The 61,478-nt window shown below is 38.5% G+C and overlaps 3 protein-coding genes and 1 long non-coding RNA gene across 6 annotated transcripts in view; 3 read left to right on the top strand and 1 right to left on the bottom strand.

The window, feature by feature from the left end:
- The first annotated feature begins 26,607 nt into the window (after positions 1-26,607).
- LOC102230099 (prostaglandin E2 receptor EP1 subtype-like) lies at positions 26,608-31,206 on the top strand. Its single transcript, XM_014476059.2, has 3 exons — positions 26,608-26,871; positions 27,770-28,662; positions 30,269-31,206. The coding sequence occupies exons 2-3, from the start codon at positions 27,811-27,813 to the stop codon at positions 30,536-30,538; spliced, it is 1,122 nt and encodes a 373-aa protein (XP_014331545.1). The 5' UTR covers positions 26,608-26,871; positions 27,770-27,810; the 3' UTR covers positions 30,539-31,206.
- Positions 31,207-32,290: 1,084 nt separating this feature from the next.
- On the top strand, positions 32,291-45,444 carry LOC102236732 (interleukin enhancer-binding factor 3-like). Of its 3 annotated transcripts, none has more exons than XM_023333141.1 (20): positions 32,291-32,444; positions 32,769-32,919; positions 33,114-33,225; positions 33,917-34,080; positions 34,298-34,460; positions 34,537-34,696; positions 38,504-38,595; positions 39,027-39,122; positions 39,470-39,581; positions 39,655-39,752; positions 40,840-40,948; positions 41,032-41,163; positions 41,261-41,445; positions 41,770-41,883; positions 41,981-42,112; positions 42,893-43,054; positions 43,138-43,273; positions 43,365-43,403; positions 44,653-44,982; positions 45,083-45,444. In XM_023333141.1, exons 2-20 carry the CDS (start codon positions 32,819-32,821, stop codon positions 45,184-45,186), a joined length of 2,541 nt encoding a protein of 846 aa, XP_023188909.1. In that variant the 5' UTR covers positions 32,291-32,444; positions 32,769-32,818; the 3' UTR covers positions 45,187-45,444. The 3 variants fall into 3 exon arrangements, with proteins under 3 accessions (XP_023188909.1, XP_005797292.1, XP_005797293.1); XM_005797235.3 differs by having other exon boundaries at positions 32,805-32,919; XM_005797236.3 differs by having other exon boundaries at positions 32,809-32,919.
- Positions 45,445-46,142: 698 nt separating this feature from the next.
- acp5 (acid phosphatase 5, tartrate resistant) lies at positions 46,143-49,940 on the top strand. The gene is made up of 6 exons (XM_005797233.2): positions 46,143-46,277; positions 47,529-47,619; positions 47,713-47,912; positions 48,014-48,138; positions 48,745-49,090; positions 49,177-49,940. Exons 2-6 carry the CDS (start codon positions 47,529-47,531, stop codon positions 49,414-49,416), a joined length of 1,002 nt encoding a protein of 333 aa, XP_005797290.1. The 5' UTR covers positions 46,143-46,277; the 3' UTR covers positions 49,417-49,940.
- Positions 49,941-59,939: 9,999 nt separating this feature from the next.
- Positions 59,940-61,478, bottom strand: part of LOC111608631 — a 4,086-nt gene continuing 2,547 nt past the window's right edge. Inside the window, exon 3 of the long non-coding RNA XR_002752781.1 lies at positions 59,940-60,209. This is a non-coding gene — a long non-coding RNA (uncharacterized LOC111608631). The remainder of the gene's footprint in view (positions 60,210-61,478) is intronic.

Consider the following 61,478-nt stretch of genomic DNA (forward strand, 5'->3'; position numbering starts at 1 on the left):
TGTTCATAGTTTCTACAATACTTTTCAAAATTTCAATTTGAAATGTTTAACCCTAGGTACCTCATGTTAGCTCATTGCTAACATGAGGACATCTATTTTTTACTCAATTTGTCCCGATTGTGTTTGGTGGAAGCAAAATCTAACCCAACCTTGTTTTTCCCTTTTCCATTGATTTAAAACTTTTTAATTACAGGTAAACTTTAATGGGCAAGTTTAGAAAAGCAGCAATTTTCTTGAAGAACAGCACAGACCTGATTGACTTAAGATGTTTTCTTGTCTTATCTATTGTCACGAGGGACCAACAGAAATAGGAGTTGTGTTATATTTAACTGTAGGAAAACTGGAACTCATGGTTTATGAAAATTTCTCCACTAAATTTGCACAAGTCACTTGTGCAAATTTAAGGTTGCACAAGTAACTTATTCTTTTTCAGATACTTGCTGTTACATTTCTTTTAAAACATTAAGCAAAAATCATCATTAATAACTTTTTGAAGAAACTTCTGCATTATCTAATTTTTTCATCATTAATAATGTACTTTGGAATGAAATTGTACTTAATTGAGCTGGGATCTTTTGGATTTTTTTAAGGTTTTGTTTCAGTGTCTGATTCACTTTTCTTTTTTTTTTTTTTGCAGCAGGCCAAACTTTTATTGGCATGAAAATCTCCAAAAATCAAGAGTTAAAGTGTATTGAAAATAGGATAAATTTCTATAGGATTGGTGACTGTATTGGGCAGGTCAGAGTGAAATCGAAAACACAATTTAAACTCTTGTTTAAAAATGGAGAAGTATATTCATAAAGATGGGATGTTTCTGATGTATTTGAGCAAAGTAGCAGCAGAAGGTGCATTTGACGATTCCAGTAACTTCTGCTTCATGCGTCCTTCCTCTGCCTCTGGTCAGGGTTCTTTCTGTTTCTTCTTCACAGTGAAAGTCTCTCAGGCCTCATGCTCTGTGATTTACTGCCAGAAGCAGTCCGCCTCCAGCTACTGATGGATTATTCTGATGGGTGCTGCTCTAATGGGGTGCCAACCTAGAGGCGTTTATGGTGTTCTGCAAACTTTCCAGCCTGACAGAACCAAACTGAGTAACTGCACACAGCCGTCAATGTCTAATCATTCAACGACAGGCACAGGGGACTAAAAGCAGCAATTTCAAAACACTTATTGAACCGAGATCCCAAATTAGAAGGTCATCTGTCTTTCAGGGCCACTGGGTTTGAAGCACTTGGCAAATAGCTTGAGGCTTTATAGCTCAGGTTTAGGATGGATTTATTTTCCCCAAGAGAGCTGGAGAGTCTGGCACAATCTGGTCGTTAGACCTGCTATAATGCTTCGGTTGAATGGAAATTAATATGAACTAATAATAATAATGAGATTTTAAAGACTCAACAAAAGAGCCATTATGCAAATTACTTCATTTTTAGAGCTAGATGTGTATTAATTTGTATCCATAGATAATTTAAAATTATAAGAGCATGTTTAACTACACATGGCAATAGTTTGATTTACAGTTTTTAAACATCCCTTTTTGTCTGCTTTTCTACATTTTAACTTTTTTTTTTAGTTTTTCAAATTGGCAAACCAGCTTTATTAACTCTGCATAAGAATTGTTTAAATTTATTTCGAAGAAGACCATTTATTGTTGGCAAAAATGTGAAATGACTTTCTTGAATCATAAAAGGAACTGCTTTTCACAGTTAAATGATGATCCATTTAATAATTCAGTTCAGATTGAGGTTGATTTCAATTGCTGGAAATTTCTGCTTTACGTCACACCATCAAGATCCAAGATGTGTGCTTAATACAACAGCATGTAACAGTCTGCTTTGATCTGAATTCGCCCACTTGGAGCAACAGAGACGGTCTGAGTGTTTGGACATCTCCCAGATGGTTTCTGGTCCTCACACTCTGAAAATCTGCCAATACAACTATCAAGTGATAAGAGGTGACTAATGATATGTCCCCCTGCCCGTCCAATGCACAGAAAGTTTTGCTTTATAGTTCTGAATCTTTTTGAAAGAAATCATCTACCTATCAGGCAACAAGACTTTCTCTCCGTCTTCTTCTTTGTCTATGACTCATGACTCTGGAAGGGAATCGGTCCAGGATTTTCAGGATGATTTATGGCTTGTTTTGGTCCTTGGCCGAAAATAGGGTTTCATCACACAATTTGTGGCATTACAATTATTCTTAGAGAGAAGGGATTCCTCAAGACAAGCCTGACACTGAATCTGAAAATTACTTTATGTTTTTTTTTGTTGTTGTTGTTTACATTTTTGCTGTGTGATATTTCAGCTTTAAAATAGCCAGTCTTGAACTGGGACACGTTAGTATGCTAAAGCTAAAGAACAGTTTGCTGCAAATTTATGTTGTGTTCTCACTGTTTGTATTTTTGCACATAACTGAAACGTACTGTATTATTGTTTTTTTCATTTGCAAGTCTCTCCTTAAGATTTTCTCTTGTTTGCCTTCTGTGAGGTTATTACTCGCTCAGCAGTGTGAGAGTAATAAGACGTGGCAGCACAGAGTTCCAGATTCACAGTGTTCAGCTCAGCTGCATTGACACTAGACAGGGAGAACGAGCACAGGGAGCTCACCTGTTGCTGGTGTCATCATCACCTGGCTACATGACCCCAGAGAACTAATGCATCAAAGTCACAAGTCGTGAATCAGCAAAGAGAATCTGAGGCATCGCTGCAGTGAGAGGAAATGCATGATTAGCTGCCAAGACACTCTCTGACAAAACTACTGCAATGTGTTATCATGGATCAATTTTATGAGGACAAAAAATGCAAACAATGTGAAAACAAGTCACAAACTGATTCAGGACAGAAGGCAATATAGAAAGAAAAAATTAGCCTTCATTATATGGAAGACGGTCAATCCTTTTGATACAAGAGAAAACTCTGGTTTTGTTTTTTCTTTAGATGGCAGCTTATCAATTAATCATTAGTCGATAGGTAAGATCAATCACTCATTAATCGCTAACTTGCATCCCTAGCTTTGCTGTACAAGTGAAACAAGCAATTCCTTAAATTCGCTGCAAGAAGCGGACATTAACCCTTTTACCACACCACAGATTTCTACAGAGAAAACATGTTTGTTTTTCATGGATTGTACTGGCTTATGGGAAAGGTCAATACTGTGCTAACATTTTAATTTCATGAAGTTTATGAAGAATAAAATGTTTGATTTATGAGTTGATACAACATGGAGGGAAGGAGGAAGAGGTTTTCTTCTGTATGCTCCAGGTATTTACAGTTGTAATTCAGTTTCTTTGATTATATTATAACTTTTATTACAAAACAAACTGTTCCATTGCTTAGATGGAGAGGTTTTAGTCTGAACTGCCTGGTCTTTACTCTCTTGGGTCTCATTCATGTTGCACAGAGATCAGGTGAAACATGATGTCTCTGATCAGGATACACAGTTATCCCATGTCTTCACTCAAACAAGATGGGTAAATAAAAATACAGGAGAAAAAAAATGCCTTCAAGGTTTTTAAAGTGAGATGGGAAAAATAAGACGAATCAATGCAACTGAGTAGAACTTTGAAATGGAGTGTTGTGCACATCCTCTTGCTTGGTCTGTAGCATTTGATCTGTTATCAATATTAAACTCTCACCTGCACACATTGCTACTTCCTTTGTGTCCTCTGGGGGACTTGGAGACCACTACGATACAGCTGTAAGTTACACGGCACTCAGTGGGTTTTTGGTCACATAAAAAGACTAAGGATGTCATTCAGAGGGGATCCATCCAGATTTTCACCCTGCAGAGAAAATCTTGTCTTTTCATGGCACTGGTGGCCTTTATTTCAGAGTAACCCCAAAAAAAAGAGGCTGAGAGAAGGGGGGAAAGACATGCAACAAAGGAACCAAGGGTGGGAGTTGACCTTGGGACAGTTGCATCAAGGTCTATAGCCTTTGTGTACGTGGTGCCCGCGCTAACCACTGCGTCATGAGACGCTCCGCACTGATTTATTTTGAAGTAGTGACTCAACTCTGAGCTAATTCTGTGCAGCTGAGCACCTCACCCTAACACTAAGGATGAGTCCAGCCACCCTGCAGAGAAAATCTTGTCTTTCAAACACTCCAATGCCTACTCGCAGCTCCAATTTGATGAGCTAATGCCTCAACATCTGAGAGAAGCACCGGTGGAATCTGAGGGCCTCTAATTGGAGACAGAAAAAAGCAACAAAGGATCTTTGACAAAGAACAACCCAAGGACCACACTCATAGGTGATGCATTTGTTTTATCAGAAATGCAAAGAACCACCTCAGTTTGTTCATTTTAAAGACAAAATCTCTGACATCTGCATTGTTACACACCCATGTTAACCAAGGTAATCCAGCATTATTGAAAGCCTAAAGGTGGTGGCCCTCAGGAACCACTGCTCTGCATGTTTTACATCTTTTCCTTCCAATCAAAGACCTGACTTCAATAAGTGAGTGATTAACAGGCTTCTGTAGCACTTGGTTGCATGCAGGAAGTCATTTGAATCAGGTGCTTTGGAACAGAGACACAAATAAAGCAGGGCAGTGGTCACTGAGGACCAGAGTTGAGACACTGAAAGGAGTTTGTGTGACTCTTCTGGCCCCTCACCCTCAGAACATTTCTGATTCTGAATTGCTGAAGTCCTTCAGGGGCCAAACAGCAGTGATAAGGGAGTTTCACATGACTCTCCCACACATACGTAAGCAGAGGAGCTTTTGAGGAGACTCCATTTTCTTATGTGTCATGTTTTCTTCTCCTGCTTAACAATATCTCCCTTTGAGGTGGACACCACCTCATGCCTCCTGGCGACAGTGTTGGTCAAAACATTATGTCCCCACCCAGTGGCACTTGATAGTTTCCTCAAACCATTTTGAAGCCATCCAAATGTGCTACTCCTAAACTTCAGTAGATTCTTCCCACACCTGAGTTTTTGCCTCTACAGCTATCAGACCACCTGCAACTATTTGGTTTACCAGATCATAGTTGAGACTCAGAGGTTAAGGCTTAGAGGTCAATCATGGGCGAGATAAAGCGGGGATAATCCTGGAACATAAAGAAGGTCAGAAACAGAAAGATATGGACACCAGAATACTACTGACATGAAGCTTTAAATGATCTGTCAGGGAGGCAGAGATGGAGGGGAGCAGACAGCAGGTGAAGCTGGTAGGCAATCAGCGTAGGAACAGGTGGATGAAGTAGATGAGCAGAAGGAGAGCCTGGCAGAGAGCAGATGAGGTGGAAACATGAGCACAGCATGAAATAAGTGAATCATCACATGGATTGACAAGTAAAAGGGGCAGTACTACATAAAATTGACTTCTTTGAGCTTTAAATCCTGTCATAATGTTATTCCTTCATCAAAAATATACCTGGAGTGTTGAGTTAATTATTTCGTGCATGTTTGAGAAATCCTTTAATCTCCATGGCAACCATTCAGCCATGCAAAACACCTGGGTGGACTTTGCCTTGCCTTTGAGGATGAAGCTCCTTCTCGGAGCATCTGAGCGTCCGCCTCACAGAGCTCCTCTCCCCGACGCCTTCCCCACTCAATAAAGGAAACATACAGGACCCTTTGTCAGTCAATATTTGTTGAATTCGTAGCTTGAAGGCTCTCTGCTGCTTTTTCATCCATCCATCCATTTTCTGTACACCCTTGTCCCGAATGGGGTCGGGAGGGGTGCTGGTGTCTATCTCCAGCTAACATTTCGGGAGAGAGGCGGGGTTCACCCTGGACAGGTTGCCAGTCTGTTGCAGGGCAACACAGAAACAGACAGGACAAACAACCATGCACACACACACACACACTCACACCTAGGGAGAATTTAGAGAGACCTATTTACCTACTGTGGGAGGAAGCCAGAGTACCCGGAGAGAACCCACGCATGCGCAGGGAGAACATGCAAACTGGACGGGAATCGAACCCAGGACCTTCTTGGTGCAAGGCAACGGTGCTACCAACTGTGTCACTGTGCAGCCTGCTGCTTTTCAAACAACTCCAAACCTCTACAGCTAGATTTGGTTCCTTGGTCACTTAGACAGATGGTATTGATTGTTCTATTTTTCTCAAAAAGAAAATAATGCTTTTGGCTTCAACAGAGCTGAAAGAGTTCAGATATGTGGCAGTGGTGAGTCAGTGGTTAAGGCTTTGTGTTACTGATCAGAGGGGTGAGGGTTCAAGACTACCATGGAGGAAACAACCTTAAGCCATATTCTGAGACTCATCCTGACTGTATTTTATATAATGAGCAACAAACATCCCAAAATGGTGTGGCTGGGGAAAAACAGTTTTGTATGTGTTACTGGAATATTTCAGGAATTTACTAAGGATGTAGCAGGAGTTTATTGTACTGAGAAATAGGATTATATTTTAATAATTCAGAATACTCCAGTACACATGTTTTTAGTTGTTCACAATGCTGGATCAGTTATATCTGCTAAAATGTTGATATAACTGCGTTATAGAAATCCTTCCATTTTTGTTTTCACTGTTGTCCAAAAACAACAGACTGGGCTGCAAATTTTAAGAATTTTCATCATAAGAATCCAAAAAGAAGAGGGTGTTAATGCCAATTCTTTTTTATCTGTGCTGGTTAGAGCTCAGAAACATGTGTGCACAGTTACATTTTTGGTTGCATTATTATAATATAAAATCACCATAATAGCAGCTACTTGACACCTTTGATCGGCTGCCGTTACCCAGTGTAGCCTTGGGCTGCGTATCTGCTCTGAGTTTAACGCATAAACTTTTTACCAACATGTTAGATGCCAGCGAAATTATTTGGCCCTGCAGAATATCTCTTCTCTGTCAAGGTCTGGCCAGGGTTTCTGTTGACAATTTTATGTGGAGAAGCAATAAAATACTTTGTGGCGTTATATTGGCTGTCTGGTGGAGACGCAGAGCAGCTTGCCAGTCTTTCACATCATTCCCAGATATTGAAAAATAATGCCTTACATGCAGTTATATCTGAAGTAAATTAAAGTATGTTCCAGTTGTGTTTAGATGGCTTCTTTCTAAAAAAAAAAAATAAAAAAAAATTATAAAGAGTCACATTTGTAATCCTTTAAATTCAACAATTAGGCATTATTATTATTTTGTTATGATTCTCTTACATTTTTATGAGGCATTTGATTTATTTTTTCTCCAGGATGGAAGGATTAAAAAAAGACAAAACTTTGAATATTTCAAAACAAGAATTTAGTGCATCGGTCTGAAATTAATACAACTTTTCATTATCCACATATTGAGGTGGCGGAGTTAATTTAAACTGCTTTTATTTTCTGCCACAGCCCCAGTTTTTTTAAGCATAGTCCATATATTTTTTTATAGATTTGAGATTGGGGCTAGCCCAAAACCCACTGTATCAAAACTCATTTAAAATGTGGGGAGGCAGCATTTAGTTTTAGTTTTAGTGCTGCTCAGCTCTGCAACAAAAACTCCCTGACAACTTTAGATGAGCAGAAACTGCTTTGTATTTTGTACCAAAACTACAAACATGTTTGCTAAAGATAATTTCTATCATGTCTTAGATACTTATTTGTTTTATCATTTCTTTCTTTTTATGTGACACTTAAATTTTTGTGTATCTCATCTTATTATTGTTCTATTTATGTATTTTCATTTATTTTCAGCATGTTGCGCTGCCTGCATAAATTGTATTTATTCTTTAAAAATAGTTTGGATGTATGTTTGGAATCATAGTCAAGTTGAAGCAGCCCACTCTATCCAGGTTTTACTCATTGGACCTAAACTGGAAATTTCCAATGAAAGGAAATTAGTTTAAATTGTCCAGAAAGATCCAGACCCAAACTGGAAGACGCTGGCAATGTTTTAACACTGACCTCATTCAGGCTGGTTTTACAATTGAACGGTCTGAGAGCCCTCTAAAGTCCAAACCGTGAAGCTCGACTGAAATTCGCCTCTGCCCACATAAACAAGCCGCAGTGCCTTCTTTAAAAATGGTTTTATGTCTATAAGGAACAAAGATTCAGTAGTTTAACCAGAGCAACAAGCAGTATTGGAAAGTCAAGGACCAGTCTTTCAGGTCTAAAAATGCAACATAAACTGAGTAGAATGGTGATTTTAGTTTCATAATAAGGATGAGTATCACTGTCAGTGGAGCTGATGGATTGAACAAGGTGGAAGGAATGATGAATGAAGATGGTGAGCTCCTGCTTCACCTCCCCAGAAAGCAGTGACATGTTTGTGTTCCAACTAAACAATGATCCAAAACACTTCATAACCAGTTAGGAGCTGGAGAAGCCAGGCTAACATTAGCCTTCTGGGAATACCACAACCTCACTGACTTTGCTTAAATGGAAGCTCAGTTCCAAGAAACATTAGATTTTAAATCAGTGTCGCTATTTCTGAAAAAATTGTCAAATATCCAACCAGGACCTTGCTGCTGATGCCAACAAGGGGCAGTGGGTTTAAATTTATGCCTGTACATCATATTTTGCCATTTTGTCTTCAAAAGAAAATACATAATAAATCCCATGTACGTAATTATTGTACCTAAGAAAGGCTCGCTGTGTGTTTGGTTTCATCAGTTCTCAAAAGAGTAAATAAATCCAAAGTACAAGAATTAAATCACATTCATGCTGATAATGAATGCTAGTCTTGAATGACTGATCGGAACTTTCGCAACAATAGTTTGTTTTGTCTTTTTGTACCTCTTGCAAAACAAGCTCTCTGCCATGTTGACATGCTTTGCAGACCAAAACAGACAAGTGTTTCCATCACAGTCGTGATATCTGCAGAAACACAGCTTCTCACAGGTTGCATCACAGCAGAAGAGAGACACGATCCCACCAGCATGGTGAGATCTGCAGGACGTCTACCCAGAGCGCCATGTGTGCTGAGTAGGCAGCATCTTAAAAGACGGCACAAGCCTCTTTAATGGGACGTTCAGCCTCCTGCCTTCTAGGAAATAATCCAGGAGCATGAACTCCAGAACTGCTGCAGTAAGATTTTCTTTGTATTTGTGTAAACTTACTTATTTGCACTTTTTAGCTCATCATTTGCTGTACTATGAACTAACTACTGCATTCGTTTAAAAGTGGTTCAAGGAAGCAACCACATACATTTGTTCATTCATTATTATAATTTTATAACATTTGATGGAATTGCAATATATTAAAATGACTTCTACAGTGAAATATGTTTCTATCTGAATGAATAACTTTAGTTCAAGAGAAAAGACTGAGTGTTTTATAGTTCATTGATCATTAATCACAACTTGTTTCAATTAGTTTCCCACATTAAATGTCCATTTCCTTAACTCCAGAGTTTCCAAATCCAGCTTATCCACATCTGACGCATACATGCCTAACTTAATCATTAGTTTTATAACCACAAAATGTGAACGGTCCCAAGGAGAGTATTGCATGATAGAAGAATGAGCTGAGAAATCTTGGAAATTCAAAGAAAATTTTAAGAGTCTCTGAATGTCCAGCCACTACCAAGAGCTCAGTCGGGGCCGTCCTCCCTCATCCACACAGTATAACCTTACATGAACCATTTTTAACTTTGCAGGTTTGAGTGTCAGGTCATTTAGCTCTGCTTCTTTACACAGGAGGTCACAAGTCAAAGAGATTTCACTGATTACTGGAAGCTTTTACATATAATTCATCCAAATTAACTAATTGTCTATCAAAGAATGTACAGATTAGGACATTTTAATGACCCAGACAGAGCAGAAATCCAAAGGACAAAGATCAAATATAGGTTCAACGTAAAGGAGAGCAGAAATTTTATAGCAATGATCTAAAAGCACTTGTCATGTTCCGTGTTTTTCCTGTGTATTTATTTCGAGTTTCTGTGTTTCTGAGTTTCCATGTTGTCCTGTCTTCCCCTTGATTGTCCCCAGGTGTTTCTCGTCCCCGTAATTACCTCCTGTGTATTTAGTGTCACCTGTGTGTCTGTGTCTTTGTCGGGTCCTTGTCTAATGTGCGCTGAGTCCTTCGTGTTGTCCTTCGTTTTACCGACGTTGAGCCCTGGCTTCCGCTCAGTCGTGCTGCCTGTGGTTTTGGATTTTTTTGTTCATTAAATCATCATTATGCATCTACCTGGTTCCATCTGCATCTGCCTCAACACCACCATTACATGACAGCACTGAGACTGCCTGAAAAATATAACAATGCAGAAGAACCAGAGGAATAGATACATGCACATAGATTGTTTTGCAAACCCACAAATATGTTTAAGTTTTTGTTTAGTTTAATAATTTGAATCCAGAAACCTGTTTTACATGTGGAGCAGGTCAGGTATCTGCTTCACTCAGCCCAGGGTTTGATACAGTTACCGCCAAATCTCTTGAAGTTTGTGCAGATCATTAGTCCAGTAATTTTACAGACGTTTTTTATTTTTTATTTTCTTCATTCACTCTGCATAGCTTAGGCTCCTAATCTTAGAAAAAAATCTATTATTGTAGTGGGGGCTAAAGAGAAATCTCGGTGCGAATTAAAGGACTTTCTGGTGTGGCTAAGTGGTGAAGCTAACCTGAATCAAATTCCACCAGGCTATGTAAACTTATGAACACAACTGAATGGAAAACATTCAGGTTTGCAAACTTTCATCTTTGGGAGGTGCTTCTCCTGGAAAGTCCAACTTTTAAGTTCAAACGAAGCTCATCACGAGTTTTACCCTCACTGGTCCACTGATTATCTGGGTGATGATGTTCTGGTATTCCTCCTTATTTATGAGAGGGAAAATTCTGAGACTGACTCATCAAAATCATACAAGTTCGTTCCAGGAAATGGAAATACATCCGGAACAGCTGGGTTTTGTGACTGATGAAAGTATCACAATCTGTCCATTTTTCTTCGGCTTATGTGTGAAACAGCACAGGACAGAAATATTAGCCAACCAGGAGTCCAGAATTAGTGGATCAATAATTAAACAGAACAAGTGGTTCATACATGTGGAGGTTGCTTTAAGGTAAAGGTTCTGTCTGAAGCTTTCTTGGAAACAACTTTCTAAGAATATCTCAGTAATTTGAAAAACATTAATTAACTGAACTAGAGTTGCATTAAATCTAGTACAAACACGCACCAAGGTCGCAATAGTGTATGCATCATCATGATATCAGCTTTATTTCTATTAAAAGGAATATTTCACCAGCCGTTTATGTGTTTCTAATAATCTGGAGAGCAGCGGTGAAAATGTGGATTAGTCTTGTTACCGAACACTGACCTACTCTTCATTTTATCATATAAACACATGACTCCACTTCTGCAAAATGATGCTGAGCAGAGCAGCGCAATCTCCAAATATGGAACCAAAACAAAATTTGACTGGGAAGCAAGCAGAACCCTACAAAGGTCGCTGCTCAGGGATATTTCTGTGCTGTTTACAGCGGTGTGTGGGTCAGCAGGTGAGTGTAGCCGCTGTTTTATCCACCAGAGGCATGCAAAGTCATACATGCATGACCTGTGCTCGCAGGAATTATTTTTACTGACTGTCTCTAGAGTTTGCACAGATTTTGACAAAAGGTTTTAAGTGTTGCTGCATGAAATCTGCTTCAGAATGAACTTCAATTGAAGGATTCTGGTCTCATTTTATTCTTTCAAGGAGTTTATTTTTTTTAAGATTTAGCAGAAACACAGTCTGAATGTCTTCAGTTTTGAAGATGACCTTTCTTCCTGTTGTCAAAAGGAAGAACAACGAAGAATCCAAATACGCTGCATACCTGTGATTATGTCAAAAGCAATTACTTCTTGACATGGTGGGTTTTTCTTAATTTCTCCAGTGTGATGTTTTGCTGCTGCCAAGTCGTACTACATAATAAAAAGGATGGTCAATATGACCAAAACAAACAATAGAGGTGACAATAAGGCGGCCATTCTTCATCCCTTTGCATCACAGAGCCTCTCCTATCTGTATCTCTGTGTGGAGTCTTTAGCTGTGAGGCTTCAAATCTCTCATGAGCTGTTTTTAGAAGATCCTGGACGTCAGCCAAACCCAGCCGCTCCCCTGGCGAACACACAGCAGTTCAGTGTCCTCACCACCGCCGTCACATTGCACAGAGTCAACACATCAATGCCACAGTTTGGTTTTTATTTGAAAAGAAAAAACATTTTTTTAGAGCTGGGAAGTGTAACTTCTCTCAATGAGGACTGCATCTCCACACTGACTGTCTGGTGTGCTACACCTGGCTGTGAAACTGACCATAAATTCATTCGGCAGTCGTTTGAGGACAGGCTTCCCCTCCCAAAATGGGTTGTCTAAAAATATTAACGTGTAACGGTTTATGAAAAATGACCCACCCAGAGCAGTTCAAGCCAGACCCGACAGAGAAGGGAGGGAACACATTATGTTAAAACTGTAAAGTACATGTCTCATGTGAACACTGAGAACAGAATAAAAAGTGCTGCCAATCACTTCAGTGACCTGCCAGATAAAATTTAACAATTTAACAGCAAAAAGATGTTAAAGTTTCAAAATTCACCCCCGTTCTCCCAACCCTCGGTGTAGAGACTGATCTCATCATCTTCCTTTTTCTCCCTCCACACTTCTTCTGGGGTTAAATCATCTGAGTTCAAGCACCCCAGAAGCCTGCGAGGAGCCAAATTTCCAAGATAAAACTACCAGGAGGATTCCGACGTCCAAAGATCTGCTGCTGGCTCTGAGTTTGAAATGTACACGATGTCATTAGAAAGGAAAGACTGAATATTCCAGGAGAAAAACAAGAAGGGAAAATCGTACATTCCAGACCTGCTGCGCCTACTTCACATTTTCATGTCATTTTAATAGGAGCTTAGTTATTGTCAAGGCCTAATATCTGAAGTCAGATCCATCTCTGCCCTGTCTCAACTGTTCCTGTCATAACATGGGGATGAACAGAGGCGCGTGGCCCGAGAGCCCACACAGCAGCAGAAGACAAAAACAAATATTAATCCCAGTTTTCAATTTATGTACAACCATTCAAGAATTTTTTTTTCCCCAGATACTTCCACAACTCTTTTCCTCGATGTTTATAGAAACCTTACTGCACTGAGACAACCTGTTCCTGTTCCAGCTCTGCAGGAACAGGAACTCATAGTGGTTTAGTTTCATCAGCATCAACGAGAAGAGTAAATCAGCTTTTGACTGTGTGCTGGCGTGAATATCAGCTGCCTTGTGCCTCAAAGCAACATTCCTTAACCACACGGGGAAAAAAGTGTTTTTTTGTACCAACTTTAAGAAAATGAATTTAATTTCTCACACTTAATTTAATTAATTTTGGTCAATGATTCTGATTTGATTTTCAAATTGAAGTGATTTCTTTTCAAGTTGGTTTAACGAAACATTTGTTCAGTGCAACAACTTCCAGTGAATTTACAAAAACAAATGAGCTTTTAATTTGATTGTACAGATGACATGAAACAGAAGTCTTTATGTATTTTCAAAGTTTACTTTAAAATACAATCACATTTGCTTCTTACCAAATGCGGCCAAATAACACCCAATCAAGCATGTAAAAATAAACATCTTGTCTCACTGAAAGGACAGAAGAATCCTCCCGGGGTCCGGCTACACGATCCGTTATGTGTTTTCACATATTGATTAGGGAACATTCACAGGTCAGTTTTTTTTAACCATTAAGTTTATTTTTTTAATCTTGTTTTCTTTACAGAATCTGAATTAAGTCCAAAACAATCCATACTGATCTGGGACACCTGCTCACAGTACATGTGAAATGTGAGGAATGCCTCGTCTCATCCAGAACTTGAAGTGAGACACTTTATTTTTTCCAGATGTTTAAAGATTGACATCTTGATAACCTTAACTTTAGAAAACGTATTTTTTTGTAAAGTGTTTGGAAACCTATATAAATAACTGACTTTTTTAATTTAATTTTCTTCCGTTTGACTCAGATTTGCAGAATTACGTTACATTGTAAAGAAGCTTTAACCACCCAGTTACTCTGTTCTACTACATGGAGACAGTTTGCAGTGAGCAGAGCAGCACTGTGTGCCAGACATCTGCTTTACGTTTAGTGTGAGAGAACACAATTTACATAGAGCAGGTGAACATCTGAGATTTCTCCTTCCTGTTTTTCTTTGCTGATATTCAAAACTGAATACAGTGAATTAGTGAGAAACACAAGGGAAATAAGACAATTCAAGCCTGTGTGATTGTTGGGGAAACTGTGGAAATTATGAGATCCTCGTAGCCACGTGATTCCCAGGAGTCTGTGTGTTTATTTTGGTGTCTGTGCCAGTTGAGTCTCCGTGTTGTCCTGTCTACCCCTTGATTGATCCCAACTGTGTCTTGTTTCCTTGATTACTCCCTGTGTATTTAATCCCATCTGTGTCTCTTGTCCCTTGTAGGGTCCTTGTCTATCCAGTCGTCAAATGTCATTGTCTCTAGCAGTATCTCCCAGTTGCTACCAGTTCTGAGCTCCTTGCCTTCTGCTCACCTGTGCTGCCTGGATTTTGTGCATTATTTGTCATTTAAAAATCATTTTCTCTCCTACCTGGGCCCACTGCGTCTACCTCACCATTCCACAACCGTAAAACATGACAAAGTCTTTGGGTTTCAGATTTTGCATGTATTTGTATTTCGATCATTTAGGTTTTACACTGTTATTTGTCACTAAAGTCTTGCTATGTCAATTTATTCCTTTGTTTTAAGTCTCCTAGTATTTTCATTTTACCTTCACTCTGTTCTTTGCTTAAATATTCCTTAAGCTTGCCCATGCTCCTCTTGACGTCTTGCATGCATTTGGTTCTTCCTCAACCTCTTGTGACAATTCCTGGTTGATAGCAGCAGATGATATTAGAAGTCTTAAAGCAGAACCTGTCTCTTATTCTAAATACACAGTGGAGAAAAGCTGAACACATAATTAATGTTAGGTTCAGCATGAACAATCCACAAAAAGGAAATATTTATTTTAGAGGTGGAGAACAAGAAAAATATTATATAAGCAGAAATGGTTTGAAACTTTATTATCAAATAGTTATTTTATTGTCTATTTTTGATTTTTTAAACTGATATTTAATATATAATATTCTCTTTTAACTTGTATTATTCCTGTACTTTATCAATTGTATGGTTGAAATGTAATAAGGCTGACTGTACACATATATACAACCTCTTAGCCCTCCCCCCCAAAAATAAGAAACTGGCACATTTTTGCTTTTGCTTAAGGAGGGGTGTGCAACTCCAGTCCTCAAGAGCCACTGTCCTGCAACTTTTGAAAGCATTGCTGCTCCAGCACGCATGAATCAAATGAATGGTTAACGACCAGCCCTTTTGCAAAACTTGCTGACATACAAAGTAGGTAATTCAGCCTATTGATTCAGGTGCGTTGCAGCAGGGTTGCATCCAAACTTTGCAGGGCAGTGGCAGGACTGGAGTTACAGAGTCCTGGAGTCCTTGTGGTTTCCAAACCCCAAGGTTTCTGCTACGTACTTAGCAGACAGTGAAGGTGAGATTCTGTTGCGATATTTTGAGCTCCTGTGGAGATGCTGTGGAAACAGCGATTAGCCCTTGATCCTCCTGGAAGCCCAAACAAGTTCGGTGAGCGACAGACAACTGCCTGGCCGCTGTCATTCCTCCTCACAGCTGTCACCGTTTGATCATTCAATTTCAAGAGACCACAACAAAAAAAGAGAGTCCTCTGGAAACTTGCTGCTCTTGGAATACTTGCCATCATGATAAATGAAGCCATTTTAAGTTCTTTTAGTCACAATCTTTGTTTTCATTGGTACAATGTCCATTAAAAGTATTAACCCCTTTGGATGTTTTACCATTTTTACTATGGTTCTTTTACAAATATTGATAGAAACAGGAGTTATTTTTTTCTTTTGACAAAACAATAATACAAAAAACTCTTTGCTGTTAAGGTGAAAATTTATTTCTACAAAATAATGGCAATTAGACAGAAATATTAAACAGGAAATAAACTGTGTAAGCAGGTGACTGGCATAATTCAACCGAGGTCCAGTCAGTCTCACAGTGACTGGAATGGAGATCACCTGAGTGCAGCGACTGTGTCTCAAGTAACTCCAGTATAAAGACACCTGAGTCTGGAAGGTCCAGTCACTGGACAAAAGAACAGTTTTGAATATTAAGAACAATTTGTCGATATGCTTTGATAGGATTCATAAGTTCAAATCATTCTTCCCAGGGAAAGATATTAATTAGATCCTTTTTTTTCAAATGAATCTGCATCGGTGTGTTAATTTAACATCTAAAGTAACGAACCATATTCTTTCACCTTCTGATTAATGTGAGCTCACACGACATATGGGTCAATCTATTAATGGTAGGTATCGATCTTTCTTAGACATCGGATCTCAGAGCCAATTTGACAAATTGCCCTGCAGACAGAGTAGGAAAGGTCATGCTGGAAGTGAAACCATCATTGAAGTCATCAGCTGTATCATATCTAAGCTGAGGCAGACATTTTGCTGTGTCATCAGGTAAAACATGCACCTCGGTAGAAGTTGTGCTGATTAAAATCAGGACGGTCACTTTCTAGGTTAGGAGAAAGTGAATTACCCGTTTCCTGGCCAACACCGTCTCCTGCAGCGTCACCGCGCAGCCTGCTCTCAGTCTGTCACACACGCCACACTCATCCCTGCGTAACTTCTGAGCTGGAAGACAAATGCAGGGAAAGTCAGAGCACATACTGTACCTACTCACAATCTGACTAAACCTTCTGGAACAATTACCTTAAGAAATACACACAAAGAAAATACAGTACTGAAGACATATTTAACTTCTGGATTTTAGGGTCTGAAAATGGTTATTTGACCTTTATGTCAGTGCCTCAGTGTTAACACTTCACAACTGATGACAGGACAGACGAATAGCATTAAAACACCAATCAATACTCAGTTGCAGCTGCTAGTTAGCACCATAAATTAGATAAATTAATAACAGATGACATCTCATAGAAAGATATTATATTTACTTACAGTGTATTGTCTGCATTTATTGTTATAAAAATCTATTTTTGCTTTTTTAAAAATACTTTTATTACTTTTTCTCTACTTTTTCATTCATCCCTTGTTGCCAAATATGCTCTTGTTACAATTTGTAAAATACCTTTAAATTTTAAAGCACTTTTTTTTTCTCTGACAGCCTTCAAGTAAAAATTAAACTGAATTCAGCTAACCTTTTTGATATGAGATGACTCACTGCCTTGCAGAAGTGGTAATCTCCTTGGACTTTTCCACATTTTGTCATGTTGCAACAACCGATCTTAGTGTATTTCATTAAGATTTGTAGTTATAGACCAACACAAAGAAGGACATGAATGTACTTCAACTTTAAAAAATTGGTGTGCAGTTGTTCTGAGCCGATTTTCAATCTGATACTCCTTCATTGAATTTTGGTGCAACCAACAAGTAGAGTTAACCTGTGTGTGTAATTTAAATTCTTTATGAATGCAGCTGTTCTGTGTGAGAGACGATTAGAGAACAAACAGCATCAGGAAGACTAAGACCTCAGCAGACAAATCAGAGAGGAAGTTGTGAAGGTTTGGGCCAAGAACAATTTCCCGAGCTTTGGGAAACAGAGAACTATTCATCTTCAAACTACCAGGCCGATGAATGAGAGCATACACTTACATGGCCGAAAGAAAACAATAACAACCTTCAGTTTGCCACAGTCCATATTGGAGACACAACCAATATGTGGAAGGAGGTGCTCAGGTCAGAGGAGGGAAAAAAATTGTGTTTTGGTCATATAAAATACTAAAAACTAAGACTGCACATTCCCTTAGCGCACTGTCCCCGTATGTGAAACATGGAGGTGTCAGCATCATGCTACTGTGCTGCTTCTCTTCAGCAGGGACAGGGAAGCTGGTCAGAACTGACAGCACGGAGTTAAACACATGGAAATATCAAAAGATAGTCTTTAACAGATATGAGACTGGGACGAAGGTTCACCTACCCCGTGGGTCAACAACCAAAAACATGCACACCAGTGCTACAATGGGAAGGTTTGAATCAAACCATATTCCTGTGATACATTATCTCAGAGTCCAGATTTAAATCCAGTTGAAAACACAGTTCACAGAAACTTTCCATCCAACCTGACAGAGCTCGAGCTATTTTTCAGAGATGAAATGGCAAAACTGTTTCTTTTGATGTGTAAATCTGGTGGAGACTTTCCCTGAAAATCTTGGCAAAAAGTCATTTTAAGTATTGGCCACAGAATGCAAATGCTCGAAACACTTTTCAGATTTAGATTTATGAAAAACCAAATTTAAATCATGCATTGTTTTTTACGCTTCTGGTCTATGACATAAAATCCCAATAAAATAAATTAAAATGTATGTTTGTAAGGTGACAAAATGCACAAAAGTTCACGTAGCATGAATATCTTTGGAATGCGTCGCATTTTCCACAAGTAAAAACCAAGATGAGCGCTGGCGTTCAAAGCCACTGAGTTCCAAATAAAGTAAATATTGTTGAAAAATATTTTCTTCCTGCAGTTCTGCTTCATATTTTCCATGGCCCCCTGATGATGGATGCAAGCTACAGTGTGTAGAAGCATGAACTTTTATTTGGCAAAAGAGGAAACCAAAGTCGAAACACATTTGTGCACGGCCTAAAACTATCCAGCAGTTTGACTGATAGGAACTATTTAGGATTTGTTTCAAACGTGTTGAAACAGACTCAATTAATGACATCGTCACATGAGGATAGAATCAATATATCTTTTTTATAAAAAGGGTTCTTTTTTCTCTCAGCCACTCGTGTGTTTTTGTTTTTATTCTGTGTTTTCACTGTCAGTGAAAGAATGACAGTGAAAGGTCTGTTCAAGGTGAACTGTCAAATCGAGTCAGAGCCGTGATAAATGGCTGCTTTCAAAACACAAACAAGATCATTAAATAGGTTTTATATCTGCATAAAGAAAACATACAGATAATGGGAAAAATGTCTTTCCCATTCTTTCATTGCTTGGGAAAGCCAAAAAAATTACTTTTACCTTTATTTCCCCAAAATGTTTAGCTATATGTTGGGAAGTAACTGTACATCTGAGCGTGATTTCTGATTACACTGTCAGATAAATCTTCATGATAGTAATTATAACCTTTTGTCAAAAACAATTATAGAGTAGACCTGATGGCAAGCAGGACGTTGGCAGCAAATATGATAAATGCTGGCTTAATGGAATAAAAGGGACGAACTCAGAGAACATGAGGTAACAACATGAACGATGGGTGACACACTGGCGGATCTGGGAAAATGACTGAACTATGAGGTATGTATGCTGGGAGGGTGATTAGTGAACCAAAATCAAATGAGACTGATTAATTGGGTAAAAGTTGTGATCAAGAAACAACTGAGGCTGGTTGTGGAGAAATTTCATCGATGACAATACTTAGAGCTCCAGTTTTTCATGTTAAACTCTTAACATGAAAGTGCGCGACTACGTGAGTGCATGTTTTACGTGGGTCGCTGCATCACGATTTCCCATCAGTTCCATTTCTGCTGACTTGATTAGCAAGCTGTGGCACCTAAATCTTGCTCTCCTGCAGACCCACTTTAATTCCCACTTCCCCAGTATTATTCACACTGACAAGAGCCCTCATTAATCATTCATCGGATACAAGGCCCCCGTTTTATTACCACATGTGTTGGTGGAGCCACAGCCCACGTGAAAGGACAGCGCTGCAGCCAAAGATCAGATCATCTCGAAATTTTTAGTATGATTGTCTGATCTTATACCATCAGCCAACCCCTGTGCTGCATATCAATATGTCTCACTCTTCCATCTATGCCATTAGATGAAATGGCCAAACTGCATTGTGGAAATTACAGCAACTATTTTCAACTCTTAGGCATTTAAATGATTTGAAACTGAAAATGAGCACTAGTTTAACAACAAGCAGATCCAACTCTACTCGGAGAACAATGGCTAATTTCACAGTGTTGGAGGATTAGTGATTATTTTTTAAATAGAATTATGTCTGTTTTTGCAATATAAAAAAATGAGAGATTGAGAAAAGACATAAAAGCGAAGCAATTTTATTTTGTCTGAGGACAACAGCACAACATTTTGTCACTTTGTAACAATTGCATAAAACTTCCTTGATGCATTTTTCTTTCACTAGCATCATTTTGATCTACTGATTTACTTTAATAAAAAGTTTTTTCAGTGTCGGAAAAATGGAAAAAATATTTTGATATTTTGTATGTGTTTTTATTCTCTTCTATCAATCCAAGTAGATCAACTTGTTCTGTGTAGAATTTAGAATAAGAGTTTGCTCCTGAAGCAATTATATGAAGACAGACATCCATCCACTCATTATCCATCACACTTATTTTTGCAGGGCCACCAGGAGACTGGTGCCTTTCTGCAGTAGTCAGAGTAAACCCTGGATAAGTCGCCAGTCCATCGCAGTGAGGCTGAACACAGAATAAATATTATATTTCTAAATATTTGAAAATAGATTGAGTCAAGCTCTAACATCTTTAAACATGGGTTGGACTTTTCAAGATCAAGGGAAATTGTACTGACATTGTGCACAACAACACTGTTTCTGTGTCAGCCAAAAACACCCCAACAAAGCAAAAAATAACTACAAAACATTTTGCAGAATATCTTAAGTATAAATTTTGAGTATTCATAGGATTTTATGCTTTTTGAAAAAGAGTCAGTATAGGACAGCTTTGATTGATCTTAACTCTGCAAAACAAAAAAGAAAAAAACCCATAAAGCTTCAGCTTAAGGCCCAGCAGAAAACAAACTAAGAGGGACAGTAAAGTCATTTACCAAAGCTACAATAAATGTTTTGCAATTTGCAGGAGAAGCTGCCAGCTGGAGTCACAGCAGTGGCACTATTAGGATTTTTGGTTGCTTAGCTGCCTTAAAGATGAGTCTCGCTGTCTGACCTTCTACCCTAAATGTAAAATTTAATTAGAAACCTGGTTGCAGATGGAAAGAGGAAACATTGAATGTTAAAGAGACAGTGCAGGGTTGATAGAAATAAAAATGCTCCAGTTAAATTTTAAAACAGGCATTATTTGCAAAAACATTTCATATATTTTGCAAATGCTGGTTATAAATGTGTCTTCAGAGCTACAACATGACTCCTCTGAGTTTGCTGGATGTTGGGGTTGAAGTCGATCTAATTAAATCCCACAGACTGTAGATTTTCCTGGTTTATCTTGCTGAAATTGACAGGAAAAGTTACTGTGACAAACTTCAGAGAGCTTTCTGCTACATGTGGCCACATTAACTTATCTTCACTCACCTTTTTATAGCTCAGTACAAATGCTGACACACATACATGTTTCACTGCGATAAAGTCTCTAAAGACCCATAACCCAGTGATGTTTGATTCTGCAGAGAAACCTTTTTCATGCTTCTTATTTAGCATCTGAATATCCTCTTTTTGTTGCAAACACAAAGAAAAGAAGACATGTGTAGATGATCAGGATGTTAATTATTAATTCATTTGTTTCCCTGCAGACATTTCATTTCAGATTATTTTCAGCTTGTCTATGGATGAAAGCAGCAGGCACTGTTGACACACTCTCCCTCTATAAACACTGGATTTATAGACACTGGATGTCCACGGACATCTTGCTTGTGGCCGTTTCTGGGTAACCAGTCTGGCCAGATTCATATTCTGAAAATTGGACTCTAGTCCAAATTTATCTGAAGCGCAGACATTTGAACTCAGTCTTGGCGGATCACTTTTCAGCCCCATTTTAGACATCAATGGTCATCTTTATATGCATGGAGATTCACCTTTCACAATTTTAAATATTTATTGAGAGAGAAAGTTATAAAACATGTTTAAGCCAGAGCCCTGACTTTAATCAGATGGAGAACCTGGGAGAGAGCTAGAGGTTAGGATGTTGCCAAGGACAAATAGTTTTGGGTTTAGTTGTCATAAATTATCATTTATGTTGAAATCTGTGTACAGTCAGGAAATTTTGCAAAATAATTCAACTGTCTTACCATTGTACGTGTAGATTTCTGTGTGCAGTTTGTAGCTGTTAGTAAAGAGGAGTTGCAAGAAAACAAAAGCAGAATTTATTTTTTTTTAAAAAGCAGCAGTAGAGCCGTTTGCTGAAGGTGATGGAGCTTTTTCTCTATGGTGGAAGATTAAAGACATCACTTTTGGGCGCTGTTCAACTTCTTACAACAAGGTGTTGAGTGATCAGTTGCAGAACACACAGAACATCACTGTGAGACAATCTGGGACGTGAGTAGAAGAAAAAAAGAATCAGCATAGTCATATTTAAGAAAAGTCTACAAAGCAAAGAAAAAAAACTAAGCCTTTTGAACAACTCTTGTATTCAAAAGCTAAAATGAGAACGAGGTTTTTTTGAATGACTTTCTAGCAACTGTTTAAACTTGTGTTTTTTCACATCTTGTCACGCTGAGGTTATTCTGCTTTGTTCTGCAGCTGCTATTGTCAGCTGCTGAAGTGTCCCTCACGCACTGCATGTTTATCTTTTGTTCTTGCTTTTAGTTTAGCCTTTAATGACAAGTCGAGTAAACAACACATCCAGCATTTCACGCCTATATTTACACTGTTGTGAGGCTTTGCATCAAAAGTGCTCCTGAGTAGCTCCAATCCAAGTTCATGTTGAGCCTAGGCTTTCAGTCTGTGTCCCATCATGCCATGTTTAACTGAAAACATGAGTCCTTTTCAATGTTTTAATGCTACAGACAGGTCAGTCGGCTTCCGGAGGATGTGGCAGTTTTCACCATTTGTTTTGGCACAATCAGAAATTCATCCTGTGCAAAACCACAGATATACAGTAACCAAACATTAGGAATTATCTTTGAGTCTCAGCCAGGCAACAGCTTTTAAACTATTTGCACTAGAAATAGTGCAAATAGTTTAGAAGCCGTTTCTTAGGTTGAACTTTCTAGCAGTATGTTTGTTCATATGAACACATTCCTCTGTTTTGTTTCTTGGCCGGCAGATGCAGATAGCATGCGGTTTTCCACTTAGAGTCTTCATAAAATGTCAAGAGAGGAATGCTCACACAGTGGCTTCCTCTGCCTCATGATGTCACATTCACTGGCTGAAACCAATTTAATGGTTCCTACACGGCAACGAGCTTCCTTGTTGTGATCGAGAAAATCAGAAATCACATATTTAAAGTGCCAACCGCTGTCGGTTTCAAAGACAGTGATGGTTGAAAACGAGCCGTCGGACACAGACAGGCGAGCTGTGTTCTGAAAGTTTTGGTAAAATGGGCCAAAAGAGGAACCTTCAGAGTTGTGGTGGGAGAGTTTCGAGTCCCCGGCCAAGGCAAAATACTTCTGTGCACATCCAACCGAAAGAAGCCGATTACACTTCATTACATTAAAAAGAAGCAATATCACACTCTGAAATGTTTCTATCTGGAGCCGATCTGCTGCATCTAAGACTGTTTCAAAGGTTATTAGGTGTGTTGTCAAATTTGTGGTGAAATGAAGTTGAAATTGTGTTGAAGAGCCTTCAAAATCATAAACCTCAGACTTGGTTTTGGACCTGCCAGCGGACTGTTGAGCCCAAATGGCATCGTTTCATGGGAGCAGTTCATGTGGAAAGACGAGGGGCGATGGATCTCACGTTAGATGGTGGAGGCGAAGCACACATGGTGGCCAAACGTTTGGCTGCTGCAGTGGACCGAGTCAGCGCTGACAGGGAAAACGGTCAGGCCTTTTCAGTCCAGAATCAACGCACTGACTGGAACGATGTGGTTGTGTGGTTGGTTTTTTTTTGGGATGCGCTAATCAGAAATGTCAAGTTAAAGGTGATTTGAAAAGTTATTGTAGGCTAGCATCAGATAATGAAAATAAAATATGATTGTAGTAAAATTTAAAAAAAAACTTAGAATATCAGGTTTTGTTTGTAACACTGCATATTGAAAAAATAATCGGGTGTTTTCAGCATTGCTGAGCAGCGTCTTTTTAGTATCTGACAGACGCACAGCGAACTTCATGATGGTGGTAGACAGCAACTTCTGCATTTATTGACAAAAAAAAAAGAACTTGCACAAATTTTAGGTTAAAAAAAATTGGTCCCTAGAATGGTTTTTGGAATTGTTTTATATAAATGATATGTATTCATTATTATTTTATTAGGAAAAATGCAACACTCTGGTTTAAGCATGTCTCCCAATTGCCACTAATTAGATCATAATTACTGCCGAGTCATCAAAATTCAAGTCATAATTTTGTATTTAACACTTTTGCTCTGTTGCTTTATTTGATCTATTAAAGCCAGTAAGTAAAAAAAGAACAACTTTAAATGAGTTTAGGCTAAGAGTCATTTGGTGTTTCAGTTGTGCATTGTTTTCTCATCATCTTGGCGTTATTGATGTTTTCTTAGCTGTGTCATATTTCCTCTATCCTCCTTTCACCAGTCATCTATTCACTAAGCAGAATATGATAACATGCAGGAGTCTCAATCGATGCCAGATTGCCTGTCTATGTTGTGGAAATCCAGCCCGTCTCGTTTTTTTTTGCTCCCAACGATTCAAAACATCTTATCTACAAGTCTCTTTGTCCTCTAGAAAATACCCACAGTAACAATCCATTAAGCACTGTCCTGGTTTTTGGTTTTGTGGCCCAGTGAAGTTTTGTCCATTTTATCCTTTGAGGGAAAGGCTGGTGAATGTGTCAAAGGATGGACAGGCAGGTGAGTTTAATGCCATAAGAAGTAAAGATTCACAGAGTAATTACCAAGAGGGCTGATGGCGGAGCAGTGGAGAGAGGGAGAGAAATCTGAGTAGGTGCCATCTACACAGACATTAGAAATCAGGAAACGGATCATTGGAGACCAGAACCCAGACATTTATGGAGAAATCCAGTTCACAAAAGACAAAGTAGATTAGAGTCAGCGCTTCAGGGCACAAGAAACACAACTAGATGAGAGCCAGATTACTACTCCTGTGAGCAAAACAAACGTGGCGTCTGTCTCAGGAAGCCAGCACCTCTTTAAGCACCTTCTGATGAGTCTTAAAGAGCTGCACCTGTCTGTACCTGTCAGCCACACCCTGGATGGAGAGGAGGATCAGGAGAGACACAGCAAAACAACCCGCACACTGTTCTCTCACATTTTTTGCCCTGGACACTGATCGTTTTAAACAACAACTGATTAATTTAAAACACAAAACTTGTCTCTTGTCTCTCATGTGCTTTCATACACACGAAGACGACTGATATTGCTTTCTTATTTATTAGAGTCTAATCATTAGAGTTGGTCCAAAGTTTGCAGCTAAACCAGCTTCAGCTCTGACTTTCCACACGAGGTTTAGTGTTTATGGGAATTGTTGACAATTCATTCCAGATATGTATTTGTGAGGTCAGACACTGATGTTGGACAAGGCCTGCTTTCCAGTTTATCCTCTTGATTAAAAATATGTTCTATCAGATGGAGGTCTGGACTCTGTAGAGGGCAGTCAAGTTCTTCTTCACCAAGTTATCTCAGCTTATGAGCAAACAAAGTGAAACAGTGTATTGTTTTCTTGATTGTTTTGTTTCGTCAGATGTTGTTATATGAGTGTTATAGAAAATAACATCAAAAGAAACTCAACTCTATAAACGGTTTAAGTTTATTATGTACTGCATTTTGTACTACAGTAGTTCCACAACTATTTAATATATGTACTTTGGAGGAGAAACCGTCAGGATTGTGCTGGTGAGTGTTTTGTGTTTCAATAGTTATTCTGCAGATTACCTTATTAGAAAATGCAAATTTGAAGAACCTTATCTATCTGACTATTGCTACTATTCCATCCAGCGCTGACTTTCAGAGCTTTATGCCGCCACACAAGCCTTTAATATAAACTCTTCCTTCACATGTCTGTCTATAACAGAATCACACCAATACATGGTCAGTACCCAAACCCATCTGGCCTCCTTTCCTGTGCACCAGCAGCCAGTAAAATTAGAGCAAACAGGACCAACTGTTTCCAGTCTGCAGTAACAAGGGGCATAAATGTCTTCTTGGTTTCATTCAACCAGACACAACATGACAGATTTCCCCAGATGTATCTGCAGAAATCTGTGTCCTTGAGAAACATCTGGATCTCCTTAGAGGATGGATGTTGCTCTCAGTATTTTAACCAAAAAGGTTTTCACCACCTTGTCAAGTATTTAAAGTGCCCTGTAAGAGTTCTTCTGTTGTTTATAGATTTAGATATTTTAACCTGTCTTGTTGAGGTCATTTATTCAGTCTATCAAACTGACAACCTTCCTGGCCGCTGACCGAGTGCGTCCATTAAGCGCTGGATCCTTCTGGACAACTACTGTATCAGAGGTTATTTTCAGCGCGGTGTTGCACATTGGAGCAGCAAAAAAAACATAATGCATGGAACCGAACCTCTACAAATCGATCCAAGAGCTTTAAAAAGCATCTTCACCATAAACTGATACCAGCAGCGACTTTTTAACCATTTACTGACCTGAGGATGGCATTTGTGTGGGGGTGCTGAGATAAAACAGACCTAATCTTCTTTGAGGTCATTTTAGTGAAGCATATAAGGTGAGTAACAGGTTGAACTTACGTTGGCTGATGGTGCACTTAATGTAAACAGACTGCTGCAGCAGACATGACCTGGTCGTGGGGGCGCGCGCGCAGAGACGCCCACACAGGCTGAGGAGACGCGCGCGCTATAAAAACACCAGACGGCGTTTCAGCGTCAGTGGGAATGCTCCGTTCATCTCCAGCTCATGGTCAGTCAGCCGAACCGAGCCTGCAGAGGAAAAACACACACACACACACACACAATGCGCATCGAAGGACATCGATTCCTTGCTTAATTTACCCCAGCAGCGGTGGATTTTATTGAGAAAAATATGACTTCTGAAACTTTTGAAAATACATTTTTCAATAGTTTTTAGATCGCGGGGACTGCTCCAGAGAGACGTCGAGGAAGATTCAGGTGCTCTGGAAATACTTTCTGGTCTTATTGGTGAGTTAATTTCTGATCTTTAGCTGTCGGTGAAATTAAATGATCAACTTTCCGGGTAAAACAAAAAAAAAGACTTTTGTTAAAAGACAAGAAATGCGATTAGCATCATCAATTTAATATTTTAGCTGGGTTTTATATTTGCATATTTTCATTATGTAAAGTGCGACAGCTAAAAACAGCCGCTTCTTTGGTCGATTTGCTTCACATTATGTCGGAATATCGGATTGATATTAATACATAATAAAATTTGAAAGAGATCGTAGCTGGTTAAGACAATAATAAATAGATAATGAATTGATTGGGCCTTTTAAAAGAAAAAAAACAACATATGTGATGGTGCTTAGGTTAATGGGGCCTAAAATAGCCGAGTTTTCTTGTCTGGACAGATTCTAATAAAGTGCTTTATAATAATTAAAAAAGAACATAAGACTTTCATGGCTGAACGTGAGAACTGGAAATATGAAAGTCATTATCGCTCCCAGAATTGCTTCATTGCTCTTGGATTCTTAGAGTCTGAACTCCAGAGCTGAAAAACATTGCTCTCAAAGTGTGTTTCCCTCATTTGGTGTTTTTGAGGTAACATGCAAAGAGAGTTTGGTTAAATTATCCAAAATTACAGCTGACAGACTCACTGATCATACATGCAGGGTTTTTTTCATTTTTATTGGTTTTTGTGCTTACAGTGCTAGAGAAAAACATTTGGCCTGTTCTACATGTCTTCTGTTGAACAATGTTTTCTCTCTTAATAAATGAAATCATCATTAGAAAAGTCGATTTTTGTAATTGCTCATGTTCCCTTTGTCTGATATCAAAGTGTGTTCGAAGATCTGAAACATTAATTTTGCCTTATTACATCCAATAACTTTTAAAACTGCACATTTTTCCTTTTTTCCTGCAGCCTGCTTTGACAATGGACCCCATAAACTTCAGAGGTCAGAGATGTTTACTTTGAAGCATTTTAACTCCTCGCTTCTTCCTCGTTGGGGTGATGGCAGTGCTTCTGTGGTGGAGGCCATGGTGAAGGCCATGGAGCAGCAGCAGGAAAATGTCACTGTTGTGCAGAACCAAACCAGTGGTGTCATCAGTGTGGTATTGCCTATGTCGCTAGGCATCATCTCCAACACGGTGGCTCTTTTCATCCTGGTCAATGCCTACTCTCTGCAGCGCCGGCGCTCCAAAGCTACATTCCTCTTGTTTGCTACTTCTCTGGTGATCACAGACTTCTTTGGCCATGTGATTCCAGGTGCCCTGGTCCTGAGGCTTTACCTCACCGGCGGACAGAGCACCGAGGACTCCTCTGATAGCATGTGCCAGTTCCTAGGTGGCAGCATGGTCTTCTTTGGCCTTTGCCCTCTGTTTATGGGCTGTGCCATGGCTGCAGAGCGATGCCTGGGCGTTTCCAAACCGCTGTTGCACTCATCCCTTGTCACCAAAACTCGCACAAAAGTCTGCCTGTCCGTCATCTGGCTGGCAGCTCTGTGTGTGGCCTTGCTGCCCTGCTTCCAGCTAGGCTCATACACCTATCAGGAACCAAAGACCTGGTGCTTCATCAACGTGCTCAATGACACCATGGGGGTGGACGTGGCCTTTGTGGCGCTGTTCTCCGGACTCGGCCTGACCTCACTGGCTGTGGCTCTCGTGTGCAACACAATGAGCGGACTGACGCTGGTACTGGCCCGGATCAGGAGGCAGCCTGGCTCCCATCACTCAGCCCGCTCCCATGACATAGAGATGGTGGTTCAGCTGGTTGGTATCATGGTCACCTCATGCATCTGCTGGAGCCCTCTGCTGGTATGTAACAATAAAATCTGTTTTCCAATGAGTTGTTCTGTTTTAGAAGACATACCTCCTGTTACAGCTAGATTAAAGCAAATATTACCTTTCAGAAAAAAAACATCATACCAAAGGTCAAACATGGTAATGGTATGATCTGAGAATGTCCTGGTCCTTAAAGATCTGAATGACTTGCGACATGACATGATGTGACATGATGTGACATGACAAAGAAGAGTGGGACAAAAGGACTGGGTGAACTGCTGGAGATTGTTCCAAGAACACTCATGTGTTATCAGTCATATGAGTTGCAAAGTTAAAAGGAAGCACAGTCATTGGCAAGGTTCTATTTGTAATTGAAATCATAATTTTGTTCTTCAAACTCTGCTTTCATCAAAGAATCCATTTGCAGCAATTACAGCCTTGCAAACCTTATGCATTTTAGTTGTCAATTTGCCTAATCATTGCAACAATTTCCAGCTGTGCTAACATGATTTAACAAGGCTTTTCAAATGATCAATTAGCCCTTCATCAAGGTAAACTTGGATTAGCTACCAAAATGTGCCACTGGAACACAGATGGCTGCTGAAAATGGGCCTCTGCACATCTAATAATAAATACAGCTATTTCTAAGAGAACCCAGAACTTTTGACAAAGATCACTGGTACTTACGTTTCAATAGATTGCAGTTCCTAGACTCGGAGAGGAGAAAATTTACCAATGCATCAGGAGAACATGTAGAAATGCCTAACAGTTAATGGTACCATTTATTTTCTGTTAAATTCAAGCTTGATCCACTGGATCAATCTCCCTGTAATCCATCCATATGGCCCAAAATGAATCATTGTGATTGTGAGCTCAATATGACTTCAGTCCACTTTTTCTTCAGCAGCAGAACCTCCTGAACCGAATTGGACCTAAAGTTGTGAGCCAAGTTTTTAAAACCCTGAAGTCAAAATTCTTAATTTTGCTTTATGTGTAAGGGTGCCGATGACATCATGAGAAAGACTAGAATTGATCTGGCATAAGTAAATAAAACACTTAAATTCACCTCTAAAGGAGGAATGTGAGTAAAAAATGTGAATAAATGGAAGAAATCACAAGGACTCAGGTCGGTTGTCCAATGCCTGGTGTGATGTCACCAAAGGTGTGTGTGAGCGCAAACTTGTTTTTGAGTTTTTATTTTTTGACCAAATATAAATATGCAACAGAACAGCAAAGCAAATAGAAAAACAAATGCCACCTTTTATTCTATATGTAACAAACCTTATTGAAGTGTTTGATTTTGTTTTATAGTCCCGACCCTACTAGGGACAAGAGTGTTAGAAAATGGATGGATGGATGGATGGATGGATGGATGGATGGATGGATGAAACTATTATGATGCTTTGAATGAATCTTGAGTCAAAAGTATTCTTTGCCATTGTGAAAGTGACTCTATGAGCCAGATTATACTCAGAACTTGACCCAAAACTGCAAGATTCTTTCAGAACCTACAAGGTTTGCTTTTGAAACAAGAACAACTCAATTTTCTTTACTTTTTTAACATTTATTTAATGTTTTTAATATATGACACATTTTAATCTATAGATTAACAAATAAGGAATGTGTTTCTTGCCACCAGATCTTTGCTCTGATGTCGGTGATCCATTCTTCCAGCAGAACTGTGGGTGAAAACCTGACCAACTACCAAACTCTGATGCACATAGGAGTGAGGCTGGCCACCTGGAACCAGATCCTCGACCCCTGGGTCTACATCCTGCTGCGCCGCACCGTGCTCCGCAAAATCTACCTCATTGTAAAGTGCCAGGCAGGCCTGAAGGACACCGTGACGGGCCGCTGGGAGAAGAGCTTTTTACCCAGCTTGGACCAGAAGGAAGTTCAGCAAGTCTGAGCAAAGAATGCTTTTGTTATGTTAGCAGGTCACTGAACACACAAACCTTTAGAAACACAGAAACAGCAGTTGAAGGAGGAGATGTTGTTGCTATGATGAGGAAGCAGTCCAGCATTGGAGGTTTTCTTGATCAATCAAGGTTTTTATTTTTTTTTCAGACTCCACTGTGTTTACCAGCATGTTTTTTCTCTGACCTGAAAAATGCAAGCTAGCTAAGGCTACAATTTTGCACAAAATATCATAAATGCTCTGATTACTTTGAAAAAGTGAATATACCTTATTTCTCGATGTAAATAATGAAATTATAAAGATTAATTTGATTAATCTTTGTAGAACATTTGTAAAAGGGAAAGGTTTAATCTATCATAACTTTGACCAGCTTTGAAAGCTCTGAGACTTACATCGGTATAAAAATCAGAGGGCGCTCTGGAGCAAACCCAGAAATAATCGAGTGTTTTGCTAGTACTCTACTGAATGTAATTTATTACAGAATGTCCAATGTTCACATGTAATTTTGACTTTGAGTATTATTTTGTGTGTTTTATACAACAATGTATAACATAATTCGCTTTTTATGAGTTAATACTTGAATGTCAGTTTACTGAGAACATGTAAAACACTTTAAACTGAATGTAAATAAAACCATGCAATGTGCTTTTAGTTTAAAACTGCTCTTATTTGTATTCTGTCTTGTTTGGAAGATCTGCAAAAGAGGTAAATGTATTGAAAACCCTCTGGCGGCTTTCCTTTGAGTGCGATGAGCAACATTTTCCCCTTAAAAAAAATTTCCAACAGAGATGTCCTGCTCAGTTTATTATGTTCTTCACTTTCAGTAGATATGTTTTTGCTAAAGGACAATCCACAAAGATCACAGAGATCATAATCTAATAAATCAGAAACACATATGAGAATAATATTTTGACTAAAGCTTGACTCAGCGTGTAATGGACTACCCGTGTTTTACCTCAGAAGTACAATAAACATTAAAGCTCAGCAGTGAGAAGGTTAAAAATAAGATCTTTTTTTTTTTTTGGATAAAATACTGTTTGCTCTTTTCAAATGCTTCTTATATTCATTACATCCAGTAAGATTTCAATGTAAATGTGGTGCATTTCTGAATAACTCATGTTGTTTGTTGAGATTTTTATTAGTTAAAACTGAAAAACAAGAGATGGTAAAAGATGGAAAACAATATAGAACTTTAAATGTTGGATCATATTTGCTTGAATATGAACCAAACATCATAACCTCAGCACTTTATTGAAACTTCTGTGGCTTTGTATGCATTCATTAAGACATACAAATGAAAAAATGGCATTCTTCGCTCTTGATGTCCCAGTGTTCAGTTTAATTTGGAAGGAGATACAGACTGCTGCTGGTCTTAAATGAATTGCTGTGCCTTTCGACTTGTGCTTAATGACTTACATTGGAACTACTTTATGTTGAAGGGAAGAAGGTCCTTTGAATACAATCAAATATTATCAACGATTGTGAGAATTTGCTTGTTTTCATCTGATTGATATTTGTTGCAAGACGAGATACTAAAGAAAGTGCAAGCTGTGCTCCAGAATTTGTAATTATCCAAATGCCTTTTCTTTTATACGTTTGAGTTAATTATTTTTATAAACATTATAGAGTTCAAATTTTCAATTAACCCTCGGTTGCGTATTTAAGCAAAAGTCTGAAAACATCCAACAGTGAGTGCACTTCAACCACCGGACCCCCAGGGGGCGATATTACGTCAGTAGTCCGAATTGCAGCCACTGTATTACGTGAAGAAAAGGCTCGACGTACTCATTCCTAACGGCTATGAATTATTTTTTTATAAAACCATCAGAAAAACTACGAAAGGGGAGGTGAAGTTAGTCTGAAAGGTCTAAAACTGTGCACATGCCCGATTTTAGAGGTAAGCTGTGATAGCATTAATGAAACTCATTGAGTTCGTGCAGGTGCTACAGCTAGCTAAAGGTAAACGGTGCTTAATATTAAGTATTTACATCTTTAATTAATGTAGAGCGAATAATAGAGATTTTACTTATCAATTTATTGAAAAGACATATCCCCTCTTAATGACAATTGCAAGCATTCATGCACAAGTTGATAGTTTGGCTCAAGTTTAGCTGCTGCGCACTTGTTAGCCGCTAACGCTGGCTGCTACTAGCACCTGTACGCTACGATGTACGTGACGTAAACGATTTCATTTTACGTTGTTGACATTTTTCTGTGGCAGGATAAACAACTACAGTTTTTATTTATACTACATGAGGCAGGGAGGACGGCATGGCTTCAGAGTGGGACGAACAGCAGGCCTATGAAGAGCTTCTATATTGGGACGAACTGATCCAACAAGGCCACCGTCTTCTGCCTGAGGACTTTGACAGGTAGCGCTGAAAACATGCTCTATGTCTACAGATTTGCACAGAAATACAAAAGCTAGTGTGTCACTCAGTATCGTGAAAGGATCTGGTCATGATTGTTCTTAAAAACAATTCATATGGGGTCGGTTGGAGGTTCTAGCACTAGTTTTATTTTTAAAACGTACTATTTCTGCTCCTTGTGTTGTCACTGCTGACAGGTACGAGGAGCTGCGATATTGGTACGACTGTCTGTGCTACGAGGAGGAGCTGAGGCAGTACCATGAATACATTGCTGCAGTTCAAAACTTGGAGGATGAACGACAGCTTGAGGTTGTTTTTTTTTCCCTCTTTCCTTAATAGCACACACGATTCATGATCTACTGTGCAAAAGTCTTAAACCATCCACGTGTTGGCCTTTTTTTTTTACTTCCAAAGAGTGTGGCAGTCCTGTTATCATAAAATTAATTTCAAGGAGTAGATTTCCGCACATCTACGTCTTGTGAAAATGATTTTAGGATGTTGTCTGCTTTTTAAAATCGCTAGGGTCTTGTTAGCTTGCAGATTTGAGGTTTTTCTCTCTTGACAACTGAACTAAGAATAACATTTAAAAAGGTCTTGCACTCTTTACAACAATTTAAACAAAAATGTGTAAATAATAATGGCTTGTCTTTCGGCATTCGTGTTAAGTAGTCATATCCCTTCTTTTTCACATGTGATTTTTAGAGCTTTATAAATATGAAGCTTCCTCCTTTTTAGTTGTAACCGCAGATGCAATGTTTTTCCACAAGTAAATTGTATTTATAACTTCTGTTTATTTCCATGTTTTTGTGACTGCATACAAGACTTCTTTCAAGCACTCTATATGTAATGTAAAAACTCCACACCCATTTTATGTCAAAACTGAAATAACAATTAATCATAGAATAGAGCAAAATCTAATTGTTTTTCTGTGATTTGTAAGTGGATTTTATGTAAACATTACTTTCTTCTGATTTCAAGTCTTTGTTTTCTTTCACTACAGGAGATTATGGCCCCTCCAAAACAAACTGGGCCTCAGAATCGCCTCGTGATGACGAAGCACTCTGAAGTGTATCCTTCAGCTGAGGAACTAGAAGCTGTGCAGACGATTATTTCTGATGTGGAGCATGCTTTTAAAACACTATCTGAACAGATTGATGGAGGGAGGTAAGCCAGCTGACCTAATTGGTCTGACGTCTTTTAAACATATAAACTAAAACATTTAAACTCAGTTGAAAAATCAGAGAATGCTCTTATGAATAGCATGAGTCAAACTTACAATGAAACGTCTTTCTTTTGTTTGTTTCTCAACAACAAAACACAATACCAACTACTGGTAACATGAAAGTTGTTTATATTTTCTGTTTGTTTTTGTTGGTACCAGATCCGAAGAGCGAGTTTTGCGTGCTCTTATGAGGGTCGGTCTAGTTGCTAAAGGACTCCTTCTGAAAGGGGACAATGAACTGGAACTGGTGCTGCTTTGCTCCAGCTCGCCTACAATCACTTTATTTAATGAAGTCACGGAACAGTTAGCTAAACAGCTAGAGGTACGGAGTCATATTTGTAGTTGCTTAATGGCGGACTAAAAACACTTTTCACAGCTTTAATGTCTTATCTTTTCAGTTAATTTCAGCTGGAACATATTCAGTAAGCTCGCGTCCGGAGGAAGCAGTCATTGTTGTGACCAGTAGCAAGGAGTCTGTCCCGACTCTCGTCATCAACCTGACATCACCTCTGGTCCGGGAGGAGCAGCAGACTAACATCGCTGAGGCAGAGGGGAACGGTGCGTATATTTGTCCGGCTGCACCCCAGCTCTCACAGGTCTGTTCTGTGTGATGTCAGTAGGCAGGTACTGTACTCCTCCACTGATCTATAACTGCAGTAGATATTATCCCAAAAGTCCCCTGGGTGTGGCTCATCAGCGTCAGCACAATTATTTTTTGTCATTCACTCTTGTTTTCTGTTTCACACTGCAGTGGAAATATTTTAGAAGGTCATATTAACTATCTGAACTTAAAACCTGCACTCAGCTATTTATTGTGTTAACTAATATGGTTTATTTACCATCTATTCCTAGAATATCTGGAGTTAAATTCAGCAGCAGGTCTTAGTTTTTGTATGAAAGTGTATGTCTGTGTGGACTTTAAGCAGGGTGAAAGAATTATTATTTATGCTTGCGTAAAATGATTTGTATGTAGTTCAAGATTCAGGGAGTAGCCATCCTCTGAAGTACTGCAGAATATCTTTTCTTCTCCTGAGCTGTTCATGTTTGAGATAATTACTGCCCATTTGTTGACCTGCCACAAAATCATAACTAGTTTGTAAGGAAATGGAAACGGACTGCTCACTGCTGTGATTGTGCACAGGAGGTGTGGGGATTTCACCGTAGAGTTTAGATCAGGGGTACCCAAAGTCAGTCCTCGAGGGCCAACATCCTGCATGTTTTAGTTCTCTCCCTGGTGGTACCAACAACCTTCTCCGCATGTCAGTGTTCTTCTTAAGCCTACTAACGAGTCATCATTTGGTCCAGGTGCGTTAAACCAGGGAGAGAACTAAAACATGCAGGATGCCGGCCCTCGAGGACCGACTTTGGGCACCCCTGGCTTAGACCTATAACCCAAGGCCAATCTGAAATTGGGGCCAGGTCAGGCCAGAATTAATTTTATTATGAATGGGCTCGGGCATATGTGGTGGATTTATTAGGTCTGCAATACATACAGCACAGAGAAAACCAAATGAGAATGCTCAATATAAAGTTGTTAATCTATTTATTATGTTATAAATAGAAGAGTACATAGTTTAACCTGTTGAAGAAAGAAAGTCAAAAAGGTGTTACAAACGCAGCACATTGCATGCGCTCACAGCTCTGCCCATATCCACTCAAGCAATGGCAGAAATAGGATCCTTTCAATAACACATCCCAGATGATTTACATTTGACTCATCCTGCAGTTACAACAAGCAACAAAATGGAGCCAGAAGATGTTAAACAAAAGCTAAAATTGGGAAATGTTACACTGCTTTCTCAAATGGTGGTCTAAAAGTGAATTAAAATATGTTCGGTTTACATTGATTTACTTGTTTGTTCAGTGTTTGTCAATATGAAATTACATTGAGATCTAGTCTCCAGTCTGCTGGCTGCAGGACCTCTCAAGGGCGTATTTTGGACAAGGACCGCTGTCGATCTCTGCATACTTACTGAATGTCTGGGAAAGTGTGTAAAATTATTTTGATTTGTGCAGTTCTGCTCAAATACCGTAATAATTGGATGATCTGTGGCGCGATGTGATGTTGGAAGGGTCTCTGACAGAGACAAAACTTCATCCAGCACATGAACAACATGAACAAAAGTGTTGAATTGGACAATAAAACGAGACGAAACGACATGCGTTGTGAAAATTTATATGAGGAATTGCGTCTCGGGTTTTTCCTGTCTTTCAACGTGCCTCTCTGATTTATGGGTCACAATATTTTGTCCTAAAATCCCAAAAGCTATCGCAGGTTTTCTGTGACCATGTTGCAGCCACACCCAGTGTTAATCTTTTTTTAGATCAGTGGTGTTGGTACAGCGACTGGCTCAGACTTATGCCAGCGAGCAAATGGCTAATAAGCTCCTGCCTCGTGGTCCTCACGTTGTTTTGTTGTGAGCTACGATTTGAGGAATCTGTTTCCTCTGTCGTAGCTAACAACATTCTGCTCACGCTGATAATATTGGCTCAGTTATGTTGTCCAAGCCCCTGCTAGAATTACTAGTCAAAGCGCGGATTGCATGCTCTTGATGCTAAATCTGTACATTTAAAACCAGCTGCTGCAAAACTGATTATGTGGTTTAGCTTGAAACTTATGTCAATTATTAAGGAGGGAGAACATTTATTTAAAATGGTTTAACAGTTTAACAAATAATTGTCCAGCTAGTTGTTTCTGTAAAAAAGCAGGAAAGGTTTTGTGGAAGTCTAAAGTTGCAGAGCATTAATTTAAAGGCCAGATTTTTTTTTTTTTAATTTTTTTTTTTTTGGGGCGTGGGGAGGTTCTAGTTTTAGAACAGTTTTTAATTGGTAGTGAACTGATGAGTTTTGTGACCAGTTTCAGGCCTCCAGTTTTTGTAAACATGCCAAGTTTATGCTCTCAACTAGTGATGGACAAAACTGCAGTCTCTATTTGTATTCCTGAGGAAAGTTGATCCTTAACTGTCACAAGCTGCAGTTTTACAAATCAAACAGTACTTGAACGTGTCGCAGTGTGTACAACTGCAGCAGATTTGCATCAGACAAAGATAACTGAGACATCAGTCAGCTGTGGATCTTACTGTGTTTATTATTAGTCATCTGGTGAGGAGAACAAAAGAGAGGAAGAGGAGGGTCTGGAGACAGCAGCAGACGTTCTAATGGCTTCACAATGTAGGACAGAAATTTGTCACCTTACAAGATTTTTCCACACAATATCAGACACTGCTTGACATTAGTCTTAAGTCGTCTGGTCACTTGAGCTCTAAACGTTTGCAGGCCATTGATTCAAGGTCAAAACCAGAGATTTTCTTTAAAATTAAGGATTTTTTTTGTACAAGGGCTGAAATATATTCATTTTGCATTTAGGAATTAAAAAGAAAAAAAAAATAATATGCACTACCCAGAACTCCCAAATGATAGATTTAGCTTAACTTGGTTCAAGTTCTGTTTTAAGAATAATAATAATCTCATATAGAGCACCTAATGCTGTCCAATTGGTAATAAAAATTACCCCCAACAAATCAGCCCTACATTGTATTGATAATTCAAGCAGAAAGGGCTGAGCTTTTCACATATTGATTCTTGAAGTTTTTGGTTTTTTTTGCTTCAAGTGCATTCCTTGCTGCAAATGATCCAGCATTCACTAAATGAATGCTACATTTTGGGCAATAAAATGTTTGCTTACTTATTTTAAAAAGTAATTGAATTATTTATTTGTATTTGTTAATGTATTTCCAGTATTGTATAAAGTGTTTTATGTGACTAAATGAAAAGTCTCCAGAATGTGGCACTTTTTTTATCCAGTAAATTGTTAAAATAATTGATAGATGAATCGATTACTAAAATAATCTTTAGTTGCAGCTCTAGTCTGTTTCCACTCTTTCCATTTGGTAGAAGCCACCTTTGGGCAGGGACTGATCAGTTTTGCTGCAGTATGGGACAGTCGTGAATTTTTCTCTCTATGCCTGTGATTTTAAACTGACTGCCTTATAGTTTGTGAAGTTTTGTAGGACCGCTGGACCTTTGACCAACTGGACACACTGTCTCAGGAAGTGGAGGGCAGCAAACCCAAGCCATGAGGCTGATGGAAAGGGGTTTTTATGAATAGTGCAGACACATTCACAACATGTCAAGCAATGTTGTGAATGTCACCCTAATTCTTTCACTTACAGTAAATCAGAAGGTTTGCACACATCTTTTTTAGATGATTTTGGCTAAGAACAAAGCCTGCCACGTTAGATACTCTGACAGCCCCATTCCCTGCTTCTGCTGGTTTGGGGAAAGCTGCTGCTCCCTGAGCTGCAAGACAGAGCCAACCCCCTTGGTCAAACTGTACCTTTTCTTCTTACCCCACCTCGTCAATAGAAACGCAATCGGTCAACGATCCGCCGGACGTTCTGGACAGGCAGAAATGCCTAACTGCCTTGGCGTCTCTCCGCCACGCCAAGTGGTTCCAGGTTTGCATTCACGTCATTATTTTTAATTGATCTCTCCTTTATGTTTTGTTCAACCTATAGAGAGTGACAGTTTATTAGTTTTATTATATTACCTTTAATATAAAAGGTAATATGCTTACCTTTTATATTAACTTTAAAGTTAAAGGATGGTCTGCTAATCAATACCAATGACACATGTGGATAACTCATTGGTATGGATTGGATCTTAAGGCTGAGCTTTCTCTGTTTCAACTCTAGCACTGTGCAAAGATCAGTGAAAACCTGACAGGTCGTGTATTAGTTGATGTGGAGATGGCTCAGTAGTTCTTGCTATTCCATGCTTGCCTTGTTTTATGAATTGGTTCATGAAAACTCTGAAAGCACAGACCGAGGTCTCTTTGGAGCAGGCAGACAGGCTTTCTGACTCAACTGGTTTTTGTTTTGTGTCCCAGGCTAAAGTCAGCAATCTCAGTTCTGCTGTCATTGTGATCCGAGTAATGAGGGATTTGTGTAAACGGGTTCCCGATTGGTCACCCCTCTCAGAATGGGTGAGAAATCTGTTTCTACTTTTCCATATTAGAGCTTGGTAAATGTTTTTGTCCAGCTCAAAATTATACACACAGGCTCATGGTTTACAAAGTACTTAATGTTTTCTCTCTTATTCAAGAGTAGATTTAATGAAGCAAGGCTAAGGCCTGTTAATGATGCGAATCATTTAGCTTGTTAGTTTCTCTTTTTGATGTCTTAATACTAAACACAGCAGGATTATCAAAAGAACTCTGAAGGTCTTAAAAGGACTATGATCTGTTTTAATTTTTTCCAAGTATAATTTTGACTTCAAGTAATGTCTAACTTGAAATGGTGCTGTTTTTTGTTGTTGTTTTTTTTCACGTAGTCTCTTGAACTGCTGGTAGAGAAAGCCATCAGTACATCTGAGCGGCCAATGGCAGTAGGTGAATCCTTCCGCAGAGTTTTAGAGTGCGTCGCCTCTGGAATCCTACTGGAAGGTGAGTTTCTCTTCAATCCATAATGGCCTGGAAACCAGCATGAATGTCCAAACTGAAACGTGTCTGTTCAAAGACGGCCCCGGCATAAGGGACCCATGTGAAAAGGAAGATGTTGACGCCACTGCAAATCTGACTGAGCAGCAGCGTGACGACATAACAAAGAGTGCTCAGGTATGGTGAGATACAAAAGCATGCAAATGTTAAAAAACAGAGGTGTTAAGGTTAGTATTTGACATGTCAACCTTTTTCTCAGTTAAAATGTTTCCAATAGAGCCACTTGCATAATACTCACACCAGTTGTCTTCCACACAAACTGTCTTCCTATTTACTCTGATTTTCAATTCTTTACATAGATTTTCATCTGGATACAAGTCTAGTGATTTGCTGGGTTATTCAAGCAGTTTAACTTTCACTTGACAGTTTCTTTGACTTTGTTTTTGACAGTCGGGTCTTGCGCAGTGACTGTGTAGATGTCATTGTAGTTGGAAAAATTGTACCTGCTTTTTCCAGGTGTTTGTTTTTTAAGCTTTACACGGCTTTTTGACTCCTGCAACGACTCTTGATTATGCTTCTGACGTCTGACAAGAGGCCTCTTGGCCGTGGCTTTTTTTTGTGATAGTTTTTCTTTTTTCCACTTCTGTATTATGGCTGCAATGACCCTCATGGTAACATTTAGAAATATAGCTGTAATAATTACCATTGGTATATTTTGCAACAGTCTTGAGTCTTTACTTTTACTAATCATGCCTCTCAGTGCTCTACTCTGGTGAAATGAAAAGGCTCTTTTTTGTAGGTCACCAGTCCTCTATTGGTTCAGACATAACAGCAGGAACTCTTTTTAAACACTGATAAAATTCAGCTGGTTACTTGGCTTTCTATGATGTTTACATAGAAAGCCATGTGATCAATACTTTTTTCCATCAATCCATCCATTTCCTAACACACATATCCCTAGTGGGGTCGTGAGGGGTGCTGGTGTCTACCTCCAGAGGTCAACAGGCGAGAGGCGAGGCCACTCTGGACAGGTCACCAGTCCCTTGCAGCAATACTTATTTCATTACAAATAATTAAATTTATGGACTAATTTGTATTGATTTCTCTCTATTGATTCTTGCTAACATTTGATTATTCCACACAAATATTAATATAATTACTGAGAAAAACATTGACTTGTTCATTACTTATTTTACTCACCTCAGTTGCAATTAACATCTTGTCTTGCTTAACTTTTTATTTATTTTTTTTATTTTTTACTCAGTTTGCCTTGAGGCTGTGGGCTTTTGGACAGATGTACAAGGTGTTGGGGATGGACAACAAACCTTATAAATCCCAAAAACTTTTGAAATACACCCGCAAAGACGGCACAGGTACTAGACAACAGAGATCCTCTGTGGAGCTGCACTTTGTTCAAAGAGTCGGGTCTCAACTTTGTTTCTCTGGCTCAATGCAGGTCAGATGACTCCTGCTTCTCAATACTTCCTCCCAGCTAAGAGGCCTTATTCAGCAGTGGAGAAAGATGAGGAAGAGTTGACATCAAAAAGCAAAGAGAAGAAATTTGAAAAAAGCTTTCTAAAGAAACATTGTAAGAACTATGAGAGTACAATAAATTTGTCAAACGGCTGTTGTCTGAGTTCATTTTTATACCATTTTTCACCGTTTTCATCTTGTTCCTCTAATAGTTGACCCAAACATAAATCCTGTGATGCGTCTAAACCAGTATCAATCTCGCCTGGAGTATCGGCTTATCTCTCAAACCGGTCCAGTCCATGAGCCGGTGTTTACCATGTCTGTGGATGTGAAGGGCAAAACCTACGAGGCTTCGGGACCGTCTAAGCGAGCTGCCAAGCTGAACGTCGCCATCAAGGTGAAGCTAATAAATCTTCTCTACATAAATGAAGTCAGTTAAGCTCACACCCCTCCCTCAATGTTGGAGGCCTATTACTGTTGTCAAAGTGGACTGAGGTTAGGCCTGTCAGAAGGAAAACAAACAAAAATGCAAATAGAATTTATTGAGCTTATTTTAATTTGTCAAGCGATTAATTGATTTAGTGCTTATTGAGACAGGCTTAGCTGAGGTTCTCCTTCCTACAAACACAAAGCATCAGACTGCAGACTCTACCTAAGCAGATCGCCTGACCAGTAAACCTGCTTGTATCAGCTGTTGATTTGGTGTGTTTCTTATTCACAGGCCCTGAAAGATCTTGGTCTTCCAACAGGCCTGGAGTCAAAATCAGAGCTGAGTGGCGACACTGAAAGCTCTCAGAAATCTGACTCTGCTGCAGCTTCTACCGCATCAGACGAGGTAAAGGACTTTATTTGAACTCTCTTTAAAGAATCATACACAGTGCCTTAAGAGAAGAACATTTTTGATTAAATTTTTTCTCTTCAACTGCTAATAGATTGGTCAGGGTCCCCTCTTAACTAAAAATGGGAAGAACCCTGTGATGGAGCTCAACGAAAAGCGCCGCAGCCTGAAGTATGTGGTGCTTAAAGAGACTGGAAGGTCCAGCGCCAAGTCCTTCGTCATGCAGGTGAGTCAGCAGCATCATGCTGTACAAACAAATATAGAGGTCAATGTCAGTTTACTTTTTAAATGCAACAACGTGGTGCTTTTTTTTTGAGGATTACAAGGTAATAAAATAATATTCCATAAAGTAACTAAACCACAGAATGAGCAATCAATGAAATCAAATAAAACCAAGTAGAAAAAAGCCCACCTTCAAAGGCAATACAAAGTTGTTGTTTTTTTTGGTTTAGTTTTACTCTAAACTTCAGAGGTGCACTGATCACAGTCTTCTGGCTGCAATAACTCAATTGTTAAAAAGCCTGACCTGCCGATTTTAACCAAAAATGATTTATTTTTAGAACCAACACTTTAAGATGTGATACTGCATTTTACTGAAAAAACATTAAACGGTATCTGTGAAACAAAAAAAACAAAAAAAATTGTTTTAACTGCACATGAAGTAAAGCTCTCAAATATAAATAAAAAGTTAGGACAGAACCTGGCTGGCCTCTCAGTCAGCCTTGTCTCATGGCAAAACAAAAGGAGGCAGTAGCTGCTTTTCAGATCTCTGTGTTGGTACAGGAGTTTAGATGGATAAGATTGGTTTGAAATGTAAGTACTGGCAGATTGCCAATCACCCAAAATTAAGGAAATCGGGGTCGATCGAGTGGTGATCCCCTACGAAACTTTCATTCACTTGATTTAAAAAGTCAGATATTCAATAAAAGTTTGACCAAAAATGTAATAAAATGAAGACTTTAGCAGAAATGGTCCAAAGCAAACAGTTTTCTGTCCTGTGTTTCAGGTGGAAGTTGATGGGCAGAAGTTTCAAGGAAAAGGCTCCAATAAAAAGGAAGCAAAGGCTCACGCTGCCCTCGCTGCTTTGGAAAAGTTATTCCCAAATGATGATGACGCTTCAGACAGCAACAGAATGTCTGCAAAGAAGAAGGTTATCTACACTGACATGGTAATTTATTGGAGAAACTCCTTTTGATGATTTTATTGTTTTATCGCTTTACATTAAACCATCTAAAATATCCTGCTCTACAGCACATCCCAGGATTTGGCACAATCCGTGGTATTCCATCAGATACCGGGGCTCGAAGCTGGGGTCCCAACAGAGGGGTCCAAGCCAGGGGCCGGGGCCGGGGCCAGCCTTTTGGCGCTGGACCCAGCTATAACACAAGTAAGAGGTTTTACACTGATTGGATAGAGGATCTGCAACAAGAAGCTCATGGATGAGGAAATCACTAAATGTCTTTTTATTCATTTTAAAGCTAACTACAGCTATGAGAGCAGCGCTGGGACAGGCTATCGTAAGTATTTTGATACCCATAATCATGGCCAATCCAGAACACATGAGCATAACCTGCTGGGGATTAAAAGAATCTCACACAGGCAGCGCTCACATCCTTCAATGTGTTTTACCTAAATGTACTTTGAACAGGTGATCTCTGTGAATAAGTTTACTTTGGATAAGATTGTGATGAGCACAAATCAATGGAGGGTTATAACTTTTTAAGTGCCTCACACCACAAATCCGTTGGTATTCCTCTAATTCAATTTACTATAAGGATCTTTTAACATTTAATCTAACAAGTTAAAACATTTATCAGCAGTTTTAAATCAGTTTGAAATGGACAAATCATAATATTCACCCTGCTAAAAATATAAATATATCTTCAAGGATAAATCTTAAGAGATTAAAATATATAAATAAAAAAATTCTTAGTATTCCAAACAGTGTTTTGTTTAGTCCTTCTTTAGACGTTATTATTGCCTGTTGAGCCAAATTTAATAAATTACTTTTTCAAATTTGGATAGTTTTCTTGTCATGCAGCATCACAGGATTATTTATACTAGAAACCCACTCTTTTAGAGCACAAGTCTAAAGTCTATGCTTTTGTAACTTCTGCCTTGCAGTCAATAAAATGTGAGGCCATCTGTCCGACAGATAAAGATTGGTCCTAAGATTTGATCATGGGGCAAGACAGTAATCCCAAACACTGCTGCAAATCTACCACAGAATCACTGAGAAATAAATCAATATGTTGCAAAGAATCAAAATCTCTATCTCACCCTGTTCCAGACCTTAAGAGAACTTTGAAAAATGAATTTCTTCCAAGTCTCAATGAACTAAATAAATTCTGTTTACAGAATAGTGGGCCAAAATTCATAAGATATTTATTCATGGGGTTGGTTCAACAGAACATGCTCTGAGATCATAAAAAAATGCACTAGAACCATAGGACGGTTACATTTAAATGAGAATGATCTAAAAAGTCTTTAATTTAAACCTGCAGTAACTTAACTATTAAAATATATATATATATTTTTTTACATATTTGTTTAAACTGTAACTATGTCCTGACAGTAATTTATGAAAAAAATCAAGCTCATCTGGCTTTTTCCTATGGCCATACTGACATCTGCAGAAATACACCGCTCATTCATAAGCAATCAATTTGTCCAGAGGAGAATCTTAGCGCTGTTAATTACACTCATATATGCACTGCTCACACCCTCACAGAGAACTAATGGCCTGAATTTGTTTATCTATTTCAGATAAACTTTATGCTAACAATGCTGCCAGCAACACTGGCAAAAACACCAACGTGGCTGAATCGGACAGCAGCACAGGCTACGGTACGTTTTACCCAGAGAGCAGCTCCACCTACTCCTCCCCACCCGTACCCAGCACCAGCGACACAAAGGGACAAAGCTACCGCTCCATGCCCCCACCTGTTGACCAGCAGAGCCCATATAGCTACGGATATGGAGAGGAAAAGAAGAAGATGCTGACCCAAAGCAATCCTGTGGTTCAGGGAGGAAACTCCTCTGCATACAGCACAGCCTATCCTAGTTCTGTTACAGCAGGACATTCATACGATTACGGTAACAACTGGTTACTCTTGAGATGTCTTTAAATATTTTCAGTCTGTTGGAGGGAGCAGATGATAAAATAATATATTTCTGATCTGATCTCTCTACACAGGCTGGGGGAACCAGGTCAACTGGGGGAATCAACAGGGATTTGACACCTACCAGAACTATGGAGGACAAAACCAGGGCCAGTACTCTGGATACACAAATTACTGATCCTTGCAAATAACAACACTGTTTTTTCACCGTTTGTAAAGTCTGTGTCTTCTGCTTTGATGATAAACCAGAGAACCCTCTTGATTTCATTTTGTTTCATCACTTGTATGTTTTTAGTTGACATTTGGTGAAACAGGTTTCTTTTAACATCGTCACAGCAGTTTGAAACTGTTTTGTTTCCGTTCTTCATCAGGATGTAATTCTGATTTAAGGATTTGTTGGTGTCAATAAAGATGCTCTAACCTTGGTCTAAGAAAACAAGTTTCAGTTAACTGCTTTTTAAAAAGGTTTTGTGGCTATAGATACCTTTAATCAATAGTAAATTGACAGAACATGGGGTAATCTAGTAATATTTCCTCCATCTATTTGTTGTATCCATCCTTCCTTCCTTAAGCCATCTGGCCATCTATTCCACCATGTGTTTTAGCATCTCTCCATGAAACCATTCATCTGTCCAGTTGTCCATCCATACCTCTTTGCAGCTTGTTTCCAGATTCCATGTTTTGATCTTAACCAAAGTAGAAATATGTTCAATATCCTACAGGAACACCCATTTTTATGTTAAATTGGGCTTAAGGGGACAGAACTGTGGGAATTTAGTTCTGACAAAATCTGACATGAAAACTTCTCTTCAAATATTTTAAAAGTCTTATGAGGCTTAATTTAGGTTTGAAAATATATAGTTTTAAAGTGAACTCATGTCTAACTTTCTGGACTTTTATAACTGTGTTTTGTAACATGATCAAAGACACAAAAGAGTTTCCAAGACAGACAACTTGACCCATCCGATTATATAACACGCTCCATTTTCCATAAGAAAAATCTGAAAGACAGAAATTGGAGCTGAAAGCAAAGCAGGAAAAAACGTGATTAATGCAGAAGTGTTAGAAGTAAAGTCTAGACACGAGCTATATTAACCATTAAGGATCACACGTGGCACCGGTCACCGCCTGGTCCTGAGTCAGGCTGTGATCAAGGATCATGCCTGTGCAGCGTGGACTCCTGAAGCCTCTCCTCCAGGAGCGCTGATAAATAGCAGAGGAAGGGGGAGAAGTGTGAGGACACAGTCAGCCAGATCCCATCTCCTCACAGTGAGTTTTTTCAATTTGCTTTTTTTTATCTCAACAAATGTACACCATTTGAATAGCTTGTAATTAAAAGGAGTTGTCTGTTGCTTTTTAGGCTTAAGTGTTCTTTCAAAGGTGATCTATTGTGCGTCATTGAACAAGTTGAGATAGATTTTTGAGCTATACAAAACATGGTTAAATTTTTTGTACAAAATAATTCTTAGATATTGACATTTTAGTGCACAATTATACAAACTTGTAGATCTTTGAAAAGCAGAAGTAGAGCCTCCTGCACAACCAGCAAGAATGCAACAAGTGGTTTCTGGATGGGAAGTCGACAACAAAACAATTGTGTTTTCCAGCAGCCATTGCTGGAAATCACATGAAACTCATACAGAGGTCATGTAGCAGTAAAACCAGCCGACCAAAGACCCTGGAGCTCCCCTTGGGTTGCTAGGTAACAGGCTGTGGTTGCTGATTTCTGGCATTGCATTCGGAAGGTTTTTGAAATGGCTAATTTTCTAGCATTGATTTAAAAACAATAATTTATTGCCAGAACACGGCTACATGTTTTTTTAAAACCACCTGAGAAAAAATTAAGTTACAAAATTACAAGTATCAAGTCATAATATTATGAGATTAAACTCGTACAAAAAGTCATATTATGAGAATAAAGTCAATAGTTTGAGAAAAGTCATAGTAATATGACTTCATTCACATGTCCTTTTGGCTTTATAATTGTGCAACTTTAGTCTCATGATATTGACTATTTTATAGTACTATTACTTTATTATAATTAGTTTATTCTCGTACAAGTCCATTGTTGTGATATTGCAACTTTAATCAAATCAATTTTTTTTTTGTCTTGGTGTGACCCTAATACTCTTGTAAAGGTGCCCTTTAAAGTGTCATGATAAAATGAGATGTTCTATAAAAGGCAGAGATGCTCTGGAACACTGAACTGTGACCTCTGACCCTCTCTGCCACATAGATATGGCCACATTGGCTTTTATTATCTCCATCTGGGACGTGACGGCTTCAAGCTGCACCAATCACACTCACGATAGTGTTGTTGTTGTTTGCAGCAGTCGCAAGATAAAGAGGAAGTACAGCCACACACTCTGAGCTAACGTGCAAAACCTGCTCAGCCCGTTCTTCCTCTTTTTTTTTTGAAACTTTGATCACATGGATGCTGAGTTTCAGATGTGGTCCTGGTTCACTTCTGTTTGATTTATCTTTAAGCGCTCTGAAACTCTGATTATTTTTACTTTTAAGATGGCATTCGCTCTTTTAACCCTCCTGTCCGCTGTCGTCGGTGTGACCCTCTGCTATCCTGCTGCTTTTGAAGACCTGGGGGCAAATGGCAGTAAGTGTTTGTTTTCACCTTGACTACCATGAGTTTAAATGACCCTAGTTGTGTTGCTGTTCAGCTAACTGGTATTGTTTTACACCCTACCAGGCAACAGGACCTCCATTAGGTTCCTGGCTTTAGGGGACTGGGGTGGACTCCCTTCCGCGCCTTATGTCACGACTGTGCAGATAACTACAGCTCAGGAAATGAGCAAAGTAGCAGAGCAGATGGGCGCTGACTTTATTCTGGCGCTTGGCGATAACTTCTACTACAAGGGTGTGGAAAGTGTGGATTCCCCACGGTTTCAGGTCTGTTGAGTTTCTCTAGTATGAGACCACAGACACCCTTCTAAAAAGCCTTTTTTCTGTGAACTCAAACCTACTGTCTCTTCTAAATCTCCTACTTAAAGGAAACCTTTGAGTCTGTGTACACCTCAAAGTATCTCAGAGTCCCTTGGTATGTTGTGGCCGGTAATCATGACCATGCAGGAAACGTCACAGCTCAGATCGAGTACTCTCAAAGGTCCGACAGATGGTAAGGTGTGCTTAAATATATTGAAAACCTGAAACTTGTATAGATTCATTACACAAAGAGGAATATAATCAAAATGTTTCTTTAATTAATAAAAACCTACTCTTCAGTTTCTTTAAAAATCTGATAACTTATAATAAATGCAGTGTAACCAAGAAATTACTTTCTTTATGTTGTACAATCATGAAAGACTGCTGACTGGACAAATGTCCAGTAGGTAGTTGTTGACACTGTCCACACAAAGGCTAAACTTCTGAGTTATTGCTAATGGGCAACTTTTTAGAGGGCTGTTTCTGGGTATATTAATGAAAAGTTTAGTGGAAGGAAAGTGGGGGTAAAAAAAAAAAAAAGTGTACAAATGACCTCGGTCTTCAGAGGATGTGCAGCAAAGCCAATACAAGGGTTTAGGGAAATTCACAAGGTCTGGAGTCGAAGTTTCCAAAAATAGAAGTAACCTTTGAAATCTATCTGTAATTAATGTGTACCAACTTCCCTCTTTCAGCTGAAATTCTGAAATAAATTTATTTAAAGGCATTCTACTTTCTTATGCATTTCCCAACAAATAACCAGAAGTTGTGAAGAGAACATTTTTTGTTTCTCCTTCGTTAGGAAGTTTCCCTCTTATTACTACGAGCTGAACTTCCTCATCCCCAACACGGGGAAGACGCTCACCATCATCATGCTCGACACGGTGATGCTCTGTGGACACTCCGACGACTTCACTGACGAGAAGCCCAGAGGCCCCCTGCGTGCGGTGGACGCCAACCGTCAGCTGGTCTGGCTGCAGGACCGGCTGGCCCGGTCCAAGGCGGACTTCCTGTTGGTGGCGGGCCACTATCCGGTCTGGTCCGTGTCTGAGCACGGCCCCACAAAGTGCTTACTGAAAAAGCTTCGCCCTCTGCTCATTAAACACAACGTGACCTCGTACCTGTGTGGACACGACCACAATCTGCAGGTCAGCTCCAGAACATTTAACAAACAACTTTGTTTGCAGATTTTTTTTTTTCAACTTTGCTCTTATGTTTCTTTCTTTTTTCACAGTATCTTGAAGAGTCTGGTGTGGGCTATGTAGTGAGTGGTGCTGGGAACTTTGTGGATCCTGACTTCAGTCACTTTGACCACGTCCCCAAGGACTCTTTGAAGTATTTCAATGGCCAGGAATCGACTAAGGGGGGCTTCGTTCATGCGGAGGTCACAAACAGCATGCTGTTCCTGACCTACTTCCAGTCTAAAGGCACGTCTCTGTTCCGCACCGTCCTTTCCCAGAGGAAGTTCGGGTAGACTTCCAACTGAGGCAATCGTTTATTGTGAAAAGTATTAATCTGTGGTGTTGAATTAGTGACGTTTGATTCTACTTTTAACTTTGCCACAAAATTTTCAATACTTTTGAATATTTTTAAAGGAATCAAAGTTTTATCTGTGAATTTATTGTAAGCTAAAATGTGTTTCATAAAGTGTTTTGACAGCAGTTTCCAAAGACTTCCTTCAGAAACTGTATGTTCAAGGGATTTATTGTAGAATTTGGTAATGTCAAATAATGGCAGCATATTGGATTAGTTTTCCTCCCATTAGATGTCGTGCATGGTAATGCTGTTCTTTTCACTTGTTGTTCACACAGGAAACTGTTCTGGTGTTTGAGTGAAATTTAACACCACAGCTCCCTGGAAGGCTTTACTGTATAGCCATTTTATTTTTTTCTGGATGTCTGTACAATTTCTTTGCAATGGATTTTCTTTTCCTGTGAAATCAATTCAAACCATTTTCTTAACATGTGAAAATAATTAAGTAAATGTTTTATAAAGTTTCTACGTTGCATTTTGTTTGTACAAAAATAGTCAATGCCAAGTAAACATCCTTCACAAGGAGGATGATCCAAGATGACACTCAGGGTTTCTTTAGTGTGGAAAACTTCAGGTGGTTTTCCAGGTTTGGAAAATATGGAAAAATCTTTACATTTCCAGATTTTTTTTTCCTCTCTATTTTTTTGTCCTCCAATCCATTCTTTGTCTTGTTTGCTTTTCCTTTCATCCCCTATTCATCCTTTTTTACCTTCTTCCTTTTTATTTCATCCTTCCTGTTATCCTTAAGTTTGACTCCCCTGTTTTTACCTGTTTCCTAGTCCTTCCTCCGTTGATACATTTTTGCATCATTTTCTTCTGTTCTTTCTTGTGTGCTGCCTTTTTTTGTTTTTTTGTCCTTTCCTCAATTTTCTTTTTACGGTATTTTACTTTTTCCCTCCTGGTCCCTTTTTTTCTTGCTGTCTTTCCCTTTTTTTCCTCCCTAATTTCTCTACCAGTTTGGCATAAAGCTTTTTTTTTTGCCCATTTTTCTTTGTTAAATATTTCTGGTTCATTCAGATTGGATGTATAGTGTCTGGAAACAACAATTTCACAGGCCCTATACATATAGTGTCTGTAACATCCAGATTTAATGTTACAGACTCTTAATTGGATTTGTGTTTGGACTTTTACTGGACCATTTTGACACATGAATACACTTTACTCCAGTTGTCCCCAAATGTGGGGTCACAAAGAGTGGCGTATTGAGATCTACTTCAAAAATCAAAAATGATTATGGGAAAGCAGGTTTATTCAATAAATCTTAGAGTTAAAAACAAACATCAAATGGATAAAAACAGTGTACGTAATGGCTGCTGAAGCTGTTTGTTTCATATCCCTCTCATTTTGTGACTCAGAAGCTACAGTGTTTGGTGACCTTGTTTTGTTTCTGAACATAACATCAGACATTACTTTGCATTTTGGTCTCCTCTGACCAGAGCTCCGTCCACATGTTTGCTTTCTTCCCCACATGACTTGTTGCAATCTGCGAACAGGACATCTTGTGGCTTTTGTTCTCGCCACTCTTGTATGACTTTCAGATTTGTGAAGCTTTGCATCTCTGCAGCTGATAGGCTGTTGCTGCAGGGCAGTCTGGGACAAGACTTTGACTGTCAGCTCTTTTTCTGTCACAGAGAACGGCCTGGCCTGCCAACAAGGGATTAGCCTGAATGACTGCAGGTTGGCAGCTCCCAGGTCCATGATGACCTGAGCCAACCAATGACAGCTAACCTGGGAGAGAAAGCAAAAAAAAAAAAAAATCTACAAACAGATGTTTTCTGTTCATTTCGTCTATCACCTTTGGAGAAGTTTTTTTGTTTTTTTTTTTGTTAAATGTGCTCTAATCTCTCTTTTTGTGTAAGAGAGTTTTAGAGGGAATGTTCTTCCCCTGGATGCCAAAACAACCACAATTTATAACATTTTGTTAAATTATAATCTCTAATGTTGAATCGAACTTAATCTTTTATGTGGCATAAAGGAAGAGACTCTTCTGCTCCAAGCATACTGTGGTCTTAGCTAAAGGCTATTATAAGGTAACTCACAGTAAGTGAGGGATATGTAGATCCAATTAGGATGAATTTCAGCCTGTTGGTGTAATGCACCACCAGACTGAGCGCTGGCCTGACAGTCCTCTGTCAGAACAGGAGAAGTTGGTTGGGGTAATCTGAGTATAAAGGACAGGTGAGGCTCACTTAACCCTGACTTACGTAAATCCACCACAGACCTGAAGAAAACCTAATCGGGCTGCTCATCGTGTCAGTTACTGCTGATTAGAGTCTATCTAAAGTAAGACGTGGCTTCACAGGAGGTACTCAGGCAGGTACTCGCAGACCATACTTTGCACATTAATCGCTTCGTTTTTTTAAGGTCGTGACATTTTCAACAAAACAGTTTCATTTCCTCTTGGCTTTTAACAAGGTCGTCTATTTCTGACCTCAGCAGGAAAAACTGTTTACCAAAACAAGTCCAAGCTGCCTCACAAATAAAACGATAACGAATCTTATCATTTTAAATGTAATCAGTCTAGTGAAATTTAGTTCAAGTTTGACCCATGTAAATACTGCAGTTCCAATGACTTATTCAATTTAATCTAAACCTATTTCAAAAAAAGTAATGAGAATATCCATTTTAGTATGTCCACACATAAAACTAAATACAAGGTGTTAAGTTCAAACTGTAAACTCTATTCAATTTATATTAATCCAGTTCCAGGTGTTCATATCTGATTGTTTTACATTTTGAACAAGAAATAAACATTGACTGGATTGCTTAATAAAACAATGAAATAGTCCTTTAACATAACTTATAATAAACCACCTCTAGTGTTATTAACCAGTTGATGTACATGGTCATTTTTTTCTCACAATATTGAAGCTATGCTTAACACATGGTCCAACTCCAATTTTAAGTTTTATTCTCTCTAAGGCACAATCATCAAAAGCACAAGAAACAATGAGTTGAAATATTTTACACTATGTGTAATGAATCAATACAGTGTTTTTGTTTTTTTCAAAATACTCAGATTTTTTTGTAGCTGCACATGTTGAGTAAAAATAATAACTTCTTCTTTCCAGGACTTTAATCTCTGCTGAGAGATTAAAGTATGACTCCATAGTTTGCACTACTATGTCTATGTTATAACAGGATAACACTGCATGTTTTTATTGTGTGCTGTTGCTCATCTCTTGTTCAGTTGCTCTATATTAAACAACCATCCCACTCTGAATCAACATTTTCTGCAATTAAAATCACATCCCCTACCATGTTTATCACAGGTTAGTTGCTTCATCCAATTGTTTGAGGTTTGGGGACGTTCTCGTGGTTCTAGTGCATGTTGCGTAAGCAACATACTAAGATCCTTAACATCACCAACTCTGATTTGACTAGGATGGTCCAGTCGTCTAAATCTGCAGCAAAGTAATAAAAGGGCATTTCGGATGCCAAACTTGCTCATCTAATCTCCCCACTCTAATCTCTGCCCATCACTAAATACACACAGTCTGCTTTTCACATATGGGATGAGCAATGTCAGCGCAAAGTACCAGATTTTCAAAACAAGGTTAGATCAGCAACTTTTAATTTTGTTTTTTAAAAAAATAGCCATGGAAATTAAAGAAAAAGTAAAACTAATTCAAATAGATAAATTAGCATAAAAAATAAATGACATTGGGGAAATTGATCTGATGCACTTAAATGCTGTCAAGTTTTTAACTATACTCTGTTTTGTTTTTTTTCACTTTAGCCAATATCCTGTCTGTATAAAACCCCATAACGTGATTTTGTCCTGCAGACTGAGGCTCCTTTGACTTAATTGTCTCAACGCATTAATATATACATTTATATAAACATAAATGAATGAAACTAATAGAAAAAATTTAAATTAAAGCAAACATTCTTAAATAACACACTTAAATACTACAATTGGAAAATGAAGAGAATATGAAATTGAAATAAACATAAAATGGCTTTATTCGGTCTTTGGGCTTATTTTCACTTTATTTATATAGAAAACGATACTTTCACTCTATTTTTGAGGTTTCCATTTTTTCCTGTTAATCGTTGAGTCTCTAAAAGGTATCACAGAGTCAACTTAAAGTGGTCACCTTAACTAATTGAATTAACTTCATCCCAACAGCCAAGCTCCTTAAGGCCCACAGATATTTTCAGCATCAGAATACGACTGTGTCAGCATATGGTAGCGCCTTACTCCGTTATTTGTCTTTAATTCACAAAGAAAGCAGACATTTGAATCCTGCAGTGTGTGTTATTTTTTGCTTTTTTATAGCTCATTTTAAAATAAAAATAAAAAAATCAGTTGAAGACAAACTATCAGTGGAGGACATTAAACCTGGCAGTGTGAGCGTAAGATGCTAAAAGACGTCTTCAGGGCAGGTTTGTACTGCTGTTGATAAGAAATTACATTCTTGTACCGTCATAAGTTTAACTTCCATATTTGATATGCAAGGATGAAAACATTTGTTATTTGAGAAAAGATGAAATGCCAAACTAAAGTTTCTCAGAAGGAATATAGAGAAATAGCAGGACTTCTGAGAGTAATGTTCTTAGGTTAGAAGAATCTAAACCTAAATTATTTGGAAATCAGATCAAGACGACATGTCTGACATAAACCAAACAGCATTTTAGGAAAATAACCACAGAAATTGCTTCACTCCATGAGAGCCAGGTCAGCTCACCTTCATCAAAGCTCACCTGCATCCTCCCAAATGAGTTTTCACTAGTCCTGGAAGGATGGGGTGTCTTAACCTTTTCCTCAAATAACACCTTTGTTCAATTTGCAAAATAAAGTTTGTCTCATTGAATTATCTTAGCAAAGGTTTAAAAAAATTAATTAGACATTATTATGCCAACAATTCTTTTGAAATTCATGAATATATTTATTAGAATAATAAGTAGGATATTTTTTCACACGACTATGAACAATATATGTCGCTTTAAAGGATCAAAGGCTCCTGAAAACAATTAAATGAAATAATCAGTTGAATCGCTTGGTTTGGCAGGTGAAAAAAGATCACTGCATTGTCTTGGCACAAAACTCTTGGAAAAAGCAACTAATGAAGGCGATCCTCCTGAATATTCCAGGCTTTGGGCGAGTGAAAACATCTGGTATGTTTCCTTCTCTTGCAGAAAAACACTATTCTGTTTTTTTTATATAACAGAACAGCCACGATAACCTTATTACTGCTTCCACAAAAGACGTCAAAAAGGAAGATCTCCGAATGACAATCGTCTCTTGGGGTTACTCGCGGATTTTCAGCACATTTTCCAAGGTAAATTAGTTCTCCAAACATTTTGGAAACTGGTGTGTTTTAACTAGAAGTGGTTTCAGATGCAGAAGTAGCTGAAGAGACTCGGTGTGTGTTTATCTCCTCACGCATCACTCTCCCTGGGAAGCGGCTGAGTGGTGGTGGGGCTGGCGATGCTGAGGGGGCTGGGGAAGAACGAGGGGATGTATGGGATGACGGACATCAGCGGGCTGGCTAACGGGCTCTCGTTGACGGGGGTCATAGGGATGATTATGTCGTCCTGGTTCCAGACGTGGAAGGCGTTTGGGTGGGAGTGGCTCAGGGCAGGCGGCATGTGAAGAGGGTCGACACCCCCTACTTCTGCGTCCTTTTTCAGGTCGTCGTCAAGTGGGCCCAGCAAACAGTCTGTGAACAAACACATTTCATGAATGTTATTTCCAACATTCTATGAAGACAACATAGCGCTGAAGGGTTTCATCCTATAAAAAGCGTTCAACCTCCACTTTCTGTACAATTATGTATGTAGTGTGTATTATTCCTGTTTTGCAAGATAATTTTGGGTAATCAACACACCTGCCATACTATAAAATGTTTTATCTCAGAGGAATTGCTTTGACGTTACAGGAAAGGAAATCACTTGAAGAGATATTTCTACGGATTTCTGTTCTTTTGCACTCATGCTTTCATTCTTCATAGATTTGCATATAAAATTCAGGATATTACCACCATTTTATCCAGGGCTAAGAGAAGATTGCTATTTTCCAAGATTATGTTGTACAACTGCAACCGCCACAATAATACTACAGTTTCAATAAACTACAGAAAAGTGAGGGTGTGTGTGTGTCCTTGATGAAATAAAGAACTTGACTGAGAATGATCGTCTCTATTTCTTAGAATAGCATATGTCAAATTTGAACATTTTCTGAATAAAATTGCAAAGACGAGAGTTGACTACTTTAGTTACAACGATTTTTGAAAGTAGAGGGCACACAACTAAAAGCCTGATTAGCTCATGCTTAGGTCAAGAAGAATTATGTTGTGGAGCTTATGTGTTTCCTCTGACTGAATCGGGTACCTGTTATATCCAGCATGAGATCTTTAATGAGGTGACCGACGATCGCGTACGCCACAGCAACAACAACCAGGGCAGCCATGATGAGGTACAGCACTGACTTGGGGAGCTGGATGAGGTCCCTGGGTGGGGGCTTGTATTGCTTATACAAAGGTTCCACATTTTCTACCAAATACTGGAAGGACTGTCCCGCTGGGTCTGTGTAGTTAAAGCTGTCCATATTTCCAGAGTAGGAGCTTCCTCTACTGAAGAGTAGCTTCTTCTGTACATTCAAAGGAAGACAGCTTGTAGTTTAAGTCTTCTTCCTGCTGAAGAGTCTCTTCCTGAAGCAAAAATAGCAAATCTGAGCATTTAAAAAATATTAGAAGTAGTGAATGAAGAAAGTCTCTTACCTGACAAATGCTAGGCTTTTGTCAATTCCAGCATTGAGATTAACTATTACTATTTAATCTAACTAAATCCTGCTCTCCACGGTATCACATCATGATTAACATTATTTGCTAGAAGGTGAAGAGGCATCATGGTATTTTCAAAAGGCTGTGCGCTTCCGTATGCTGCTTCCTCTGTCCTGACATAATCCAGAGTGTGGACAGTGACAGAGTGAAGGGGAAGGGAAGGAAGGGATTACATCAGATCACAGTGCCGATCCAGCTGCACCCCATCCCAACCCTATCCCAGCTCACAGAACTGGAGGGCATTTAATCCGCAGCAAATCTTGCCAGTGCTGCATCAAGCGCTTTACACAAGACTGCCCACCTAAGGTACAATATCTTTACTGAATTGAATCAATAATTGAATAATTGAATCAATCAGACACTATTTATAGCAAAGCAACTTAACTAATTATTCTCAGTGTTAGTGATGTTTCAGTTGGACGTAACTAAATTCATTTGAACTAAGTAACACAAAACTCAAGCACAACAGACTACTTTTCTACTTATTTAGCAGTAGCATCCAGTGACTGTTGAGAAGGCAAGAACTGATGGTTAAATGATGATTTAATAAAGCCATCCTGTCGTCAAGGAACAAGAGCTAGACAAGAACAAAGAGCAATAGTTACAAACGTTTTCACCATTCGCTGTTACACATAGCCCATTATATTAGTGCGATTATTTTCATTAATACAATAAATTACAGGTTTTTCCATAAACATTTCAAGTGGCTCAAATATACTTCAGTCTCAACCTTGCCCCCTTGTCGACTGAAGCTAAAATTTATATTTTTCCTTTAAGTATGAGTAAACAACAACATTTAATTTGGCTCAATAAAATATATTTTTAATTTATCTTCACTGAATATCTTTCATTTTTCTCTGTTTTGCTGTTAACCTTTTTTTTCTGTGTTAACGGTTAACCGTTTCGTGTAGAATGCGTTCCGTTACCATGGCTACAGTCCCAATGAAGTTACCCTAAAAAAATACAATCTCATTACCTCCGGCTGACAGGTAAGTCATCTGACATCTGTTACTAAGAACTTAATAAGATCTTTCAAGTATTTTGTGACCCTCTTAAACTAACATCTGGAAGTCCTTTTAATGAAAAGACATTAGAATATGGTAGTTTAAAGTACAGGACTTTAAACTACTGTAGCTCGATGGTTGCTAATCACTTCTTACTTCTGTACATTCTGCCAGTTGATATCTAGTTACCTAAAAATACTACTGTATACACTCTATTACGTTATAAATAGCGTTAATTCACAAACTGCAGACCAAAATGTGGGAATTTTATATTTACTAACTACAGAAAATATCACTTTGCTAGCTTCTGCTAGCAACACGTTAGCATGTGACAGGCTGCCTACATGCTAACCTTTTGCTAGAACAGACTGGATATAATGTTTATTTGAGTATTAACAAGGACATTTGTTTTGACTTTCTCTACATTGTAATTTTTAACAAATTGGAATCATTATGAATTCAAATGATTCACTTAATGTCACAATATTGACACCATAAGTTAGTGTTTTAAATATGTTAATTTTCTTTAAATATAAAACATTTTTAACATTTCAACATATAAAGCATTGCAAGTTTAATCCACAATTAGCATTTAGCATCACTTTTTAAGCGTGTTTTCCAATCCAATAACCTTTACTGAAAGCTAACTAGGGCACACCCATTTATTAACCTTGGCTAAATATAGCAAGCATTTTTGTCCTGTTCTTGTTGCTCAGAATAGATGAAAAAATATATATTTTAACCAAGAAAGTAAAGGACAATTAACTCAAAAATATAGGACATTTGGCCCTGAAAAACACACACCATCAGTGTAAATTGCTTAAGGTTTTAGAATTTTTTTTTGAATGATGCAAAACATATTGATGTGGTTAGTTTGGGTTCCATGGACAGTTCATGTGGACTCATCTTTTATCAGTGGTTTGAAATGACATTCACTGTATTTATTTATAATGCACCCATTATAAAGACAGCAAATGATTTAGCCTGATGTTTTTTCAACTTAACATTAACTTTTTTAGCACTCGTTTGTCATAGTGGTAATATTTTTACATGCGGTCTAAAATTTCAGTGTAAATAACATTACTTTCACTAAAGTTAATCTTGTGCTTTCCTACATCCTAACCTTAACTCAGACTCTGCCTTACAGTCAGACAGGCCAAAATGGATTACTTCTTTGATGACCTTCCATCCAGCTCCCTATCTACTCCTAAGAAAGGACATGAAGACTCACTGATGGTAAAACTATGGAATTATATAAAATCTACTTTTAGATAAACACATATAGGCAAGAACCTTCTTTAACATTAAATGTAATTTCATGACTTACTTTAAATACTCTCATTGTTTAAATAAATGGTATGAACCACTGAATTTCTTTTTCATAAAACATAAACATTGTAAGTTACCAAGTTAATTCTCAGGCTCTCTTAAGGTTCAAGAGTAAAAAGAAAAATAGTTTTGGTCAAACCGGTTATTTATACTTTGAGAATGTCTATTTTGGTCTGTAATTTTTCTTCTGGATGACGAAATAATTTCTTGCAATATTTTCCTTTCTTTTCAGGTGGAAGATACAGATTGTGATTTGTCAAGAAACAAGTCATCAAGTGTGAGCATGACTGAGCTTCAAGAGCACCGTAGTAGGTACAAAGACACCCATGCAGGCAGAGAAAATGTAAACATGTTTTAGGAAATTGCGTATATTCCACCTGTTACATTTTAACATCGGTTGCAGCTCATACATTGATGACATCAGCAAAAGAGCACAAGAAATGGTGGAAAAAATAAACCATGAACGAACCAGAGACCAGGAAATGATGGACAGCTTTCAGAAGCAGCTAACAGAGAAGGTGTGAATTCCTCTTAGATATTTTGTCCAGAAAAGCTCTGATTCTGAGGACAGAACTCTGATTCTACTTCAGACCCTTCTCTCCTGTTTTAAACAGAGATTCTGGCCTTATTTCTTTCCTCTCGTCTTCAGGTGACAGAGATGTGTCAGCTGATGAAAGAGGAAATGTTCACCATCTATGAGCTTAACAGCAATGAAATCCAGGTGAAGCTGCAGGAGCTGTCAGAGGTGCTGGAAAACTGCTCTAAGCTGGAGCACGAGCTTCTGGAGGCCAGTCAGGCCTTGGCATGCCTCAAAGATGGTCTCGACATTAATCAGAGAGCAGAGCCCTAACAAATTAATTCTATTCTCAACTGGGGTTATTAAATTGAAGACATGTTGAATGGTTTTTGTGGTTTCGTTGGTGTTAAATAATTATGTTCATGTGTCTTCCTTCCTCCTCTATTCCTAAACAACTGATTTTGCCTCTGGTTTCAGTTCACCATTTTTGGACATGAGCTAAAACAAAAACAGACTAGCCCAAGCTAAGTTCACATTTGCTTCATGTTCAGTTTCAGCATCGTATTGTTTTGTAATAAATACATTCACAAGAAAAGGGAACAATGCCAAGTTATGTTGTGTTATTTACAGAACATTTGCAGCACACAAATCTTACTCGGAGGAATTATCAGGGTCTGTATATACAGTATTTCAACTATAATCATTCAAACCAATTTATTTACATAATCAAGCAATACAAAATATAACATTCACCAACTTATTAAACAATCAAATGCTTAACTGTTTTTTTTTTTTTTTACTATACAAGTCATAACTTTTATAGTGAACAATAGTTCAAATACTGACAGTAGCCCTAAGCATGAAACTTCAACACAAATAAATATCTTGTCCCAGTAGTTTCATAAACATAAGTGTGATCATGTATTTATCACATATGTCCAGCAGCACTGCTGCTTGTAGGAGGAAACTGTACTTCCCAGATTTTTCAGATCATCAGCTTTATCTAGATGCTGAAGTCCATCTATTTTTCCACGGTGAACGCCTGCAGCCCGGTGATAGCTCGGCCCAGGATCAAAGCATGAATGTCGTTGGGTCCCTGTCAAAGGAAAACAACAAAAAAACATCTTAAACAAGGTGTTCTGACATCGCACAAGTGATTTAAGATGGAGCTTCAACATTCTGTTGCTGACCTCTGGCGGTGTTTATGTGTAACTGCAAGATAAAAACAGACCATTTCCCCCCTGTTTGATGAAGCATGCATGATTAGTAGTTGTTTTTCTCCGTTTTCCACCACAATACCAGTGTAAATGAAGAGGAACAAAAAAGTGATCAAATTTCTAAGTTCCTCTTGAGTTTTGACTAAGATATGTGTTTAAAAACCCAATTTTGTAATCACAATTTTTGGAGTTTATTATTGCATCTGTCTTTTATTGTCCTTTCAATTCAAAAGCAGTCACTATCTGTTAAGCAAAATTATATTCTTAAGACAACTATACACAAAATGTTGAAAAAAGAATTGCACAGTGGTGAAATATCTTTATCTTCAGTTCAACCAAACTGTTTCACTTCTTCCCTGTACCTATCATCATGGTAATTTCGGAATGGAAATCCTTCGCTTACAGGAGTTAAAAAAATTTTCTGTCTTCTCCTCGCCATATGTTGATTTTTCAGTAGAAAATCTTTGACAGATACAGATGCTGAACTGATAACTTACTGATAAACAAGCATTAATCAAAATGACTACCTCTGAAAATATCTCATCACTTAGCAACCGTGTATGAACATAACATCATAGCACATTTTGTCTAACGTTTCAGAGTTTGCTTGGTATAAAATAACATAATATCTCACTTTGCTGGACTGAATCACTTTTGTCTTTGTAGATCATTTAGTGCAAAGATGATTTAAAACATTGAGAGTGTTGCACATATAATATATTGAACTTTCTCATGTGTCCAATAGCTGAGCCATGCAGCATTTAATGCAATAACATTTGCACAATAAAATATTAAATAAATTCATGCTTTAAGAACACGGGTATGACATCGATAATTATCGTATTTTTCAGACTATAAGCCGCTACTTTTTTCCTACGTTTTGAACCATGCGGCTTGGGTTTTTCTTCAACCGCCAGGGGGCTCTTTAGCAGGAAGTGAGTCATTGGAAGTCAAAATTGGACATCAAAGAAGAAAGTATTAATTTTCATTTAGAACAAGTACATGCAAGCAGCAGCCATGACGGAGAAATTTCTTCAAACTCATATGATGTAGATTTTAAGTTGAGGGATATCGATCTGGCAGTACAGGAGGGAAATAGAGCCGCTGCACGTAAAGTCAGCGTGAACGAATCCATGGTTCGGCGTTGG

The sequence above is a fragment of the Xiphophorus maculatus genome, chromosome 5 (assembly GCF_002775205.1).
Source record: "Xiphophorus maculatus strain JP 163 A chromosome 5, X_maculatus-5.0-male, whole genome shotgun sequence".
NCBI lineage: Eukaryota > Metazoa > Chordata > Actinopteri > Cyprinodontiformes > Poeciliidae > Xiphophorus > Xiphophorus maculatus.

Coding starts and splice junctions, on each gene's coding strand:
- LOC102230099 (XM_014476059.2), top strand. CDS start 27,811: ATGTTTACTTTGAAGCATTTTAACTCCTCGCTTCTTCCTCGTTGGGGT. Junction 28,663..30,268: donor TCTGCTGGAGCCCTCTGCTG/GTATGTAACAAT, acceptor TCTTGCCACCAG/ATCTTTGCTCTGATGTCGGT.
- LOC102236732 (XM_005797235.3), top strand. Junction 34,461..34,536: donor AGTTAGCTAAACAGCTAGAG/GTACGGAGTCAT, acceptor TTATCTTTTCAG/TTAATTTCAGCTGGAACATA. Junction 44,983..45,082: donor AGGACATTCATACGATTACG/GTAACAACTGGT, acceptor CTCTCTACACAG/GCTGGGGGAACCAGGTCAAC.
- acp5 (XM_005797233.2), top strand. CDS start 47,529: ATGGCATTCGCTCTTTTAACCCTCCTGTCCGCTGTCGTCGGTGTGACC. Junction 47,620..47,712: donor AGACCTGGGGGCAAATGGCA/GTAAGTGTTTGT, acceptor ACACCCTACCAG/GCAACAGGACCTCCATTAGG. Junction 49,091..49,176: donor GACACGACCACAATCTGCAG/GTCAGCTCCAGA, acceptor CTTTTTTCACAG/TATCTTGAAGAGTCTGGTGT.